The sequence below is a fragment of the Mustela nivalis genome (assembly GCF_964662115.1).
Source record: "Mustela nivalis genome assembly, chromosome: 9".
NCBI classification, from domain to species: domain Eukaryota; kingdom Metazoa; phylum Chordata; class Mammalia; order Carnivora; family Mustelidae; genus Mustela; species Mustela nivalis.
In genome coordinates, this window is record NC_139028.1 from 66,645,374 (window position 1) to 66,717,462 (window position 72,089).

Below are 72,089 nucleotides of genomic sequence, written 5' to 3' on the forward strand. Positions count from 1 at the left end.
TCTGGTATCAACAGTATAGTCAGACAAAGGAACATAGGAAGGGTATTTTTGAAATGGAAGAAAAGAAATTAAGATAAACAATATGGAAACAAAATATGTATTTTAAGGAGAAAATAATGTCAAGCACTGCACAAGTATCAATTCAGAGTCTTTACCAAGTTTATTATGTTTGGTTAATAGAGGATCATTTTTATTTTTTTTCCAGAAAAGTGAAGTTAGAGTTGTACATGTAAGCATTATTACAGTGGTTTGAAATGCACTTTGATTGATTAGAAAACCAGAAGTCATAGTGACTAATGTGACGGTTAGGAATATAAACAAAATGAGAGAGGGAATATTAGCAGGAGGAGGTCCCTGCTTCTGGTATAACAAAATGTATTGATACTTGAATAGTTTGTCAGTAGGCAAAGAACAAGAATATTGCAAATGCTTACAATACAAGATTTTAGGAGAAAAGTAATAAGCAACAACAAAAAATCAAAATGAATCTAGGGAAATTTGACCAGAAGAAAAAGAGTTCTCTTCCTGCTGGGATAAGAAATGGGAGAAAAAGGAAGGTGAGAATTGTATATGTATATTATAAATACATTTAATGGCAGAGAGAAAAAGAGAGAGAGGTGGAAATTGAATAGAAAGGTGGAATTTAGATGTAGAAGGATATAGAAATCAGTCAGGGAATTCAGAGCTGCATAAATGTTGTGACAACTCTTTTTAAGATTTTCTCTAGTATTATTGAGTTTCTCTGTTAAAATAACAGAAGAGACTGATCAAAATTTGAGATTTTCAGACACAGACTGATGGGTAATTAAAGGAGCAAAGATATTTCATTACATGACCAAGGTGTAGCTAATATGTCATACGATAAATAAAAAGCAAGAGAAGAATTTGAGTTAGGAAGAGGAGATAGTGGCCCTGAATTAGAGAGCAAAATAAACAACATGGATCACAATATACTGAAAATAAAAAAGAGGTATTTATTAGAATACAAAGTTTTGATGAGTAACTTGTACATGAATAGTGTCTGTTGTACACATTTTCAGGATGATTCCAAGTTTATGTTATGGTTCTGTGAAGTTCTATGAATATGAAACATGACTAAAAGCTTTTACTCATGAAGATTTAAAAATAAAAAAGCAAAACAAAATAAAACACCTTATTTTCTTCATTCACAATTATTAAAACATAATAAGTATTCAGTGTTTCTGCCAGGACAGAAAAATAAAATCCAGGTACAGGAACACTTGTCTCATTTAATCTGTTATTTCTATAATCTAAATATAAGAATTCTGTGCCTTTTAGTGATTTACTTTTTTAAAATATGGAACATTTAGATGAATGTTATTTTTGAAGCCAATAATTTCATGCAACAAGTGCATTCAATACATTGCCAAGAGAAAAGAATTCGGAAAGAAATTGTTGGCTGATACATCAGCACAGATATAAAGGAAAGAAAATGTGTAAAGAATGAGGTGGATAGAGAGAAAACAAATTTGTATTGATCAACAAATTTTTCTGGGGGAATACAAAATGGATTGAGGCATTGAAGGGTGGAAGACTTACATGGGTTTTTTTTTTTTTAATTTTATTTGTTTATTTGACAGACAGAGATCACAAGCAGGCAAAGAAGCAGGCAGAGAGAGAAAGGGAGGGAAGCAGGCTCCCTACTGAGCAGAGAGCCCGATGTGGGGCTCAATCCCCGGACTCTGGGATCATGACCTGAGCCGAAGGCAGAGGCTTTAGTCCACTGAGCCACCCAGGTGCCCCACATGGATAGTATTATATAAAGCAGGCTTTGCATGATCGAAGATATAATGATAGTAAACTAAGAATACTGGCTTCACACTAAGGACTTTCATGAGAGTATGGGGAATTAATGGGAATTAAAGATAGAGAGATACTTATGGAGGTTGGCATGTTCCTTAGTCAGCCACGATGAGTGGTGATTTAAGCAACAAATCAAACAAACAAACAAACAAACAAAAAAACAAGAAGCCCAACAAACAAAATCTTCGGATTTATAGCTCTTAAAATCCCTTCAAGAACTAGGGGAATTAGACTGCACTTTTTTTTTTTTTTTTAATCTTATCTATAGTCAGAACTTCATGATGTCTCTGAAATGAAACTTATGCAACATACTTATAAAACCTACCAAAGAATCATCATCCAACACAAGTGAGAAGAACATTGTCATCCAACACAAGTGAGAAGTCAAGTCCACATTAGGTGGAATTAGCATTCTAATGTCTGTTTCTAAAGCATTCATTTTATAGATCTAAGTCTTTAAATTATTTTGTAAAAATTTAAACTGACTTCATAGATGTTTTCCTGCTGATGAATTAATAGCACAAAAGGTAGCAGAGAGGCAAAAACCAAAGGTTCTAATAATGAATCATATAAGAAATGCGAGGTGTTTGAGTCCTTTTTTGGGGGGGCGTATAATTAAAAAAAAATTTTTTTGTATTAACATATAATGTATTATTTGTTTCAGGGGTACAGGTGTGTGATTCATCAGTTTTACACAATTCACAGAGTTCACCATAGCACACACCCTCTCCATCGTCTACCACCCAACCACTCCATCTCTCTCACGCCACTCCACTCCAGCAACCCTGAGTTTGCTTTTTAATTTGGTAATTTTTTTATTGTTGGGTTTTAAGAGTCCTTTGTAGATTTTGAAGTAAAAAGTAATTTTATCAAATATATGCTTTGCAAATATTTTCTACCTGTCTGTGCTTTGTCTTTTCATTCTCTTAACAATGTCTTTCACAGAACTGATGCTTTCCAATTTTAATTAGGTCAACTTATCAGTTTCTTTATTCATGGATCAAACTTTTAATGTTAATAAAAAGATTACTGTCAGAGACAAGGTCTCCCAGATTTTACTCCGTTCTCCCTTTTAGAATTTGTAGAGTTTCAAAATTTCAATCTAGAAATACTGTGATCCATTCTGAGTTAATTTCTGTGAAAGGTGTAAGGTCTGTTTTCTATTTGCATTTATATTTGCATGTGGATGTGCAGTTGTTCTGGCACCATTAGTTGAAAAGACCCTTCTTTCTCCATTAAATTGCCTTTGTTCCTGTGTTAACTACTTACATATGTGTATCTAGTTGTGGGCTCTCAGTTCTGTTCCACTGAAAGATTTGTTTATTCTGCATTACAACACTGTTTTGATCACTGCCGTGCTAAATTCTAGAGTAAATAGTGTCATTGTTCCAACTTTGTTCATCTTCAGTGTGTGTTGCTATTCTGGGTATTTTGCCTTTGCATATTAACTGAAGAACAGTTTGTACATATATACAAGTTTTGAATGGAATGTTGATTGGGATTACATTGTATATATGCATCAAGTGGACAATAAATTACATTTTAATAATACTAAGTTTTCCTTTTAAGCACAGAGACACTTAACTTTTTATTATAGCAATGCATCTTCACAAACGGATTATTGTCTTTAAAGTCAAGATCACAACTTTGTAACTTCCTATTTTCACATAGTATAGAATACTGCTTGGAATGGAGAATGTTCCTTTTTTTTTCCTCTTTGTATTGACAGCAGACTAAATGCCTATGAATTCCTCTTGGGTAAAAACAGAATTGATATATATAATATCTTAAATTTCTGAACATATTATTAATCCAAACTAATATTTTGTAACTGATAAATGTGCACAAATGCACATACAATATCAGGTGTGACTGAGTCTGCTTTGCATACTGAATTGTCCTGTGTATTTGTTTGCCTTCATAGAGAGAGCCAGAGACAGAGACAAAGAATTTTGGGAGCCTGTATATGCATTTCTAGACTTACATCATCAATGAATACATATGATTGACAAAATGCCTTTTAAAAACACATTCAATTTCTGTTTCTAGAAATTTCAATAACTCTAGATGAGAACAAATAAAGAAGAGAGAAACCAATATAAAACTTGAAGCACTAATCAGGCGGCTCTAAGCCAAAATGTTCAATCTCAATGGCACAGTCTTCATGCCCTCGGTGCTGACACTGATCGGGATCCCTGGATTGGAGTATGTGCAGTTCTGGATTGGAATTCCTTTCTGTGCCATGTACATCACTGCTCTATTTGGAAATATCCTGCTCCTGGTCATCATCAGATCTGAACGCAGCCTCCATGAGCCCATGTATCTCTTCCTGGCAATGCTTGGAGCAACGGACATTGCTCTCAGTACCTGCATCCTACCCAAAATGCTTGGAATATTCTGGTTTCATCTGCCAAAAATATACTTTGATGCTTGTCTCTTTCAGATGTGGCTCATCCACACCTTTCAGTGCATCGAATCAGGAATTCTGCTGGCCATGGCCCTAGATCGCTATGTGGCCATCTGTGATCCCTTGAGACATGCAACCATCTTTACCCACCAACTTCTCACTCAGATTGGGGTTGGAGTGACGCTCAGAGCAGCCCTCCTTGTAGCTCCATGTCTCATCCTCATCAAATGTCGGCTGAAACACTACAGGACCACTGTGGTCTCCCATTCATACTGTGAGCACATGGCCATCGTGAAGTTGGCAGCAGAAGACATCCGAATCAACAAGATCTATGGTCTCTTTGTGGCTTTCACTATACTTGGATTTGACATAGTCTTCATCACACTCTCTTACATCCAAATATTTCTAACTGTCTTCAGTCTTCCTCAGAGGGAAGCTAGGCTCAAAGCCTTCAATACCTGCATTGCCCATATTTGTGTCTTCCTCGAGTTTTATCTCCTCGGTTTCTTCTCCTTCTTTACACACAGGTTTGGATTCCATATTCCACCCTACATTCATATTCTTCTGTCCAACCTTTATCTGCTTGTCCCTCCTTTGCTCAATCCTATTGTGTATGGGGTGAAAACCAAACAGATTCGAGATCGAGTGTCCAAGATTTTCTACTCTAAAGATCCATCTTGATTTCTCATTTAACTCCTTTTAAATAATAAAATTTCACTTTGAAAAATACTAGTTTGGGGTCAGATTTTGTGCTTTCTCAAGGTCATTTGTGCTGCTGAAATATACAGTTCTAGATTTTACTTTGGAGACAAGATCTGTCTCCTATGTAAACAATTTGAACTTTTATGAATATATTATCAACTCATCAGTAGATCGTATAAAAGTCCGAAAACATGAAGACTTTTTCTGACTTAGTCAATGAAAATTTTTAATTTTTCAGTGAGGACGTTTCTTAAAGACACAAATAAATTTAAGTGGTTAATCTCAATTAAAAATATTAAGTTCATGGGGTTCTTCAAAAACAATAAATTCATTCTAAAGTTGATAATTCTGATGACCATGTACTAATTTGTATTCTAATTTTGATTTCAGTAGTCTTTCTCCTCAACTTTATCATCTTCATCATTTTAATTATCATCACCATTCAAGTCTTAATTATTTTCTGACTTATATTCATCTGAGCATTAAGAAGTTGTGGATGTTTAATTTTTATTGAAATGAAAATTAATACATTTTTAAAATCTAAAAGATTTGGATTTGTAGAAACTTGAATATGTAGTTACTAAGAGTTCCCATAGACACCCTACCTAGTATTCCTTATTGTCATCTTTCATTAATATATGTTACAGTTAGTGTATCAATATTGATAGACTGATTTACTAAATTCCATATTTTATTCATATTTCTTAATTTTTACCTAACTTCATTTTTTTCCTTCCAAGATCCCATCCTGGATGCCACATTGCATTTGATTGTCAGGTCTCTATACAACGCTCTTGGCTATACCTTTCTGAGACTTTACTTGTTTCTAATGACTTTCAAAACATTGAAAGAAAATGGGATTGGGAGGGAGACAAACCATAAGTGACTCTTAATCTCACAAAACAAACTGAGGGTTGCTGGGGGGAGGGGGTTTGGGAGAAGGGGGTGGGGTTATGGACATTGGGGAGGGTATGTGCTTTGGTGAGTGCTGTGAAGTGTGTAAACCTGGTGATTCACAGACCTGTACCCCTGGGGATAAAAATATATGTTTATAAAAAAATAAAAAATTATATAAAAAAATATTGAAGAGTACTGTTCAGGTATTTCATAGGAATCTTTTCCATTGGAATTTATCTGATGCCATTGTATTGATTAGATTGGAATTATGTGCTTTGGGGAGGAAAATCATAGCTGTTAAAGTCCCATGTTGATGACATACCAAAGGTACACATTATCAACATAATTTATCCATTGTGTATATTGACCTTAATTGTCAGATTTCTCCATTTTAATTCCGTTTTCCATTCCATTTAATTTCATTTTCTTGCTGAACTTTTGGAACTTTTGTACTTTTTGCTTAACCAATGGAGCCATCCAGCTCCCCATCATCTACACATTATTAACTATATTATACTTAATTTTTTTGTTTATATTATCTGGGGTGGCTGGTGGATTTTATTTTCTGTTCCTTAATTAATTTTTTTTAAGATTTTATTTATTTAATCAGAGAGAGAGAGGGAGAGAGCGAGCACAGGCAGACAGAATGGCAGGCAGAGGCAGAGGGAGAAGCAGGCTCCCTGCCGAGCAAGGAGCCCAATGTGGGACTCGATCCCAGGACGCTGGGATTATGACCTGAGCCGAAGGCAGCTGCTTAACCAACTGAGCCACCCAGGCGTCCCTCTTAATTAATTTTTTATCATTTAATTTCTCATGTATCTTTGGCCTATATTTGACACTTAAACACTTGCTGACATTAACTGTTCTGTGTCACTTGACATGTTTTTCACTGAGATAAGAAATTTTTTTAGAAAAAAATAATTTAATTAAAGATAGTTTGTGTGAGGTAATAAGTGCAAAATTCCCACTTTGGGGTATATTGATTAAATAAGTAGGACCTTCTAGGAGATATACCCATTTGGGAACTCTATTTAAACATTCGAAAAGATACCTTTATTAGTTGATCTTAATATTTTCAATGGCTATCATGGCAGTGAGCATTGGTGTGTATGGAAGATTGTGTTGAAAATTGTGATAATTATGTTTCATCCATTGTTTCATTGAATTCTGACTTTAGCACTATAAAGTATAAAAATTATTTCCCGTGTTTCCCAATGATGAAGTTAGGATTTATAATGTTAAAAATGACACTCATCCATCTATTAGTGATGGGTAAGAAGCAGTATTTAAATGACCTTTCCCCCAAAAACCCAGTCTAAAATATCTGATCAACCCACTCAATATAGACTCATTGAAGAGATGGAAGAACTATATGATAATTATAAGGAAACACGATTATTTTCAACATAAAACAAAGATGTTGATAAGATACATGCACAGTCATTAACAAATAAGAATGTGGCTGTAGATGAATCACCTAAAAATGTAAAGTTTGTAAGGAATTAATTTGAGAGCATAGAATGTTCATGTAATTTCCACAAAATAAATACTAGTCCTGATCAAAAACTAACAGTTTCCAATTCAATGAACCTTTCATTCCATGGTGAAAGTAAAGTAAAACAATATTTTGAACAGAGCATTTTATAGATAGGCCCGATGTAATTTCTTCGGTGTTCCCTGCATAATAAAATTAACATTAGATAACGAAGTGAATCATTTTCAACTTTAGCACTAAATGAATGTGACCGAAACAAACTGATATTCACTAAAGCAAAAGAAGGAAAAAAGGAAGGAAGGAAGGAAGGAAGGAAGGAAGGAAGGAAGGAAGGAAGGAAGGAAGGAAGGAAAAAGGGGGGAATAGCATGTGGATAAAGTAGTGTTTTCAGAGATTTTCTTAGCATTTTACTTAAGTCTGGAAAGCATAGTTATAATGTTACCAGGCTATAATGTTACCAGAGATTTTCTTAGCATTTTACTTAAGTCTGGAAAGCATAGTTATAATGTTACCAGGCTATAATGTTACCAGGCTGATTGGACATTCCTCTGGTAAAATAGAAGCAATTCTTGCTTGGGGTCTTGTCAAAATATTATAGTAGATTTATCATTTATAAGGAGTTTTAAGGAAACTGAAAAAATCTACCACAATATCTAAAAGAAAGGAAGATGTGGGGGATAAAAAAAAAAAGTATTTAGAGGAATAAGCTCCCATAATCATAAAGCAAGTAATTGTAAGCACATTGGTGGATAATATTGCACTATAAGGAGCATATCTTTTGAAAGCCATAGTCCCTGGGTTCAATTCTGCATTGCTTTGTGCTAGGTGCGTTACCTTTATGCCATTTTCTTAACCTTTCTGTGCCTCAGTTTCCTACTTGGTACAGTGAGAAAAATAAAACCATCTATATCACAGTATAGTTTTGTGGACGAAAGGAGTAAATATATATAAAGAGATTAGTTAACAGCCAAGCCCACAGTGATCATTATTTGAGTGTTAAGCAATTATTATAACTATTACAATAAGAAAAATGAAACTTGAAAATAATGACTTTTACTCAGGAATTTTTAATCAGTGTAGGTAACAATTGAATTGGGAAAAAATCATGTTTGTAAATTACATTGTCCAATGTACTGAGAATTTTAAAATTATTACAATAATTATCTTAGTTATTTCACATTTGTGAATATTATAAAATATTATCCACAAATATAGAATACAAAGTAATGTCAATAATAAATAAATAACAATTATTGCAAATATTGATTGAAAGCTTCCCATGAAGCTTATTTCTAAGAGAAAGAAAAGGAAATATTAAAAGATGAAAATAGAGAGAAAAATGTACAACATCACATATCCCTGCTGAGAGGTATAAATGAATTGAGAAATATCATGTTGAGACAAAGCTGCAACTATTGTAAATGTACCATAATTGTATTAAACAGATTCTGCCAATATGGGTTTTTATTTACATATTTTAGTTTTCAGAAATCTTCTTGTTTGGAAAGAAGAGACTAACCACTCGGTCACGAATCTGCTTGGTCTTGACACCATACACCAGAGGATTGACTGTGGGAGGCACCAAAAGATACAAACTTGCAAAAATTATATGAATGCTTGGAGGTACCTTCTTGCCAATGCGGTGAGTTAGGAAACTAAACAGCGCAGGTGTGTAGGACACAAGTATAGTGCAGACATGTGCAGCACAGGTGCCCAGTGCCTTCGAGCGGGCGTTCTGGGAAGACAGCCGGAAGACTGCCTGGAGGATTTTGATATAGGATGTGGCTATGAGCCCGAGGTCCAACACCATCACTGAAAGGGCCACAGAGATTCCATATGCTCTGTTAATGAGGGTGTTGGCACTGGCCAATTTCACCACAGCCATGTGCTCACAGTAGGCATGGTTGATGACATATTTAGTGTAATATGGTAGCCTTTTAATAAGAAGAGGACAGGGCAAAACCATAAAGGCAGCTCGGGTCATACCAGCAAGACCCATTTTAATGACCATTGGTGGTGTCAGGATGGTTGTATAACGCAGTGGGATACAAATAGCTACATAGCGGTCAAACGCCATGGCAACCAAGAGGGCTGACTCCATTATGCAGAATGTGTGGATAAAATACATTTGTGCTAGGCAGATACTAAAATCAAACCTGTGAGCATCCAACCAGAAGATACCAAGCATCTTGGGGGCTGTGGAAGAGGCAAGAGCCATGTCATTCACTGCCAGCATGCAAAGAAAGAAATACATAGGCTGGTGGAGGCTTGGTTCTAGTTTGATGGTGATGATGATTACGCTGTTCCCCAGCAGGGCCAGGGCAAACAGGAAGAAGACAGGGATGCCAATCCAGCGATGAAAAGCTTGCAAACCAGGAATACCAACCAGGAAAAAAGATGAGATGTAGTGATGTGTAGCATTGTCTGCCATGTTAAAACTGGAAAGTTTGCAAACTTGGATATAAAGTAACCAGGCTAATCCCCTCTGGCAGAAAACAGGATGGCAGAGTAATACTGCTGGCACCTGAAAGGTTAAAGCTTGAAATCATCAGTAAACCACTTCATTCTGAATCTCAAATCTTCATCTGCAAATGAGAAAATTGTGTTCATATTTCAGAAAATTTTTCCTGAATTTTGGAATTTTATTTAATTCTACTCTATTTTTTAATTTCCTACTAGAGGATCAGTTAGTAATAAAATGACCTCATGGTTTGTCAAAGTCAGTGTTGGATTCTGTGATACAAACATTAAAAAAAAAAAAAAGTCAAGTCTTGTCAAGGACGTTGAGTTCAAGTATAGATACACATGAATAAACATACATACACACAATAATTAACAAATATTTCAAAGTGCAATCATTATTTTAATAATACAGTTATTCATAAAGAACATAACTAATCAGGAATTCAGAATAAGATCTTATCCCAATAGGGAAGAACAAGGCTTATAAAAATTAAATACAATAAGTGCCTTATCATCAAAGACAAATTTATTCCTAATTTAGAAGAATTGCTCGAGATGATCTGAAAGTGGAAGAAAGAACAGACGATCTGAAGGTGGACAGCATAGCATAATCATATAAACAGGGAAAAGGAGGAAAATTTTAATTTCTTTATGCTGGTAAATGATTTAAAGTTGCTACAAATAAGCATATTAGTGGTTAATAAGCTCAGTATATTTTCTGCAAAGCCATCACTCTCAGCTATAAACCCAGCCTTACCCCTGGCTTGCACCCAGACCTGCCTAATGACAGTGAAGAGCAAATCAGGTAGAATTCAGCCTGACTCAGCTGCAAAAATATTTTCGTATGACTCTTGTTCTGGCCATATCCTTTAGTTTTGATAACTCATCTCGGTTTTTCTTCCTACCATCCAGTTTCTACCTAATATTTTAATTCTGGAACATGCACTCTACTCTTCTTAATCTGCTTCTTAAATTTATCTCAATTTCTGTTCACTAACTCCACTGATGTGAGAGCTCATGATCTAATGAGAAATATTCTGAATGGCAAAGCTTCCTTTTATGGAGGTCTAAATACTACTTGTGTAGGGAAAAAAACTTTCTGGTTATGGAATCTGCATTCCAGTATTAAGCATACTACACTGGGACTATATGAATATCTGAGGTATTTTGTAAGGAATTGAAAAATGTCAAATGAGTTGTAAAATGTTTCAGAAAAAAGCCAGAGCTTGGGGCGCCTGGGTGGCTCAGTGGGTTAAAGCCTCTGCCTTCGGCTCAGGTCATGGTCCCAGGGTTCTGGGATCGAGCCCCGCATCTTCTCTCTGCTCAGCAGGGAGCCTGCTTCCCCTGCTCTCTCTGCCTGCCTCTCTGCCTCCTTGTGATCTCTGTCTGTCGAATAAATAAAATCTTGAAAAAAAAAAAAAAAGCCAGATCTTAAACCTAGAGTTGTAGAAATTACTAGATATGGATGAAGCCTGTAAGTCCAGGCAGAGAACTTCAGACAAAATATACAGAATATAAAAAATTCAAAGTAAGAAAGTCTTTTAAGTGTGTATTAAACTTTTGCTCTTGGAGATCCTCACATAATTGTTTTCCACTTGGAAACTTGTTCTGCCAAGTTTCATTCTTGTATCTTCTTCTTAGAGTCCCAAACATGCAAGAGACTAGTTTGCCTAGAAATATAGGCATATACATTTTAACTAGGAAACATTACTTATGACTGCAAACAAGAGTAATTACTTTTGGTAATGCTCTTGGTATATGCAAATACTTTAAAATCATCTTTTAGTTTTCAGTAAATTAATTCATAAAAAAACAACATATTTAATCTATACCAAGAGAAAATAAGAGCAGTGACTTCCCATTAAACAAAAGTTTTCTGTGAGACCTCTAGAGTAGGGCACACAAGAAATTACAGAGGATGCCCCCCACATGGCAGTCTGCCTGTTGCCATTTCCACTTCTACCTAGAAGGTCTTCTCTGTCTTCTCTCAGGCTTAGTTTGAAAGAGATATTGAAAAAATCCATTTGTTTCCATCAGACTATTCTTTATATTATGTTCAGCAGACAGTCTGGCAGGACATTCAGAGTATCTATTAGCACAACCGTCCCTGGTGTTTCTGAGTCATGTTAAGTACCATATGCCTTCTGACTCCCTGGGCTTTGCCATTTTGCCTGTTTCTGGGTCAAGCCATTTTGCCTGTTTCTGAATCTGCCACATGAGAGTAGAGGACTCTATACCTTGGCAAATACCATGGCAAATACCACAGCATTTTTTATACAGTGCTTCTGCATGCATTATCTACTTCATATTAATGTATTATAATAATAACACAAATATACCCCACACTAAAATCAGTAAGTTCTCCCATCCTTCCCCCCATGTGATTGTATCTTACATGCTGGCCACAATGGCCACCCAGAAATTAAATTAGGAAATCACAGAATTTTCCTTACCTCCTCAATCTGTTTATATCTAATACTTCAGTCAGCAACCATGAAGTCCTTGTTTCTGTTAGAGCTCTTACTGTACGCTTTGTAAGCAATTATTTTCATGTCAACCATGTTCATCAGTGTGAACTCCCAAAGGAAGTTTCTGAATCTTAACTTTCAGTAGATTCTGAGAGAAAGATGGGATGTTTCTGTACTTCCTCTTCAATTTCTTAAGAACTTCACAGATTTTTATCTTGCTTCCAAGGCTTCTGATCTCCCAGAGAAAGGTTATATAACCAGAAACTTCCCTATAGCAGAAATTTCCAAGGTTCTTCCATAAACAGGTGTATGTGCATGTGTGTGTGCGTGTGTGTGTGTTTAAGATTTTGTTTGGTTCCTCTTCTACTACCACATCATATTACTCAATATCCATCATGTCTCATAAAAGTGGATCATCCTTTATGTTTACAGATCATGCCTTCCCATTTTACTTTCACCTGCTTTATCTTAAATTCCATCTCACAAACCACAATATATTGCAGATGATAATAAAAGCAACTATTATTCTCTGAAAATCTTCAAATGTTCATTTTCCATTGGAGCATCTAGGTCAATATGCTATGTGGGGCTGTTTAAAAAGTATGTCTGTGGTTGCCATTGGAGCAGTGAGGACGGTAGTTGATTCATAGCTGCTGTTGATTTATAATGGGCTATCTAGATGCTCAGGAGGCCCCTCTATATGGAAGACGGATAGGTCCTTTAGGAGAGAAGAGGACAAAGGAAAAAAGTACTGGGCCAGGACTGAGCACAAAGCAGTAACAATGTCTCTCTAGAACAGCTATGTAAACTCCCCGGAGCTTGTATGTGGGTAGTACTCTTGTGCTTCGCCTTTGGAGGATACAGTCTTTAGAGACTCTCTCACAATACCCAGTTGAATGAGATGGCTGAGATGTCCATCAAATATGCAATTCACAGAAGTAATCTGAGAGAAGGGTTAGAGAAAATCAATTTAGTGTGGGCAAACTATTTGAAAATTAAGAGAAGCAAATTGTTAACCTTAATTCCAGTATGATTATCATTGAATTTGCACCTATATCTTAGGAAAAGATCAATAGTCTGAAAGTATAAAGGTAGCTCAGGGCATTGCATGATCTCTGATGTGTTTTCCTTTTTCTTTGTACGATTTTACTGACACAATTCTCATACATTGGTCACCTTGCATTTCTCCTCCTCTATTAACCCATGCTCACATGCATGTATTGCCTTGTGTATTCAGTCCTTCAGAGATGATGAGTCAGGATTGCTCTCTGCTGTGACTAAGCTTGTCTATCATCCCTCCAGCTGTGCAATAAATGATCATACTTATTTCCTTATGTTTCTGGTAATTTCAAGCTTTCCATGTTCTTCTGATCTGATATACAGGCATAAAGAGGGTTTCAGGGTCCTTTTTTTTTTTTTAAAGATTTTATTTATTTCCTGGTTTTGATGTATATTTGTCTGCATTAATATATCAATTCTACTTTTTTTTATGAAGAGGCCTGTCGTGTTTTATTTTTCCTTTTTACCTACCTACAACTACCTATAAATTTTTAATTAAACTAATTATCATAAGGAAGAGTTCACTTTTTTCTTTCACCATACAATATGATAGGATTTAACATATGTATAGAGTCATTTAACCTCCATTGTAATCATGATGTTAGAAAACATCCAACTATATTACATTGTATGGATTTAGTACAATGTGTTTATCCATTCACTCATTGAAGAACATTTGCATTATTTCCATTACTAGGCAATTATTCATACAGCTACTGTATTCATCCAGGTGTAGCTTTTGAATGAGCATAACATTTAAATTTTTCTAGTGTTACCCATTACTGAAAAAGGAATTGATAAATCAAGCAAGCATAAAATCAGGCAGGACCTTGGGATACCTGGGTGGCTCAGTCTGTTAAGTGTCTGCCTTTGGCTCAGGTCATGATACCAGGGTACTCAGATCTAGTCCCTCATCAGCCTCCCAGCTCAGCAGGAAGCATGCTTCTCCCTCTGCCTGCTGCTCCTCCCCTGCTTGGGCTCTCTCTCTCTCTCTATCTGAAAATAAATAAATAAAATCTTTTTGAAAAATCAAGTAGGACCAGAATATAAATACAAATCAATATGATCTATTAAACAAGATCAAATTATGGAACATAAGGCAAACTTTAATTTAAAATAACAGAAATCATACAAAGTGTGTTCTCGGACAATAATGGAATTAAACTTGATACCAGTAATAGAATGATACCTAGCAAATCCCCAAAGTATTTGGAAATTAAGCAATATACCTCTAAATAACATACATCGAGGATGAGTTCTCAAGAGACATTTATATGATATGCCCATGCCTTCTGCTGTCCATAGCTTCTGATGAGAGCTACAAATTTTATTGGGAATTCTATGAATGCAATGAGTCATTCTCCCCCTTTCAGCCTCAAGATTCTTTTTATCTTTGATTGAGTTTTGTCAATTTAACTATGATGTGTTTTTTTTTTTAAGATTTTATTTATTTATTTGACAGAGAGAGATCACAAGTAGGCAGAGAGGCAGGCAGAGAGAGAGAGAGGAGGAATCAGGCTCCCTGCTGAGCAGAGAGCCTGATGCGGGGCTCGATCCCAGGACCCCAAGATCATGACCTGAGCCAAAGGCAGTGGCTTAACCCACTGAGCCACCCAGGTGCCCATGATGTGTCTATATATTAATATTTTTGAGTTTATCTCACTTCTTGGTGTTTTGTTTTGTTTTGTTTTGTTTTTTAATACTTAGTAGCATTTGTCAAGGTCTTGGATATAGAGATTAATGCTTTTCATTAAATTTGGGATATTTTCTGCTATTATTTTTTCAAGACCCCCCCCCCCCAATTTTCTTTCTCTCCACTTCTCTTACAACTCCCATCAGTATATGTCAGTATACTTTTGGGTATCCTATAGGTCCTTAAGGCTTTGTTAATTTTCTTCATTCTTTTCTATATTTCTGTTCCTCAAAGAGGATCATCTCAATTGGCCTCTCTTGATGTGATTAATTCTTTCTGCCACCTCAGTTCTGCTGCTTATGTAGTCATTTTCAACTTTCAGTTATTGTTCTTTGCAACTGCAGGATTTAAATACTCGAATTCAGTAATTGTCAGCTTTGAATTCTGGTTAGGACCCTGGACAGAATGGAGGGATAGACTGCAAAATATGAAAATTTGTTTCAAATACCCTATCCTTGTCATTGATCTAGGCTTGTTGTATTCTCTGTTCAGACTTAAAATTTTGTTTTCAGGCTTTTAATACTTCTTTTCTTCATTTTTATTTTACCTGTTTTAAAGTATTCCTCATCTTACATACACATAGACTTATGTGTATTAGTGGTTTCCCATATTTAATAATTGACAACAATATCTGGAAAATAATCTCTCATCATCAGCAGTTTAAAATTAACACTTAAATGGTTTACAATGTATACTAGTTTTAAAAACTAGCCCGAGTACATTTTATGATGATTCATTTAATCTTTTATTACCCATCTGAATTAATTTCTCATAATGTCTTATTTTATAAATGAGAGAGTTGAAGCTTGTACCAGCCAAAGAACATACCCAAAGATGCACAATTTAAAAGCAGTGGTGCCAGATTTTAAACCCAAACATCCAGATGAAAGACCATACTCTTAACCACAACAGAATGTTGTTCAATCAGGTGAGGTTATCCCACCCAGGAATAATTGCAAATGTCCTGTGTGATGAAAGAGGCCAAAAGCCCTGTTAATTTTTACTTTTTAAGCCCACTGAGTTAGTGTTAAATTGAATACATGTATGGACAAATTGGGGATTAATAAGAATCACAGTGTTTTGTCCAATTATTAGTTTGTTAAAAGAAATTTATCTTGGTTATGATTATGACAAGTCATCATGTAATTATTCCAGAATATGTTGTGAGCCATAAAAGGTCATTATTTCCCTTATCAGAAGTCTAGGTTGCAGGCAGCTTGCTGCTGTTATGGCTCATATATATATATATACTTTAGGTAATGAATCCTAGAATTAAAGTTTGTTTAAAGACATATTAGTTAATAAAAACAAAACTTCTGGTTATCATCAATTGGTAAATGTATTTTTGGGAATCAAAGTGACCAGACTGAGAAAGACAAATACCATATGATTTCACTCACATGTAAATCTAAAAAACAAAACAAATGAATGAACAAAAGACAGAATCAGACCTATAAATAGAGAACAAATCAGTGGTTGCCAGTGGAAAGGAGGATGAGACAATGGGCAAAAGGGGTGAAGGAGAGTGGGAGATACAGGCTTCCAGGTGTGGAATGAATGCAGCATGGGAATAAAAGCTTCTGCCCAGGAAATATGGTCAATGATGATGTAATAGCATTGTATGGTGACAGATGGTATCTGTGCAGCAGATGCTACACTTGAGAGCAAAACATAATGTAGAGGGATGTTGGATATTTATGTCGCTCACCTGAAACTAATGTAACATAGTATGTTGACTATGCTGAAAGAAAGAGACTAATTCCCACCCCCCTGACCAAATTAACTGAGAGTTTTATATTTTGATAATACTTGTTTGGTTATTTCACATTTGGAGATGTGATGTAAATAACTTTGAAATAATTCCATATTAAAATATATTGGGGTGCCTGGGTAGCACAGTCAATTAAGTGTCCAACTCTTGGTTGCAGCTCAGGTCATGATCTCAGGGTCATGAGATCAGGGTCCCTCTCAGGCTCCACATTCAAACAAAGTCTGCTTGAGATTCTCTTCCCCCTCCCTCTGCCCTTCCAGTTTGTAGGCACTCGATCAAAAATAAACAAATAAATATTTTTAAAAATGAGATAAAATACATAGAAAATAATAAAATTGTTGAAAATATTAAATGTTTTCCATATGACATATTATGATTTGATTTGAGTTTATTTCAGTCAACTGAAAACAGAAGTTTATATAATCCAACTTTTTATGTAACTGGACAGCATCAACTCTTCCTGCTGCAAGGCATAAGGAGAACCCAGAAAGAACAGATGGAGACTACTTTCTGTTACTCATCAGGGTAGCCATAACTTTCAATAATCATGTTTTACTAATTTGGGCTGAAATTTACGTATTTTAGTTTTCAGAAATCTTCTTGTTTGGAAGAAGAGATTAACTACTTGGTCAAGAATTTGCTTTGTCTTGACACCATACACCAGAGGATTGACTGTGGGAGGCACCAAAAGATACAAACTTGCAAAAATTATATGAATGCTTGGAGGTACCTTCTTGCCAATGCGGTGAGTTAGGAAACTAAACAGCTCAGGTGTGTAGGACACAAGTATAGTGCAGACATGTGCAGCACAGGTGCCCAGTGCCTTCGAGCGGGCGTTCTGGGAAGACAGCCGGAAGACTGCCTGGAGGATTTTGATATAGGATGTGGCTATGAGCCCTAGGTCCAACACCATCACTGAAAGGGCCACAGAGATTCCATATGCTCTGTTAATGAGGGTGTTGGCATTGGCCAACTTCACCACAGCCATGTGCTCACAGTAGGCATGGTTGATGACATATTTAGTGTAATATGGTAGCCTTTTAATAAGAAGAGGACAGGGCAAAACCATAAAGGCAGCTCGGGTCATACCAGCAAGACCCATTTTAATGACCATTGGTGGTGTCAGGATGGTTGTATAACGCAGTGGGATACAAATAGCTACATAGCGGTCAAACGCCATGGCAACCAAGAGGGCTGACTCCATTATGCAGAATGTGTGGATAAAATACATTTGTGCTAGGCAGATACTAAAATCAAACCTGTGAGCATCCAACCAGAAGATATCAAGCATCTTGGGGGTTGTGGAAGAGGCAAGAGCCATGTCATTCACTGCCAGCATGCAAAGGAAGAAATACACAGGTTGGTGGAGGCTTGGTTCTAGTTTGATGGTGATGATGATTACGCTGTTCCCCAGCAGGGCCAGGGCAAACAGGAGGAAGACAGGGATGCCAATCTAGCGATGAAAAGCTTGCAAACCAGGAATACCAACCAGGAAAAAAGATGAGATGTAGTGATGTGTAGCATTGTCTGCCATGTTAAAACTGGAAAGTTTGCAAACTTGGATGCAAAGTAGACAGGCTAGTTCCCTATGGGCAAAAATTAGGTTGACAGAAAGATTGATTCACTATATGGAGACTCCAGGCATACTAAGATAGCCTATCTAAAGGGCTGACTCTTCCCTGAAACTTCTGGAAGCTGCTGGGTCAATCACTTCACTATTATGAACCTCAGGTTCTTCATTTGAAAATAAAAAGTTTTAATCAAGTTCTTTTTAAATTTTCCCTTCTCTGTTCAAACTTATTCTTGTCTACACTTTCATTTTTATTATCTACCAACTGTACAGGTCATGATAAAATTTCTGCTTCTTTGTGCCTAGGACTTTTCTGAATTGTGTGACATCAACTTTGCTTTAAAAAAGGTAAAGGCCACTCCTTTCAGGGAATTCTCGATCAAGTATGGAAATACATGCAGGCATACACAAACACACAGGTGCCATGCATGCATATATATAATAATTCGTAGGTTATGTAAAAGGCAATTATAATCTTAACAACATGGTAGTCTACAAATAGTCAGGAATGCAGAATAAGAGAATAAGAAATCCAAGCAGCTTAAATATAGCCAAAATTCTTGTGAACATTAAAAATAATAAACACATGGAAAATGCTTTCTTATTTCAGAAAAGTTCTTAAAGATAATCAGAAGGATAGGTTGTTAGAAGCATGTATCAAAATGAGGAATATCAACTGAAAACAGTAGAAAAACATGAATCTGCCATAGAGTTTTAAATAAGCATTCTCCAGAAAACAGGGGTTTTTTTTCCCCCCAATGGCTATATCTCCACAACTTTTTATTTAATTCAAAAGCAAGTACCTATATGAGTACATTTTTCAGTCCATCCAATTTTAATAAGTGTACACTATGTTTCAAGTAATAAGGAAAAACTGTTTTTTTGCGGGGGGGGGGGCGCCATCCAAGGAAAGTTAACTTTATTCAACATCTCATCAAGTTACCATACACCACTTTTTTAAAGATTTTATTTATTTATTTGAGAGAGAATGAGAGAGAAAGCACAAGAAGGGGAAGTCAGAGAGAGGAGCAGACTCCCTTCTGCACAGGGAGCCCAATGCAGGACTCAATCCCAGGACTCCAGGATCATGACCTGAGCTGAAGGCAGTTCATTAACAAACTGAGTCACCCACACATCCACCATACACAATTTTTAAAAAGATTTACATGAAAGTTAATTTAACGTTTTAAATGATGGGGGAAAGATGTAAAGTAAAGAAGTTACTTGCCCTCAGATTTTCTTTCTTTCTTTTTTTTTTTTTTTTGGAAAATTTTATTTCTTCATCCTTTCAGATAATTGAAACAATGTTATCAACACACATTTTCCACTAATGGGAATAATGCAAGTTCATTTGGTATTCTGCTTCCTCTGACTCCTGGCCTTGATCCTAGCTTTGCAACCACCATTGCCTAATGGTAAGGAAGAGCAAAACAACTTCCATCCAGTCCCCCAGGTCTGAGTGCCAGAAGCATCTTCTCATGATCTTTCACTGATCTGGTCCTTTTGGTCTAGTAGTGGCCCTCAAACCTTCTTCTGAGGATCAAATTTCCTCCTAATATCATAATTCTGGAATGCACACTCCAGTCTTCATAACATGCCTTTTTAAAATTTGTAATTGTCCCCAATATCTGCTCCTAAACTCAACTGATATGAAAGTTCAATAAATATTAATAAATATTCCTACTGACAATACCTCTTTGTTTGAATGTCCATATAATATCTGTGAGGGAAGAACTTTCTGTTTGTAATATGCATATTGTCCTTTTAAGCATATGCTACTCTGGACCTATGTGAATAAATATCTGAGATATTTCCTTATAAGAAAGTGAGAATTCAAATTTGAGTTAATCATTATAAATATTTCAGGAGAATTCAGAATTTAAACATTATCCCAAATACAAAGGGCCAGAGTTAGGTTTGGGGTTGCCACATTGGATGTGAGCCCCATAACCTCAGGTAGAATGGTATATAGATATAGATATAGATATAGATCATACTTGATGAAAGATATCAAACAAGCAGCAATTTTAGCAAACCCCAAAGTGGGGAAAATATGAAGAAAGCCACACTTAGGCATATCATAATCAAAGTACTGAAAATCAATGATAAATGTGATTGGAACATTCATTTTAAGGAACAGCAATAAAAATGATGGCTATTTTCTCATCAGAATCAATAAACTTCAGAAGATAACAAAACCATAAATTTGAAGAAAAAAATTGACAATCTAAGATTCTACATGCAGAGAAAATATCTTTCAAAAACGGGAGCATAAGAACTTGGGGCAAGAAACTTCTAGTATTGAACATGTAAACTATAAAAGATTTTTAAGTTTAATATAAAGAGTACTTGATACCTTTACAGGTTTTTTCCATGTTCCATGATTTTTTCTCATTTTGGGATAACCAAAAATTCAAGAGGATATTGTCAGAGAACTAGGTATGCGGCAAGTAAATAATACACCTAGAAACATAAACATGATTTCTAGGTAGAAAAAAATTACATAGAACAAAATGTAAGTGTAAGGGCCTGGTTGGCCAGAGGGAGCCATTTCATTGTGAGCTTGGGTTGACCCTGCCCTTCCTTGAGGAACTTGTCTGCAGGCCCCTGATATGGGGGGCAGGCCAGCTGGATGGAGACATCCAATCAGTGAGGTGCGCATATATTTGCTATGGTGAATTGAAATTCAATTGGCCACCCGTATTGCTGACCGAGCCTGACTGTGCAGTTCTCCCTGTGTGTTGCAATCTCATCGGCCACCTGTATGTGAGCCGGGCTCAACCACCTCTATAAAGGTTAGTCTATGAGGCAGGGGAGGAGTAGTGATAGTGTCAGGGACGTGGGGAGCGTCAGGGTCATCAGGAGCAGAGCAGCATCGTGGGAGCGTCTGGAGCTGAATCTTCAGGAGCGTGGGGATCGTGGGGAGCAGCATAGACGGGAGCGTCGTTGTAGGGTAAGGGGGAGTCGTCGGGGTCAGTGTCCTGGTCATCATCGACTCTTTGTAAGAGACAGCCCCGACTGGTCGGTTTGATTTTTGATGCTTGGCGTGAAATAAAGCTTTGCTTGACTTTTGCTTTGTGTCAGTCTCATTCCTTTGATCACGGACCCAAACCAGTAAGCTTAATTGCTTTGTGATACATAATACTAACAAAAGTAGGTCTATAGACATCAGTAAATGTACTTTATAAGATATTACTAAAAGGCGCCTGGGTGGTTCAATCAGTTAAATGTCTGCCTTTGGCTTGGGTTATGATCCCAGGGTCCTGAGATTGAGCCTCAAGTAGGGTTCCTTGCTCACCAGGGAGCCTGCTTCTCCCTTTTCCTCTGCCCCTGTCCCCACCCCCCGCTCTGCACTCTCTATCTCTCTCTCTCTGTCAAGTAAGTACGTAAAAATCTTTAAAAAAAAAAAAAAAGAGGAAATACTAAGAGAAAGATTTTAAGTAGCTTCAGTTTATAGAGGGACCAGGGCATTAGAATGTGTAACAAAAGGAGCTATAAGTGAAACAACGCAAAGAGCAGAGCAGCCTGTTTTGAATGAAGTCAATAAGGTCATTCATTACCTTATATTTAGCAGACAGATTGCCCTGGAAGTCAGAAAGCCTGCTCACACCCTCTGGCTTCCTGATAGTTCTGTTTTTCCATCTGTTTCTGAAACATACAGATACAATGTTCCTTCTGCCACCTGGACTTTAACAATTTTACCTGCATCTGGGTTAGTTAGCAGAATCCCTTGCTGGCAATCTGCCACTCGAGCATTGTTCAAGGAGAGAATGCAATGTTTTCTATGTGATCTGTTTTATTATATATAACATGTTTATACCATGTCTTAAATAATATCACTTCAAGATATCCCACGCAATATTCACTATTTGCCTCAAAGCTCCCCTACCATCTGCCTGTATCTCATTTGCTGGCAATAGCAGTCACACAGACATTTAAACTAAAAATCTCAGAGTTATCCTTGACCCTTATGTTCTATGTTGGCAAATGGGGAAGGTGGTGGTTCCACCACTCCCTAAATATCCCATCATCAACAAAGACATTCTTCCTCCAGTTTAATCAAAGATTACATTCTCTTAATTTTCATCAATATTGTGCTTCCTTTCAAAAAGCAGTACAGTGTAGAAGTATAACATTATGTCCAGAGGACAGCTATGTGATGAATTCTAAATGGGTACACAGGGAATTATTTTAAGACATGGAAAACAGCATTTTATGACTATGTTTTTGAGTGACAGACATAAGTCCAAACCATCCTTATTTCTGTTCATAAAGGAATGTGGTAATACATAATATGTTATTCTATATTTGGCTTTCTATTTTTCCAGAAGCTATTATTACTCCAAATTTTTCTACCATTCAAGGAAGAAGTCAAGTATATTAAAATAGTAGAGAGCAACAATATATGTGTGCCAAATATATATATTTTCAGCCCCTTAAACTTTCTGGGATTGGGCGGAGGGCTTGAGGAAAAGACTTCGGTGTATTTTGAAAGATAAAGCCAATTTATTTTTCCTAAAAAGAAAAAAAGACATAGAAAAGACAGAAAACTTAACTCATATCTGCAGCTGCAGCTTAATCCCATAAAATTTACCCCATTTTCCATCTTAAAAAAAAAAAAAAAAAAAGACGGGCAAAGAAGCAAGGAAAAAGGAAAAGCGCTTTCTTACATAGATGCTTCTCTTAAATTGTCATAATCTGGAGTTCAGGAGCCTCTCCCCTTGGGCTGGTAATTTTCATTTCACTGCACTTTCATACCTCCCACTTCAAACACTCTTCATCCGCAGCTTTGACATCTACAAATAACTAGTAGATCTCACACATATTCATTGAAAACTTTGCCATATGGCTTGTACTTTACATTTCCACCTGCATTGCTATTATATTAATAGATGACTTTGAAATATTTATATTTAGATCCCTTCTAACCCACTGGCCTCTAAAGATGAATTCACTACATTATACATGACCCCGCACACATCTATCATCATCTATAACTGTTGCTTCTTTGAAAACCTAAATTCCAAAAAATGCATCACGGGAATAGCATTTCAAATTCTTTTCCCATACTCTAACACCTAGCATTATTAATCCCTTCTCTCTAGATGAACAGATTTTGTGGAACATCACTTCAAACTTTTACTAATTAGCATACCTAAGTATCTTATTCCAAGGATAGGCTGCCCCATTTTAACATGAAGGTTACTCTGAGCTGAAGGCTATTAAGACCCTACTGGCTTGGGGCGCCTGGGTGGCTCAGTGTGTTAAAGCCTCTGCCTTCAGCTCAGGTCATGATCCCAGGGTCTTGGGATCAAGCTCTGCATCCGGCTTTCTGCTCAGCAGGGAGCCTGCTTCCCCCTCTCTCTCTGCCTACTTGTGATCTCTGTCTGTCAAATGAATAAATAAAATATTTAAAAAAAAAGAAAAAAGAAAAAACCCTACTGGCTCAAGAGAAACTTTTGTCCCTCTCTTAAGTACATTGAATAATCCAAATTGGGAGTCTTTCCCAGAATAATTAGCAGAGATAATCTCAGTGACCCATCTATACGGTTGGGCAAACATCTGGTCTTCTTTCCACCCTCCGAACTGCATTTTTTCCCTCTGCAGTCCACCTTCTCTTTTAGTTCAGGATGCCATATAGACCTCATTTTACCTCACTAGATCTGGAACTCCTATGTCTGTGTGGATTCTCTATATGCACACTATAACATTTTTTTTTTCTTGTTATTCTGTCTCAGGTCAATTTTATACTTGGTCCAGCTAGAAGGACTTTTGAAAGGAGACAGGAAACCTTCCTCTAGGACATTTTCTTTTTCTTCTATTTTTCAGCTCTTCCACATTCCTATGTGTTGAGCACTCCTGGGGGAAATCATAGCTACAGGGATTAGCCTTACTTCAACCCTTTCTGTTTTTCAAACTCTAAGATTCTGGTAATAAAAATATATTTCATTTTATTGTGCAGTTTTTAACCTCTACGAATATTTCTTTCCTTCTCTAGTACCAAGTCACATTACTCAAATATCATGTCTCTTATAAACATGCATTGTCATTTCTCTACCTAGAGATAGTCTTTTCTAACTTGACTGCCATCTGATTGATCTATAATAATACCTCATATAATAACATGAATTTTTTTTTTCTGCAAATCTTCAGATGATGGTTTTCCATTGCAGTGTCCAGATAAAGTCACTTATTCAGGAATCCTTAAAATGTATGACACAGTGACTCTGGGGACATTGTGGCCTCTGTGGACCGAGATGGTAGCCATGCCTGCCTTGTAATGTAATATTATGATGTTCAAGAGTCTCATCAGGTTTAGGAAAGCCCAGAAGTCCTTTGATTATATCCACAAGAGATATGGAGATGGAAGGTAAACAAGAAAGGCCAGAATTACACAGAGACATAACACTGGGGCATCCATAGAACACCGTCACTCCCCAGAGTTTGTGGATAAAGCTCATCTGTTTCTATTTGGGGAAATACTGTTTTTAGAGACAGACCTATAGTACTCAATGTCACTGGACTGTTAATCTTCCCACAGAGAATGTTGTAAGAAGATAAATGAGAAAGAGTTTAGTGTAGACAGTCTGGTGATTCCTATTGAGCTCAGGAAATAATAAGGCCTGAATAAATAGTAATTCATGCTATTTCCAGATCCCCATTTTATTATTCTTTTCCCTTGTGCCATTTTACTGTGACCCAATGTGCATGCGCGGTTACTTTGTATTTCTTCTCACCAGGCTCATGGGGGTTCATATGTACTCACAGATTCATGTGTATTCTCTATCCTCCTGTCAGTAATTCATACGTTATATTTCTTACTTCTCTGGATTTTAAATCTTTGATATTTTCTAAAATGTTAAATAAGTGATGCTACAAGTTTTCATATATTTCAGACACTGCATTTCTTTTATTGCTAATGTGTCTGAGTGTCCTAACATATGCTGGAGAGACACTTGTGCCTTTTCACTCACATAAAGTAGTTGATTTAACTGATTGATTATTTTTATTTAGTATGGTTTTATTTATACAGTACGAAGGTTCTTCATAAAGTTAAAAACTTGATTTTGAGTTTTTCTTGTTGACTTGAAGGTGCTTCTTGCATATTCCAATCTAAAACTAATGCTAAATTCTGCCAATGGCTTCTGCCTTGGTCTTACCTGTTAATATTCTCCATGAGGGAAAAAAAAAAAAATCCTCCATATTGATGTGAAGTCATCCAAATTTTGCCCATTTTTGTAATTGTTGCTTTTAACATTTTTAACATTTTTTAACATTTTAAACATTTTTTCCCACCTTTTCCCTTGGATTTTAATCCCACAGATCTATTTTCTGGACTCATTTCCTGCCTAAGCTCTGAAAATCTAGAATAATGACCCTGTACGTATGTGTTGGCCACTCACCTTCCTTCCTTTCCCCCTTGGTTTCTTTTTTTTTTTTTTTTTTTAAAGATTTTATTTATTTGTCAGAGAGAGAGCGAGCGAGAGCGAGTACAGGCAGAGTGGAAGGCAGAGTCAGAGGGAGAAGCAGGCTCCCTGCGGAGCAAGGAGCCCGATGTGGGACTCAATCCCAGGACGCTGGGATCATGACCTGAGCCGAAGGCAGCTGCTTAACCAACTGAGCCACCCAGGCGTCCCTCCCCCTTGGTTTCTGAGTGATGTCTAACTCTTGGCTTTTTCCAGCCTGGTCCATCTCAACCTCTAAACACTAGTTTTATAATTTTCCTTAAAAATGAACACAGTTCATTCTTTCTTTCCCTTTCTTGTTATTTCTCTTTTCTATTAGAGAGCCAGTGCCATTAACTTCAAAATGACCTTGAAATTGCATAGAAGTAATCTTCTTTCATATTTTCCACAACATTCGTTTCCATATCATCTTGTCCATCTTGGAATAGTATGAATGTTCCCTGAAATGAAAAATTATGGGTCTTGGGCCATGTTAGTAAATTTTAGTGCAAGAAAATAATCAACAAAACTAAAAGACAACGTATGGAATGGAAAAAGATCTTTGTAAATGGCGTATCTGATAAAGGGTTAATATCCAAAATATATAAAGAACATATCACACACAACACCCTAAAAACAAATAATCCGGTTAAAAAATGAGCAGAAGACATGAATAGGCATTTTTCCAAAGAAAACATACAGATGGCTAACAGATGCATGGGGAGATGCTCATCACTCATCATCAGGGAAATACAAATCAAAACCATGATGAGATACCTCACACCAGTTGGAAAGTGTAGAAGTAACAACACAGGAAACAACAGATGTTGACAAGAATGTCAAGAAAAGGGAACACTCTTATACTACTGGTGAGCATGCAATCTGGTACAGCCACTCTGAAAGACAGTATGGAGGTTCGTCATGAAGTTAAAAATAGAGCTACCCTACAACCTAGCAATTGCACTACTAGATATTTACCCAAAGGATACAAAAATACGATTTAAGGGGGCACATGCATCCTGGTGTTTATAGCAGCATCATCAACAATAGCCATACTATGGAAAGAGCCCAAATGCCCATCAACTGATGAATGGGTAAAGAAGAATAATTTACAGAGAGAGAGAGAGAGAAATATTACTCAGACATCAAAGAGAATGAAATTTTGCCATTTTTGCAATGACTTAGATGTAACTAGAGTGTATTATGCTAAGTAAAACAAGTTAGTCAAAGAAAGATAAATACTATATGATTTCACTCATATATAGAATTTAAGAAACAAAAGAAGTGAACATGGAGGAAGGGGGAAAAAGAGAGGTAGGCAAAGCATAAGAGACTCTTAACTATAGAGAACAAACTGAAGATTGATGGAGGGGTGGTGGGGGGGATTGGGTAACAGGGTGATGGGTATTAAAAAGGACATTTATTGTCATGAGCACTGTAAGTAATGAGTACTAAATTCTACTCTTGAAACCAATATTATACTATATATTAATTAACTAGAATTTAAATAAAAACTTGAAGGAAAAAAAAAGAAAACATACCATATGTACTTCAGTTGCATAAAGTAGTAATTTCTAGCTTATTCAAGTAAAAGGACGTGTTTTGGACAAGCTTTCTATCTACTTGTATAAGGATAATTTTGCTTTTAGCAATTGTATATTGAAAAAAATGCATTATGAAAAGTATAGTTGTCACAAAGTAATATTGAATTAATTGGACATTATTAATCATAGAATTTATATACTCTGAAAAACACATATACACATGTAAAATTTTATTTGAGTAATCTACAAAAGATGCTTGGTAAATGCTTGAAACTTATATACTGTTTACAGTGAGTCCATGGCTCTCCAGGAATCAGAACCCCACAGGTTGGGAACCACTGACATAATGGATTTTTTTTTTTTTTTTTTTTTTTTGGTCTTCTTGATCTCTGTTTTCATCATCCTCCAAATATTCCTTTTCTACTTCTATTTGATTTTTAATAAATCTGTTTTGGCATATAATGGATAGATAAAGAATTTTTATTATGAAATAAAAGTGATAGCCTAATTTTATGCCCATAGCACTAACATTATTTTGAATAAATGATAAGTGGTTTTAGGAAATTAGGATGTTCTGTGACAATTATGACTCTAACTGAAAAAAGTTGGTCTTGATCATAATACTAAATCTGAGTTTGGTTTCACATAAGTTACCATGTAATTCTACCAGGTTATGTTGCCAGCCTCAAGGAGTTAGAATTTTTCCTTATACTAATTTAGACCACAACCAGCTTGCTCCAAAGAGTTCATATGGAGACATAACTTTAGCTAATGAAAACAGGGATTAAAGTTTGCCTCAAAAGGCCTGTGAGCTAATCTAAATACTCTGTGGCGTTTGCCATGACAGAAAATCTTGTCTCTATTTTTAAAGCTATTCCTTTCACCAGTGTTCATTTGCCAAAGTTATGGTGTTAGATACTTTAGAGCTCAGAGAGAAAAGTTTGGTCATCTCTCCACAAATTATTTCCTAAACTTAAAGTTAAGCCCACTTTCTTGAGTTATCCTATGGAAAATGTTTCATCTTAAATTTATTCAGCCAAGATTTAGTGATGTTTAAAAGTGTTTCTGTAATGTCCCTAAAGACTTATTCTGATTTTTTTTTCTGTTCTTCCATTTTGTCATCATGGAAATATTGATGGACTCCAAGAAAAAAAAAAAAAAAAGTGAGCTTTTGAGTTTATTTAATTCAAATATTTTAGTTAAACTTTTGGAAAATATTTAATATGCAACTTTTAAGATAAAGAGTACATCATGATGATTTATAACATTAATAAATATTAGCTAATGACTTCCAAAGGTATGCAAATCACAGGACAGTATACATTTTAACAACTCCCCATCTAACCTAAATAAGAGATTTCACTGTTCATATGTGTAATATTTATCCCCAAAAATCTTTTGCTAACTTACATTCATATTAAAGCATATGCAAGTCTCTGTATCTTAACAACCTCAGTAGCACTGGATTCTGGTAACCATGTTTTATGTTTCCAGTTGTATACCAAATACAAAGTTGTATTTGACCTACTATTCTAAATTTTGTGATTATTTAATTTTAAATGAAATTGAACATATTTTAATATTTATTGACTATTTTAATTTCTTTTTTAAAATTTTATTTATTTATCTGATAGAGAAAGACACAGCAAGAGAGGGAACACAAGCAGGGGAAGTGTGAGAGCGAGAAGCAGACTCCCCACCAAGCAGGGAGCCTGATGCAGGGCTTAATCCCAGCACCCCAGGATCATGACCTGAATCTAAGGCAGATGCTTAACAACTAAGCAACCCAGACATACTGACGATTTAAATTCTGTATTGTTTTTATTGGTTTATATTGTTTTTTTTTTTTTTATCATATTGATTTTCAATGTATTTTGCCTGAGTAAACTAGTTTTGTCATGTGTTGAATTACAAATGCTTAAGAGTTGGATATTTCTTACTGTTTTTATGTATCTCTATATGTGTATGTGTGTTTGTATCAAATTACTGATTTTCATTTTATGAACTCATTTTCTGTCCATATCTGGAACCAATAGCTTATTTAAAAATGTTTTTTAAAAGAACAGTTTTTCCTTAAGTTTACAGTTTTAGTTTTATATGTATGATATTGGTATAAATATAAATAATTTTGGAATATTGTAACAACTGTGTTTGTGTTAAGAAATTAGGTATAGGGCAGGGGAATGAGGTCAATAGGTGATGGGCATAGTGTGGTGAGCACCCAGTTTGTATGTGGGTAGTGAATCACTAAATCCTACACCTGAAATTCAAGTTGCACTATATGTTAGCTAACCGAAATTTAAATAAAAACTTGAAATAAAAAGAAATTAGGCATATATTTATCTCTAAAATTGCTAAATGATTATTAAATAATCTCTATTTTCTGAAAGAATTTAAATGGCCCTAAAAATTCATTAAATGTATTCATTTTTTCTATATATCTACTGTTAGTTCTGTACTTAAGATTCTGTTATACTGAGATGTGTGAGTGTGGGTGTTCCTTTTTCTTATATCTTATTGTACAAAATATTGTTGGTTTATATGTATTTTATTAATTTTAGAAACTACTCCCAAGCTTTCCTTGAAATGTATTTTTTTAAAGATTTATTTATTTATTTATTTATTTTAGAGCATCTCTCTCTAAAGCTGGCAAAGGGGCAGAGGAAGAGAAAGAGATAGAGAAAGAATCTTCAAGCAGACTCTCCGCTTAGAGAGGAGTCTAACGTAGGGCTCAATCCAGGACCCTGAGATCATGACCTGGGCTAAAATAATGAGTTGGAGATTTAACCAACTGAGCCACTCAAACACCCTTGGAAATGTAGTTTTTAAATTCTTTTATTTCTCTTTTAATCTTCTCTAAGAAAGTATAAAAATTTTGTGAAGTTAAATATATTGTTGTTTAGTCAGTGAAACTATGGAAATGTTTTAGGAGAACAGATACAGTTATGTACAGTAGAAACATATTTCTATTTCAGGTGTATGCCCTTACAACCACTACCTGAGTTTTAATGATGTTTTTTCCTTTGTTTTTTTAGGGAGAGAGTGAGTGAGAACAGTGAGAAGGGACACCCACTTGCGCCCTGGGTGGGGGAGGGACAGAGAGCAGAAGAGAGAATCTCGAGCAGGGAGCCTGACCCTAAAACCCAAAGATCATGACCTGAGTGGAAAGAGAGGCGAACACTCAGCTGCCTGAGACACGGAGACACCCAGACACCCCTAATGCTTATAATTTTAACAAATTGTTAGAAAAGAAATTACTGAATATAACATTTAGAGTCAGTTTGAAGTCACTATGAACATTATTTTCTTCCATCTCATATGAACATTTTAATTAATTTTTAAATTCATCTCATTGACTAATTAAGAAATAACATTAAATTATTAACATATAGTGAAAGTTCTTGACTTTTTCCATACTTTAAAGAAAATTAGGACAAAACCCTATGAAAAATCTTTTTTTTTTTACATAATCATTGCTGTTTTAAACTCCATCTCTTTGATTGTAAGTTGAATGGGAAAAAATTACTTCTTAAATAGATTCAGACTGGTGATTCTTTTCAGTTCACAAAGAGGCACGAATAATCCATTATATGTTTTAAACCAGATTCGTTTACAATGTAGCCTCATTTACATTATGGAAATTACTTACAAGCTTTTAATCATTTAACAATTTTTCCTTATTTTTGAGTTGTTGTGAAATCTACATTTGATACACATTTAGATGTATTTTAATGGGAAGTAGGAAAAAGGGCAAATGTAATATTGTAAACCCAAAGCCATATTACCTTTGAAGATTGCAAGTTATTTTTATTTTCAATCCACTGCACCATTCATGATTTGTTCAAATCTTGAGTTCCCAAAATATAAAGACTCCAAAGGAATCTTATAAGGAGATGAACTACTTACCAAGTTTGCTCTCAGAAGCTATGGACAGAGTTCCACAAAGTAGTAAAGATCAGCTCTATCTAGCCCATATGCAGGAGTATTTTTCCTAATTTGGTGAATAGAATGAGAATGATGAAGATAAGTTGTTGCTACAGATTAAAAAAGATAACAGTATCCTCTCTCTTAAAGATCCTCAAGAATGACAATTTTACATAGTTACCAGTACAGACTAGGTTTTATTACTTTCCCAAGTGGCTAGTGATCTGACCTCACATTAATTATTAAGTAAACATGGTTTGCCATCAGTAGGAAAGCCCCTACAAAAAAAGAAAAGTTTTTGCCTTGCTGATATTTATCAAATCTAGAAAAGATAAAAGAAATTCCTATAAAGCAGATCAGTGAAACATTTATTCTACACAATAAAGGATATGAATTTCTGTAAGACTCAAATAAGATTGTCAGGTTGGTAGTTATTTAGAGATATGTTAAAAAAAAGTGATAGAAGTTCTTCTGAGAAGCAGGAAACAGAGTTGTCTATTGACAAATTAATGTGAAGACAAGGATGATGATGCCTTGGAATGACTCTACATCAAACTACAAACCAGTCTGAAAACATCACTTAATGTTGGAAACCAACTGTAATGTCTACATTGATCAAGGCAACCATAGAAAGTGGTGATAAAATTGTACCTCCAGGGATGAATGTACACTGTGTGTTTGGATGGCTTTTTTGTAGGTATTCTTTTCAAGTTAAACTTTTCTGGACAATTGTGAATATTACTTTTTATAGGCAGAAATGATAATGAAATGTGACAAATGACTCTACTATCAGAGCTTCAAACTTGGGTTTGATTACTATTGATTACCATTTTTTTAAAAGATTTTATTTATTTATTTGACAGAGAGAGATCACAAGCAGGCAGAGAGGCAGGCAGAGAGATACAGGAAGGGAAGCATGCTCCCTGCTGAGCAGGGAGCTGGATGGGGAGCTTGATCCCAGGACCCTGGGACCATGACCTGAGCCAAAGGCAGAGGCTTTAACCCACTGAGCCACCCAGGTGCCCCTTGATTACCATTTTTGATACTTACAAATCCTTCAAGTAATGGCATATCCTATAAGTCTCGGTTTTCAATTGCCTTATTTTTAACTTTATTAAATAAATATATTCCTCCCCTCTCCCCGCCTGAAATTTTCTACATGTAAACCACTTGCGTCTCTGTAATCTAAAGTGCTTCACTCCCTCTTCTTGGAGAACCACTTCTGAATTCTGCCATGGATCTGTTGGGTCTTCACACTGTAGATGATAGGGTTCATCGGCGGTGGGAAGATGATGTAGGTGTTGCCCATGAGGACATGGACTGCAGGAGAGAGGTGCTTTCCAAAACGGTGCACCATAGTCAGACCAATGATTGGGATATAGAAAACTAGAACTGCACAGATGTGGGAGACACAGGTCTGCAAGGACTTGAATCGCTCCTCCCGGGATGCAATAGTCAATACTGAGTGCAGGTTCAAGATGTAGGAGACCAGAATGAACACTGCATCCAAAAACAGTGTGCAGATCACCAGAGCCAAGGCATAGAAGCTCTTGAAGCGGATGTCAGAGCAGGCGAGCCGAAGTAGGTCCTGGTGCAGGCAGAAAGAGTGGGAGAGGATGTGGGAATGGCAATAGTGAAAAAACTTGAGGCGGATTATGGGAGCAAGGATGAATGCAAAACTCCTAACCCAAATTCCCAGCCCAATTATTATTATTATTATTATTATTATTATTATTATTATTATTTTTGACAAAGAGAGAGAGGTCACAAGTAGTCAGAGAGGCAGGCAGAGAGAGGAGGAAGCAGGCTCCCGGCTGAGCATAGAGCCTGATGCGGGGCTCGATCCCAGGACCCCAGGATCATGACCTGAGCCGAAGGCAGAGGCCTTAACCCAATGAGCCACCCAGGTGTCCCCCGAGCCAATCTTAATGATTCTGGCACTGGTTAGTATGGACGTATACCTCAGAGGATTATAGACTGCTGTAAAGCGATCAAAATCCATGGCCAGAAGAACTCCAGACTCTGAGAGACAGACCATGGATGAAATAAGTTTGGGCAATGCAGGCATCCAGGCTGACTTCCTGACTGAGTCCCCACAAGATCCCCAGCACTGTCCATACTGTGGACAGCCCCATGCATAGGTCAGTGAGGGCCAGCATGACCAGGAAGTAGAACATGGGCTGATGCAGGCTCGGCTCTGTCCGAATCACGTGCAGCACCAGGCAGTTCCCTGAGAGTACCATAGCATAGATACAGGAGGAAGGGATGGAGAGCCAAGGGTATTCATTCCCGTTCCAGGCCAGGGAAGCCTGTTAGGAGAAATGTTGAGGAATTGGTGCCGTAAGGTGGAAAAGCAAGCATGGATGATGTGAGGTATTTTCTCTATGAGTCAATGTTGGTGTCCATTTGCTAGGTAACTTTCATACAACTTGTATTCTCATATAGGATCAATCCGAGCAAAACTGGTGTATGTATGTAATACAGAATTCTTTAAATTAAAAAGTCACATTTATTGTTGTTCACATCTGTTATCCAAGTACCCCTCGACATTTAGGAATCTTGTTTTATTTCTACCTAGAAAAATATGGAGCGTAGATGAAGGAAAAAGTGATCATAAATAGATTTTGTCTTTTCTCAAGCAACTAGCAATTATGATAAATTTTGACTTTCCAGATGTCTACTAATCTTTCAGAGTATTTGTAAAAAGTTATTCTTCATCTTTTGAATGCTGTTCAGTCTGTCTCTTCATACAACCAGTGATTCCATCTTTCTCTTCTATCTGCCAATTACTGCTCAAGTCTCAACTCAATTGCAAAAACTCCAAGATACATTTGTTTCTCTGCTCTGAAGAAAGTAGATCGTATCTTTGTAAGTGCTTATACCAAGAGAGAGCTGGAGGGCGGTAGTATATAACATCAGGGAAGATATGGATATAAATGGACCGCATGTCCCTAGAGATATTCTGTTCACATTTCAAAGGAGTCATCATCTGCCTGCAATCTGGAATTAGCCATGGGGAATGCACTTGTTTTATTTAACAGACACATACTCCATTTAAAGTTCAAACACTGTTTTAAAACTATTAAACTATTAAACTATTAAAAACTATTACAGAAACTAATATAACACTGTACGTTAGTTATACTTCAGTTGTGAAGTAGATAATACCACACAAACCCTACGTAGTGGGCACTATTGTGAGCCCTCGTTATAGATGACTACATTGAGTTCAAGAGAGATTAAGCAGCTTGCTAAAGTCACACTGTAAGTGAAGATTTGAAATCCTTGCCGGCTGACTCCAAGGCACATGCTTTGAACTACTCATCTCTCTGTCTTCAATTTTATTGGGATCACTTCAATGCCTGTTGCTTTCATAAAGCATGAGGTTTAAAGGTTTCAGGAGTTCTCTCTAATCTTTAAATTTACACTAAGAGTATCTCATTTATCAGTTCTATTTGCTTTCTGCAAGATCATCAGTGAGTTTCAGATCCTCTATCATATTGCCTTCCTTCACAAACCAGGCTTTCAACTCTCACCAGCTACCACAAGGTAGATATTCTGTTTCTTCTGTTGCTCTGGAGACTTTCCAGTCTTTGTGAGCAACTGATTCTCATCAATCACTAATTTTCTCAATTAGAGCTTCTCTCCAGCTCCTGTCGGCTTTACTGAGGTAGAGTGGACTCATAGCATTGTGTAAATTTGAGGTGCACAACATGTTGATTTGATATTTTACATATTTCAAAATGATTACCGCCATAACATTAGCTAACGCACAGTTAAATTTATTTTTAAGTATTTTATTGTTTCTATGCTATTGTAAATGGATTGATGTCCTTATTTCTTTTTCAGATGTTTTGCCATATCCTGTAACTTAACTGAATTTATTGATTCATTCTAGCTGTTTTTTTTCTGTTTGTTTCTTTTGTTTCTGTGTCATCATCAGGATATTCTCTATATAACATAATATCTGCCAACAAAGACAATTTTACTTCGTCATTTCTTATTGGGATGCCTTTTCCGCCTTTTCTTGTCTGATTGCTCTGTCTAGGATTTCCAATTATGTAGAATAGAAGGAGGGAGAATGGCCACAATTGTCTTATTTCTGATCTTAGAAGAAAAACTCAAACTTTTTGCTGTTGAATATAATATTGGCCATGGGTTTGTCGTATATGGCCTTTATTATGTTGAGGTATGTTTCTTTTGTACTCAATATATTGAGAGTTTTTATCATGAAAGGATGATGTATTTTGTCAAATGCTTTTTCTGCCTCTACTGAGATGATTATATGATTTTGTCTTTTATTATATTAATGTGTTGTATCACAGTTATTAATTTGCATATGTTGACTTATTCTTTCATCCCAGGGATAAATGCCACTGAATCTTGATGTATGCTTTTTTTAATATACTGTTCCTGCTTTGTGTGTTCAGAGTGCTAATATTTTATCAAGAATTTTTTCAAATGTATTCATCAGGACTGTTGGTCTATAGTTTCTTTTCTTGTAGTGTATTAATCTAGGTTTGGTATTAGGATTATGTTGGCCTTGTAAAATGAGTCTGGAGGTGTTCCTTCCTCTTCAAGCTTTTGAAAGAGTTTGAGAGGGTTGGCATTAATTCTTTTTTAAATATTTAGTAGAGTTCACCATCACATCTGATCCTGGGCTTTTCTGTATGCAATGATGGATTACTGATTCAACCTCTTTATTCATCATTGGTCTGTTCAAATTTTCTATTTCTTCATGATTCAGTCTTTGTAAGTTTTATGTTTTAGGGAATTTATCCTCTTCTTCTACGTTATCCAGCTTGTTGGTGTATAATGTCTGTAGAAGTCTCTCATTATTTTTTGTGTTTCTCTAGTATCAGTGCTAATGTCTCATCTATCTATGATTTTATTCACTTGAGTCTCCTCTTATGTTCTTCATAGTCTAGCTAAAAGTTTGTAAATTTTGTTTATCTTTTACAAAAATGGCTTAGTTTCATTGCTCATTTCTACATTTTTTTCATCTCCAATTCTTTTCTTTCTGCTATGATTTTTGCTCATTCTTCCTTCTTTCTTTCTTCCTTCCTGTCAACTTGGGCTTAGTTTGTTCTGTTTCTAGTTTATTTTTTTTCCAATGGTATTAAATTTTATTTGAGAAACATGATTTTTTAAAATATTTTATTTTTTTAAAACATGTATTTTTATCCCCAGGGGTACAGGTCTGTGAATTGCCAGGTTTACACACTTCACAGCACTCAGCAAAGCACATACCCTCCCCAATGTCCATAACCCCACCCACCCAATCCCAACCCCCCTCCCCCCAGCAACCCTCAGTTTGTTTTGTAAGATTAAGAGTCACTTATGGTTTGTCTCCCTCCCAATCCCATCTTGTTTCATTGATTCTTCTCCTACCCACTTAAGCCCCCATGTTGCATCACCACTTCCTCATATCAGGGAGATCATATGATAGTTGTCTTTCTCTGCTTGACTTATTTTGCTAAGCATGATACGTTCTAGTTCCATGCCATGTTGTCGCAAATGGCAAGATTTCATTTCTTTTGATGGCTGCATAGTATTCCATTGTGTATATATACCACATCTTCTTGATCCATTCATCTGTTGATGGACATCTAGGTTCTTTCCATAGTTTGGCTATTGTGGACATTGCTGCTATAAACATGTGGGTGCATGTGCCCCTTTGGATCACTAAGTTTGTATCTTTAAGGTAAATACACAGTAGTGCAATTGCTGGGCCATAGGGCAGTTCTATTTTCAACATTTTGAGGAACCTCCATGCTGTTTTCCAGAGTGGCTGCACCAGCTTGCATTCCCACCAACAGTGTAGGAGGGTTCCCCTTTCTCCGCATCCTCGCCAGCATCTGTCATTTCCTGACTTGTTGATTTTAGCCATTCTGACTGGTGTGAGGTGATATCGCATTGTGGTTTTGATTTGTATTTCCCTGATGCTGAGTGATATGGAGCACTTTTTCATGTGTCTAGCCTCAGCAATCAGACAACAAAAGGAAATTAAAGGCATCCAAATCGGCAAAGAAGAAGTCAAATTATCACTCTTCGCAGATGATATGATACTATATGTGGAAAACCCAAAAGACTCCACTCCAAAACTGCTAGAACTTATACAGGAATTCAGTAAAGTGTCAGGATATAAAATCAATGCACAGAAATCAGTTGCATTTCTCTACACCAACAACAAGACAGAAGAAAGAGAAATTAAGGAGTCCATCCCATTTACAATTACACCCCAAACCATAAGATACCTAGGAATAAACCTAACCAAAGAGGCACAGAATCTGTACTCAGAAAACTATAAAGTACTCATGAAAGAAATTGAGGAAGACACAAAGAAATGGAAAAATGTTCCATGCTCCTGGATTGGAAGAATAAATATTGTGAAAATGTCTATGGTACTTAAAGCAATCTACACATTTAATGCAATTCCTATCAAAGTACCATCCATCTTTTTCAAAGAAATGGAACAAATAATTCTAAAATTTATATGGAACCAGAAAAGAACTCGAATAGCCAAAGGGATATTGAGAAAGAAAGCCAAAGTTGGTGGCATCACAATTCCGGACTTCAAGCTCTATTACAAAGCTGTCATCATCAAGACAGCATGGTACTGGCACAAAAACAGACACATAGATCAATGGAACAGAATAGAGAGCCCAGAAATAGACCCTCAACTCTATGGTCAACTAATCTTTGACAAAGCAGGAAAGAATGTCCAATGGAAAAAAGACAGCCTCTTCAATAAATGGTGCTGGGAAAAGTGGACAGCCACATGCAGAAAAATGAAATTGGACCATTTGCTTACACCACACACAAAAATAGACTCAAAATGGATGAAGGACCTCAATGTGAGAAAGGAATCCATCAAAATCCTTGAGGAGAACACAGGCAGCAACCTCTTCGACCTCAGCCGCAGCAACATCTTCCTAGGAACAACGCCAAAGGCAAGGGAAGCAAGGGCAAAAATGAACTATTGGGATTTCATCAAGATCAAAAGCTTTTGCACAGCAAAGGAAACAGTTAACAAAATAAAAAGACAACTGACAGAATGGGAGAAGATATTTGCAAACGACATATCAGATAAAGGACTAGTGTCCAAAATCTATAAAGAACTTAGCAAACTCCTCACTCAAAGAACAAATAATCCAATCTAGAAATGGGCAGAGGACATGAACAGACATTTCTGCAAAGAAGACATCCAGATGGCCAACAGACACACGTTTCTAGTTTCTTGAGGCAAAAAGTGAAATTGTTTATTAGAAATACTAGTTTCTTAATGCTGGTGTTTATGGCTATAGAATTCCCTCTTAGAACTGATTTTGTTAATTGCATAGGTTTTAATTATAGCATGTTTTACTACCAAATATGAAGTCTATTTGAGTCTTATTCCGAAACTTTTAAATATGTAGGGAAGAAACCCTCTCTATTTAGTGTTTAAACTGTACTTTGCTTTGCCCCTGTGGGTCTCTTTTTTCTCACAGGTTATATATTATTTCAAAATTTCCAGAAAACAGAAGAAATGAAGATGAAAGAAGGATGAGAAAAGTTAAGAATGATTTCTGGGTATATTGTTAACAAAACCTTTGTCATTTTTTCCTGAGAAAAAGATAATTTTTCTTCCCTTAATTTTTCTGAATTGTATCTGTTCAGTATTTTGGTTCTACATGGGAGCTCAGTTCTAATATCTTCAACATCTTTCCTATATTTCTGAAATGAGTGTGGGGACATGAGTCTTGTGTAGTTAACATGAACCACAGTTTCTGTATTGTTAATATTGTTAGTGTAAGCAAACAATGTGATTTGTGGCACATATTCTTGTGGATTTCATTTACCTTTTAAATCTTGGCTTCTGGAAATTAAAAAAGGTTTTACTTAAATGTGTATCCAGTGTTTCTAAGTGTGTATCTAATGTGTATCTAAGTGTTTATACCAGAGCGAAGTTCAAATATTTATTCCACAACATTAAAGGAAATCAAAGTCTCTCCACAGTTTCTGTAGTGTAGTGTTCCTAAACTAGAGATTTTTATTTTCTGTTTTAAAAATTAACATGTAATGTATTATTTACCCCAGGGGTACAGGTCTGTGCATAGTCAGACTTACACACTTCACAGCACTCACCATAGCACATACCCTCCCCAATGTCCAAAACCCCACCACCCTCTCCCGATCCCCTCTCCCCAGCAACCCTCAGTTTGTTTTGTGAGATTAAGAGTCTCTTATGGTTTGTCTCCCTCCCAATCCCATCTTGTTTCATTTTTTCTTTCACTACTGCTCAAACTCCCCACTTTGCCTCTCAAATTATTCATATCAGGGAGATCATTGATAACTGTCTTTCTCTGATTGACTTATTTTGCTCAGCATAATACCCTCTAGCTCCACCCACATTGTTACAAATGGCAAGATTTCATTTCTTTTGATGGCTGCATAGTATTTCATTGTGTATATATACACCACATTTTCTGTATCCATTCATCTGTTGATGGACATCTAGGTTCTTTCCAAAGTTTGGCAGTTGTGGACATTGCTGCTATAAATATTCGGGTGCACATGCCCCTTCAGACCATTACATTTGCCTTAGTCCTTTTGGCTAAGATCAAGTGTAGTATCAAAACCAGAGTTTTTTAATACATTGAAAATGATCAGGTTGGATGACTTAAACATTTTAAACAATAAATATTTTAAAATTGTTTTCTAAGGTAGAAAGATTATGCAGTTAGGTTGAAAGACTCACATTTAAGTAATTGGAACATTATTAAATGCCATAGCTATGTGATTTTCAGGAAGTTTCCAGTACATATCTCTAACCACGTGTCATTATGTAGTTTTAGATTCTAAGTAAAACTAAGTGGTAAAACCCATGTTAAGTTTTATTTAGCCTACTATATCTAAAATATTATGTCAATATGTAGTCAATATAAATATTTTTGAAGAGACATTTTAAACCATTCTTTCCCAACTAAGTCTTTCATCTGGTCTGTAATTTGTACTTACATAACATCTCAATTTGGCTTGCCACATTCCAAGTACAAAATAGGCCCTGGTGGCTCATGGATAACATATTAAAGAATGCCACTCTAACCTCAGTTTCTTCATCTCTGAAATGGAAACAATTACAATTTACTTGTATTAAGTGTTTGCTTTATGTCATTCGTGATTCTAAATGTTTTACAATTTCATCTAACTTAATTGTCAGGACAATCCTATGAAGTAATGTCATCATCCCCACTTTAGATGAGGCTAAGTATCCTGCCCAGGGACAGAGTACTCACAGGTGTTGGAGAAGGGTTTCCAAACCAGAAATCCTGGTTTATAAGCACATTTTTTATCTACTGACATTAAAATAAAAGATATGTGTGTTCAGTAATTCTATAAATTTAAATAGATAGCAGACATACTCTAATTCTGAGAATTAAATATTGCTAAAATTCCTACTGCAATTTAAATGCTAAAAAAAAAGTGCTTGGTGTAATTGCTATTATCAAAGTAGAGACTCAGATTTCAAGCAGCTTATAATAATTATCAACCTTACACAAAACTATTGACTTTGAAGAATGTTTTATTTGCTAGCACATGAAGTCTTTGAATAGTGAAGTCATGTTATCAAAAACAGAAGGAAAATTGTAACTGAAATGGAGGGAAATAAAATAAAATTTATGTTAATAACAATAGGCTGTTTTCTATAGAATATATCTGCTGCCCTTCAAAAAACATGTAAGGACTCATTAGGGAGGGAGCAAGCTACAAGACATTTCTTGATCTCTCTGTCTGACATTTACTCCAAATCTCCCTGGACAGAGAATTGTAATTGCAAACATGCACTTGTGAGACTATTCAGATTTGGTGGAGTGGAGAGTCTGCCCTGCAAACACTGCCTCGGGGTTTGCCTTCGTTACCCCAAAGGAACACAGCCCTGTAATTCACTCACTCCCAGCCCCTCCTGGGGTTCAGGCTTTACTCTAGTGATTCCCAGACCTGCATAAATTTTGTTTCTCCTAGAATGGCCCTGCCACTGGGACAAAAGGAGGAAGAACAAGATCCATTTTCAAGATTGGCGCGACCATCTCTACTGTGAGTGACAGTTGTTCATTTTAAGGCAGCAAAAACAACATGTCAGAATGGACAACATGACTGAGAAATGAATTCTCCAAGTGACTGAGTGTCTTATGTAACAGGCAGAGGTTAATCTTATAGCCCGTGGCAGTGATTTGCAATTTAATTCACCAGGTTTTATTTTTTGTTTTTGTTTTTGTTTTTTTTTTAATTCATCAGGTTTCAAATGCAAAAACTAAAATGTGTTTTCTTTTTCTACTTGGTGTACTTAAACTTCATTATTATACCTTCACATGCCAGAAATCATTTTTTTCTCTGTTATTTTTAGTATATAGCATTGAAATAGAAGGTGACAGTGAGATTGTGTATATGGACATGGATTCCTCTGATAGGGTAATGACCTAATAACAAGGAGGTTTCACATGTAGGCATAATGGAGTTTGTTTCAGAGTAAATGCAGTTTCGGTAAAAAAGCATTGGTCTTATGTAAAATGAGTTGTAGTGCCAAATCCAGTCATTCTTTCTATGGCTTTTCCCTCTAAGTTTATATTAAGGGATGGAAAACACTAAGGATACTTAATAAGCTATTCCCATAAATATATATGTGTATACACATACACATAAAGACAGACAAACACACACTTTTTATTTTTTTCTGAGAGGTTTCTGTTTTTATAGATTAATGTCTGTTCAAGCTGGTTCCAAAGACAGTAACTCCACCTTTCTCCTTGCGGGTTTCCCTGGCCTGGAACGGGAATACCCTTGGCTCTCCATCCCTTTCTCCTGTATCTATGCTATGGTACTCTCAGGGAACTGCCTGGTGCTGCACGTGATTCGGACAGAGCCGAGCCTGCATCAGCCCATGTTCTACTTCCTGGCCATGCTGGCCCTCACTGACCTATGCATGGGGCTGTCCACAGTACACACAGTCCTGGGCATCCTATGGGGGCTCAACCAGGAGATTGGTCTGGATGCGTGCATTGCTCAAGCCTTCTTTGTTCATGGTCTATCATGCATGGAGTCTGGTGTCCTACTGGCCATGGCCTTTGATCGCTTCACTGCAATCTCCAAACCTCTGAGATATACATCCATTCTCACCAATACAAGAATCATCAGCATTGGTGTGGCCATTTTAGGGAGGATTTTCCTCACTGCTCCCATTGTCCGCCTAAAGTTCTTTGATTACTGCCGCCCCCACATCCTCTCCCACTCTTTCTGCCTGCACCAGGACCTACTTCGGCTCGCCTGCTCTGACATCCGCTTCAACAGCTTCTATGCCTTGGCCCTGGTGATCTGCACACTGTTTTTGGATGCAGTGCTCATTCTGGTCTCCTACATCTTGATCCTGCACTCAGTATTGACTATTGCATCCCGGGACGAGCGATTCAAGTCCTTGCAGACCTGTGTCTCCCACATCTGTGCAGTTCTAGTTTTCTATATCCCAATCATTGGTCTGACTATGGTGCACCGTTTTGGAAAGCACCTCTCTCCTGTGGTCCACGTCCTCATGGGCAACATCTATATCCTTTTCCCACCCTTGATGAACCCCATCATCTACAGTGTCAAAACCCAACAAATACGTATTAGGATCCAGAGATGGTTCACTAAACCAAACTAAGTACTGGAGGTTAATGTGTTCTAAGGAAAGGAAGGGAGTGTTTGCAATAGGAATGACGTATTATAACATGTGGCAGAAATAATACATTTATATGGAATATTTAACAGATTAAAAGCATACTTTAGAAAATAGTCATTTTCTAACTTAGTTTTCACCAAAGCTAGAGAAATATGCAGAGGATGTGTTACTGATCTCATTCCCAAATTTTAAAATTCAGTATGATGTTAATTACTACAGTGAGTTATATTCCGTAGTGTGTCAATGAGCACTTGCCTGGGTAATTCCCAAGTTTACAGTACCATTCATGCTTCTTGACTTCTAATTCAGAGTGTGATTTTATTTTCTCATGTAACTGGTATATTTGTACATTTCCTATGTATGAAATGAATAGCCTTTATATATTATCAGTTATTGCAAGTTGAGTCTGTTAAGGTTGTTGAGAGGAAATTTTTACTCTATCCTTCAAGGTTCTCTTAAACTGGTCTAAAAATTAAATTGGCATGAGACAGATTAACAGGAAAAAAAAAAATTTAACCCCATGCACGTAGAGGCCCAGTAGTAAACTTCAGACCCTAAGAAATGACCAACGCATGAAGTGGTGGTTTTTTTCTTTGTTTTGTTTTGGGTATTTTTGTGTGTTAAGATGTTATTTATTTGAGAGAGAGAAAGAGAGCAGGAGAAGAAGGAGAGAGAATCTGAAGCGGACTCCATGCTGAGCACAAGAACCCCAGCAGGGATCCCATGACTGAGAGATCATGACCTGAGCTGATACCAACAGTCGAACACTTAACCGACTGAGCCACTGAGGCTCCCCAGCATGAAGTGTTTGTTCATTTTAGACAAAGAATAATTTATCTGTGAGGAATGGATGGGACAAAGAAAATTTATGCTCAGGAGCTTCAACTAATAAGGAATTGTAATTTGGACTAGAATCTGGGCTGAGATAATGTGTTAGTAGTAGTTACAAGCTGTATTTATTTATTTATTTATTTATTTATTCACTTATTTGACAGACAGAGATCACAAGCAGGTAGACAGGAGGGCAGACAGAGAGGAGAAAGCAGGCTTCCGACTGAGCAGAGAGCCCAATGCCAGGCTCCATCCCAGGACCCTGAGATCATGACCTGAGTTGAAAGCAGAGACTTTAACCCACTGAGCCACCCAGGAGCCCCTGTATTTATTTTTATCTTTCTATTTTTTCACAAGGTTTATTTATATAGGCTCCTTTGGCCTTATATGCCCTACATTCCCTACCTCGTATGATAAGGATCTCTCATTACCTCTTGGTGCAGACAGGGTACCTTTCCCAAGGGAGATGGACCTCGAGCTTTCTGGAGACAAAGAAGAGTCAGTATTCTTATACTGGCTGTTTCTTAAATTACTTCAATTCATAATAATCCTTATTGTCATATGTTGGGGCTGCCTTCCTAGGGCCACCACAAAGTCACTCACACCTCACCTCTTCTGCCTGTATTTAAGCCAATGTGCCAGGAAAGCCCATTCTGACTCCCTAATAGAATACTGGATGGGTAGGGTAGATTATAGTTGAGTGCAAAAGACTTGGTGAACACTGACAGAATTGACTATCACATCTCTACATATGCTACCATGTGCCCTGAATCTGTATAGTTTACAGTGCTCATGAGAGCTGTCAGTTGACTTCAGTCTTAGTGTCAGCATATGTGAAATTTTAAAGACCGTTTGAGTAACCTCTTTATTTTTAAGGGAGGTTGCTAAGGCCCAGAGATAGAAGTAAAACATCGGTAGCTAGGTTGGGGATAGAATTGTGGTTTTGAGAATCCTTTCAATGTATATTTCACTCCTAAGTCTCATCCTCTTCATAGATAAAAATAGGAAATTCAATTTAATCATAAAAAGCAAATATAGTTTTTTGGGTACTTGCTTTTGAAAAATATTGACCTCCCAAAATAAAAAATAAAACACATAGTAGCAATCTCAAGATTTTTTTATTTCTTTAAATTTCGTCTCCTAATGACAGCTGTGTACTAGCCATGACTGGGCAGCAGAGTTACCAGGAGAGACAAATTACAGTTAAGCCGCAGAGATGGGAGGAAGCAAATTGTTGCACATGTACCTTCAGGTAATGACGTTCCACCATCAATATCTGAACAAACAGGGAAAACTTCAATTTTGGAAATTATTGTTTGGCTTGTTAACTTTTTTTTTTAATAAAAATTAAAAAAATTTTAATTTTTTTAATATTTTATTAGAAAATTAGCTTTTATTTATTTATTTGTGTAAGCAAGAGAGAATGTGAGAGTATGAGTTTACAGATTTGTACTTTATTTTAAATAAATTGTTACTAAATTGATAGCATAACGAGAAAGTAGCTATTAAAGCATTATATATGTGTATATGGATATATATCTACATATGCATATTTGTGTCCATATGTATATATGTGTGTGTATATATATACACACACATGTAGTCGATCCTTATTGCTTATAGATTCTATGTTTGTGAATTCGCCTACTGGTTAAAATGTATTTGAAACCTCATAAGCAATGATTCGGTGCTGTCACCATCAGTGGACATTTAAGTTTTTGCAGAGCAGCAAAAACTTTCAGTTTCCTAGCACACCTGTTCCCAGCTGTGGTTGGACAAGGCAAAGCTCTGCCTTCTGGTTTATATCTAATAGGAGTAAATGAGTATCCCTTTCTGTGTCTATTTAACATTCTGTTCTTGTCATTTGTTGGTGGTGGTGGTGACGGGAACCATTGAAGATGGCCCCAAGCATGTTGTGGAAGTGCTGTCCAGGCTCATATACATAGGCTGTAGTCCATCTCACAGAGGAAATAAGCATGTCAGATAAGCTGCCTTTAGATCATAGCTTTGTTGTTGTGAGTTCAATATTAATGCATCAAAAATGCTGTACATTCAGAAAAAGCATGAGGTGGTTTATCCATCTGTGTATGAGGCTGTGCCTCAAGTGCTAAGGTAGCATCAAGAGTATGTGATGAAACTATGGCAAAGCAGGGAAAGTGGCTAAATTTGTGAATCCATGAGGTAATGACAGATTAAATAAAATGTAGTGGATGGTACAATTGTAGGGTGAAATCCGAAGGAATATATAGACACAAGACCCAGGGCCAGGAAAATGGGAAATGCTGCTCAGCTAGTGTCTTACTACAATGAAATAGTGCATGAAATTCATTATTTGTAGGAAATACATATTGAAATGTACCCTTAGGCAGAAGCATACACAGATTATGTAAAACTGGTTATAGAAAATGTGATCAGAGGCTCAAAAGCAAAAGCAACAAAATGCTGTGTTTCAGAGTTCATTAATGCTGTGTTTTCAGCAACTTAACAGAATAAAACTGCAGCAAATAACAAAATAGTCTGTATATGGGGAGGCTGGGTGGCTCAGATGGGTAAGCATCTGCCTTGGGCCCAGGTCATGATCTCAGGGTCCTGGGGTGGAGCCCTGCATTGGGCTCCCTGCTCAGCGGGAAGCCTGTTTGCTCCTTTCTCTGCCGGCCTCTGCCTACTTGTGATCTCTCTCACTGCCAAATAAAATCTTTTAAAAAATAGGTGTGGTATTTATATTTGTACTGCAATTCCATTTTTATTAATGCATAGAACAAAATTACTTAGAGCTATGAAAAGACGTAATTGGCCATAAACATTTATTACATCATGAATGTGTTTCCAAAACTCTTTATTGAGAGAAAAAGTTAACTGAATTATGGTACTTCTATAATATTCATTGTCATGGGCATATTGAAAGTGAAAAATCGCCAAAGCTGTATGTTACAAACTTGCCTATATTATTACAATAGTAGCTGAAAACTGTGCAGAACAACATTTGTGAGATGATCTAGTAGTACTTAAAATAATTCTACATGTACTCAAGTATAAAAAAACCTGAATATCAGAGCACCTGGGTGGGTCATTGGGTTAAGCCTCTGCTTTCAGCTCAGGTCATGATCTCAGGGTCCTGGGATTCAGCCTGGCATCAGGTTCATTGCTCAGAGGGAAACTGCTTCCCCCTCTCTCTCTGCCTACTGCTCTGCCTACTTGTGATTTCTCTCTCTGTCAAATAAATAAATAAAATCTTTTAAAAAAATATCCCAAATATCATACTCATTAGGGAGAAGTATATTATATTTAAACAGAAGGATTTTTCATAAAATATGGTATTATTTTAACTGACCCATGGAGTTTTCACATACATAGACATCATAAACTATTTCACATATATTTCAGACTATACATAAATATTGTGATTGGCACAGTTTTCTAAGCATACCCAAAACGGTATTAAAAAGGGAAAAATGAGGAAAATTCAAATGCTTTGTGTATAAAATCGAAATTATAATTAGCCCAAAAGGAGCAAAAAGGAGAAACTAGAGGCAAAAGCTTACCCGATGAACAAGTAAAGAAGAAATTAAAGTGCCCTCAGAGTCCTAAGAATCTGAATTCCTACCTAAGATTCCAGAGAGGAGTATTACGGATGTTGGAGAAAACTGACTTTCTGAAACTCTATTTGACAAGAAGTTGGGCTTAATATAGAGCATGAACTCAGCTATTAATACCAGGCTTGCAAAAATGTTACACAGAGGCTGTTATGGGAGGCCCGGAAGATTTCACAGAAGGGAATAGGCCTTGGGAATGCTGAGGTCTGCACGACCACTTTGCCATTGGAATGCCCAGGGAAGCTGCCTTCCTGGAAGCTTGCTTAGCCCAAACAGAGGCCCTGTGATCTAAGAGAGGTAGGCATTGTCCCTTAGGCTATGTTTAGCAGGACTCCTAGAACAAGCAGATTAGCAAATCTTTCCCCAAAACAGATCCTCCTAGCTCCAGTGAGACCCCTGGTCAAACATCACTGCCTGAGAAACAGTGATAAGCATTTGTGAGTATCCTGAAGGACCTACAAAAGTTCCAGAGCAAAGAAAAGCTAAGGGTTGTGTCCCTGAGCATTGGTCCCCACACCCCTTGCCTTCTCCTCTCTTTCACAGAAAAGTCTGGAGTCATCCTTCATTTGCCAGTACAGGGGTTGCTGGCCATTCCTGACACCAAGAGCCATCTGCTATTTCTGACACCAAAGGAAGATTTTTCCCAGCAAAAAGCTCATTTTGAGAGTCAGAAAACAAAGATTTGGGACCTCTAGTAGAGCATAAAAGACCAAAGTGGGCAACAAAAACATCTCATTCCAGTTGAGAAAGGAGGAACAGAGACCTGACACTGACCACGTGTGTTAGTTTCCAGAGGAAACATTTGCTAACCTCTGAAACTGTATGGAATGGGAAGTCAAAGAGTATGCAGAGAACATTTGAAAAATAAAGAAGGAGTTTGGGGCAGTCCTTTTTTTTTTTTTTTTTTTTTTCCCTTGGCAAACAGAGAGTATAGCCCACACTGTGGATTATACCCTTTCTCACAGCTGAAAGCCTGAGCAGGTTAAGCCTTAGATGCAAAAGGGCCACTGGCCAATAAAGTGGTAGAATAAGCTTCAACTCAGTCATATTTTGATCAGATCAAGGTAGAAGTCCTATATGGAGTCCATCACAGATCAATGGCTGAATTATTACTGGAGGACAATATAACTTCATCTGCTCTTCATCATTTTCATATACAAAGTCTAACACCCAATAAGAAATTAGTAGGTACAGCAAGATACAGGAACATGAGTTCAGAAACAAGGGAGAAAACAGAAGAAACAGAAACATCCACGCATGTATTTATTGTAAACAGCAGTCAGGGATTTTAAAGTGACAATGCTTAATGGGTTCAAGGAAATAAAAGGATGGATGACAAAAAAGAACTTATTAATTTTTTAAAATAAAGAGTTGGGGAATTTTGCCAGGAAGATAGAATATACTAAAACTTAAAATAAAGAGAGACAGATAGAATGAACCAGATGGACGTTAGAAAATTCTGAAGCACAAGAGCTAAACCTAATAATTCAGGAATGCAGAATTACAGAGGAGAAGCCAGGATTACTGAGCTAAAATAAAGGCTAGTAGAAAATAACAAACCCGAACTTTTCTGAGAACAGAGAAGGAGAAGGGTTTCACAGTGATATAAAGGTCAATCAACAAGGAAGATCCCTCAACTTTAGATCTTCATGCACTCAATAAAGGAAGTGTTTCACTACCTAGAGCTGAAAAATACAAAATTCAAAAAAATCAGCAGCTCAAACAGGAGACAAAGAGTAATCCACTTTCATAATGGAACATTTGCACACACACTTGTATTAAAGCTGAAAATACAAGCGAAGATATCGAATGATAGAAATATAAAGTCACCTAAAACTAACAAACTTGACTATGCACACACAGCTATGTGAATATGAATAGAGATAGAGTTATAATAACACTTCAGTCAACAAGTACAAGTGAATGAAAAAGACCACAGACTGGGTCATACATAAAGCTTTATTTTTTTTTTAATTAATTTTAGTGTGGTATGAATAAACTCGAAAATAGTGGTTCAGCATTTCAGCTCAAGCACAGTAGGATGGATGCGGATTTTCACAATGAAAATGATAATGGTGATTGTTGGGTCAGCAGCCTTGAGATTGCAGGAGGAACAATAAGATGACTGCCAGGCTGTCATCTTCCCCCTACCCAGGGCTTCCCCGCCAGAAGGACTAGTCGCCTTGAGCAAACCGAAACCTATGCAATAAATATAAAGCAGCCACTTTGAGACTTCCTAATCCCCAACCTCTAACCTTACCAAATATGGTTATGAGGTCCTGCTCTGCCTTGGCCCAATAAAAGCTCATCAACCCCTTCCCACACACAACTTCCCTGACTCTCCTCTCCTGAGTCGTGGAACCTCACCCGAGAGCGCCTTTAATAAACCTTGCCTTGCCCCTATCTCGCCTGGTGTTGTGTGTATCTCGCCTGTAAAACCTTACATTAATGACAATAATGACTATGATAACCATTCCTGAGTGTTCACCAGTTATCACACCCCATGGTAAGGGCCTTACATAAGTGCTTTCATTTTGTTACACCATGACCACTCCATTTCTAGTTCCCAATGAAACTCCTGTCATTCTTCCTTGTTGATAGCTTAGTAGCTGAATATACAACTATGAGTTGTATTCCAACACATGTAGTTCATAAATGGCAAAATAATGTTTTGAACCAAGCTCATTTCACTCCAGAACTCATGCACGTAACAACTTCCACAATGGTTTTCTCCCTTACCAAACTGAAATCTGCTTTTTGTATCAAATATTCTTGACAAATATTGGAGTAGTTGCCCTCACTTTTGTTGGTCTTGCAAAATACAGCTTTTCTATGAAATATTATCACTGGTATATAATCATTGTAAAGCATAACAAAATGTACTTGCTTTCTATGAAAAAGAAAAATGTATTTTGGAAAACCAACATAGTGAGAATCTTAGCCACCAGAATTTCTGACCAGGTTTCTTGGATGAAAGGGTTATTGTTGGTTGAATTAGGAAAATGATTGAACAAAAGTTAAGGATAATGCTGTGCATTTATTTATTTATTTTAAAGATTTTATTTATTTATTTGACAGAGAGAGAGATCACAAGTAGGCAGAGAGAGACAAGGAAGCAGGCTCCCTGCTGGCAGAGAGCCCAATGCAGGGCTTGGTCCCAGAACCCTGAGATCATGACCTGATCTGAAGGCAGAGGCTCAACCCTTTGAGCCACCCAGGGGTCCCAAGAATAATGCTGTTTGAATGCAAAAATTCTCACCAAAATACTAGCCAATAGGATCCAGCATATATATATTTTTTTTATTTTAACTTTTTATTTTTTATAAACATATATTTTTATCCCCAGGGGTACAGGTCTGTGAATCACCAGGTTTACACACTTCACAGCACTCACCAAAGCACATACCCTCCCCAATGTCCATATCCCACCCCCTTCTCCCAAACCCCCTCCCCCCAGCAACCCTCAGTTTGTTTTGTGAGATTAAGAGTCACTTATGGTTTGTCTCCAGCATATTAAAAGGATTATTCACCACGACGAAGTGGGATTTATTCCAGGGCTATCAGGTTGGTTCAACATCCGCAAATCAATCAATGTGATACAATATATTATTAATAGAAAGAACAAGAACCACATGATACTCTCAACAGATGCTGAAAAAGCATTTGACAAAGTACAGCATCCCTTCCTGGTCAAAACTCTGCGAAGTGTAGGGTAAAGGGTCCATACTTCAATATCATCAAAGCCATCTATGAAAAGCCCACCGCAAATATCATTCTCAATGGAGAAATACTGAAAGCTTTTCCACTAACGTCAGGAACACAAAAGGGATGTCCTTTATCACCACTGCTATTCAATATAGTACTAGAAGTCTTAGCCTCAGCAATCAGACAACAAAAAGCAAGTAAAAGCATGCAAATTGGCAAAGAAGAAGTCAAACTATCACTCTTCACAGATGATATGATACTATATGTGGAAAACCCAAAAGAGTCCACTCCAAATCTGCTAGAACTTGTACAGGAATTCAGTAAAGTGCCAGGATATAAAATCAATGCACAGATATCAGTTGCATTTCTTTACACTAACAACAAGACAAAAGAAAGAGAAATTAAGGAGTCAATTCCATTTACAATTGCACCCAAAACCATAAAATTCCTAGGAATAAACCTAACCCAAGAGGCAAAGAATCTATACTCAGAAAACTATTAAAGTACTCATGAAAGAAATTGAGGAAAACACAAAGAAATGGAAAAATGTTCCATGTTCCTGGATTGGAAGAACAAATATTGTGAACATGTTTATGCTACCTAAGCAATCCACACATGTAATGCAGTTCCTATCAAAGTCCCATCCATTTTTTCAAAGGAATGGAACAAATAATCCTAAAATTTATATGGAACCAGAAAGACCTCGAATAGCCAGAGGAATATTGAAAAAGAAAGCCAAAGTTGGTGGCATCACAATTCCAGACTTCAAGTTCTATTACAAAGCTGTCATCATCAAGACAGCATGGTACTGGCACAAAAACAGATACATAAATCAATGGAACAGAATAGAGAGCCCAGAAATAGACCCTCAACTCTATGGTCAACTAATGTTGCTGAAGAAATTGGACAGCCACATGCAGAAAAATGAAATTGGACCATTTCCTTACACCACACATGGAAATAGACTCCAAATGGATGAAGGACCTCAATGTGAGAAAGGAATCCATCGAAATTCTTGAGGAGAACACAGGCAGCAACCTCTTTGACCTCATTCACACCAACTTCTTCCTGGGAACATCTCCAAAGGCAAGGGAAGCAAGGGCAAAAATGAAGTATTGGGATTTCATCAAAATCAAAATCTTTTGCACAGCTAAGGAAACAGTTAACAAAATCGAAAGACAACTGACAGAATGGGAGAAGATATTTGCAAATGACATATCAGATAAAGGGCTAGTATCCAAAATCTATAAAGAACTTATCTAAACACCCAAAGAACAAATAATCTAATCAAGAAATGGGCAGAGGACATGAACAGACATTTCTGCAAAGAAGACATCCAGATGGCCAACAGACACAGGAAAAAGTGCTCCACATCACTCGGCATCAGGGAAATACAAATCAAAACCACAATGAGATCCCACCTCACACCAGTTAGAATGGCTAAAATCAACAAGTCAGGAAATTACAGATGCTGGTGAGATGCAGAGAAAGGGGAACCCTCCTACACTATTGGTGGGAATGCAAGCTGGAAAACAGCATGGAGGTTCCTCAAAAAGTTGAAAATAGAGCTAACCTAGGACCCTGAAATTGCACTACTGGGTATTTACCCTAAAGATACAAACGTAGTGATCTGAAGGGGCACATGCACCCGAGTGTTTATAGCAGAAATGTCCACAATAGCCAAACTATGGAAAGAACCTAATGGCCATCAACAGATGAATGGATAAAGAATAGCCAAACTATGGAAAGAACTAATGTCTGTCAACAGATGAATGGATAAAGAAGAAGTGGTATATATATACAATGGAATACTATGCAGCCATCAAAAGGAATGAAATCTTGCCATTTGCAACAACGTGGATAGAACTAGAGGGTATTATGCTTAGCGAAATAGATCAATCAGAGAAAGACAACTATCACATGATCTCCCTGATATGAGGAAGTGGAGATGTAACACGGGGGGTTAGGGGGGTAGGAAAAAAATAAATGAAACAAGATGGGATCTGGAGGGAGACAAAACATAAGTAACTCTTAATCTCACAAAACAAGCTGAGGGTTGCCAGTGGGGAATGGGGCAGGGAGAAGGTGGTGGGATTATGGACATTGGGAAGGGTATGTGCTATGGTGAGTGCTGTGAAGTGTGTAAACCTGGCGATTCACAGACCTGTGCCCTTGCGGCTAATAATACATTACATGTTAAAAAAAAATAATGCTGTTTAAAATAACTCTAGAACTTACCTTCACATTCCTTAAAAAACAGCAATAACAACAACAACAACAACAAACAAATACCAGAGCTTTTCTCAAATTGTTCTTTATATAAATGAAGAAATTAAATGAACCCTGAAGAAGAATAAAAAGATTAGTGTGGCCTTAGTGCCAGATTGGTGGAGCAAATATATTTTTAGGTTAAGAGAAGGAGCAATTTGATTAAACATAAATTGCTTAATAGAGAGGATTTGAGAAAAAGGAGATATTTATAGATCTTTATATCAGACATAGTTCCAACTATATTTAACAAAGATATATTCATGGGATGAATTTTTTTTAATTTTTCAATTTATTTATTTTCAGAAAAACAGTATTCATTATTTTTTCACCACACCCAGTGCTCCATGCAATCCGTGCCTTACCACCTGGTACCCCAACCTCCCACCCCCCCGCCACTTCAAATGCCTCAGATTGTTTTTCAGAGTCCATAGTCTCTCATGATTCACCTCCCCTTCCAATTTACCCCAACTCCCTTCTCCTCTCTAACACCCCTTGCCCTCCATGATATTTGTTATGCTCAAGGGATGAATTTTTAAGGGAAAAGTAAATAGTAGGAAGATTTTAGAATAGCTGGAGAAAAAATGTAGTTGGACTTGTATATTATATACAGGAGGTTAATCATAGTGCTCTAAGTATAAAACAATCAGTGTTAAGTATTACATTCTACTACAATCTGCAAAAGGACCTTGAATTTGTCTGTTCTGCTCCAAACAGCATCAGGTGCTAAGGAAGTCATGTATTCTGGCTTTTCTTATAGCCCGTATTTAGTATTTCAGTGTCTTATCTGTTCTTCTATTTCCTCAATTTCTAATAACTGCCTTCTGACATAAGCTCAATATCGTGTGGGATTATTTAAAATAATTATTCATTCATTCATTCAATCATTCATTCTTCATTCATAATGCATGACAATATTCCAAACTGTTAGCTGGATTTTCACAACACATAAGACCAAAAGATGAGCCATGAAATCTGTAAGAGGAAGTATTTCCAACAAATATCAGCCCTGGCTTTTAGAATGAAACATTTTTACTACCTTATCTCAGATGTGTTTTGTTTTCACCCCATACACAAGTGGTTTGAGGAAAGGTGGAACCAGTAGGTAAAGGTTGGATAAGGTAATATGTATATGTGATGGAATATATGATTCAGACCTGTGGGTGAAAAAGGTAAAAAAAATAAAATAAAATAAAAAAATTAAAACGCCAGGAGATAGAACTGGAAGAAGACACATATGTGGGGAACACAGGTACTCAAAGCCTTCAGACGTGCCTCTTTCTGCGGCAGGTGGAAGACAGTGATAAATATTTGTACATAGAAGAGGCTGATCAAAATGTAGTCCAGGCCACCAACAATAAAGGCTCCAAGGAGACCATAGACTTTGTTGATGGAAACATCTTCCGTGGCAAGCTTCACCAGGGCCATGTGTTTACAGTAAGTGTAGGATATTAACTTGGTTCTGAAAATTTCAGATGACGCTATGACCAATAGGCATGGGATGACCAGAATGGCAGGCCACAGTGTCACTTCAACTGCAATGTGCATGACTAGTTGTCAGGTGAATATGGTAGCATGTCTCAGAGGATAATATTTTATCAAGAGTTTTTTCATCTATATTCATCAGGATTATTGGTCTGTAGTTTCTTTTCTTATAGTGTCTTTTTTTTTTTTTAAAGATTTTTATTTATTTATTTGACAGACAGAGATCATAAGTAGGCAGAGAGGCAGGCAGAGAGAGAGAGAGGAGGAGGAAGCAGGCTCCCTGCCAAGCAGAGAGCCCGATGCGGGGCTCGATCCCAGGACCCTGGGATCATGACCTGAGCTGAAGGCAGAGGCTTTAACCCATGAGCCACCCAGGCGTCCTCTTATAGTGTCTTAATCTAGGTTTGATATTATGGTTATGTTGGCCTTGTAAAATGAGTCTTGAAGTGTTCCTTCCTCTTCAAGCTTTTGAAAGAGTTTGAGAGGGTTGGCATTAATTCTTTTTTAAATATTTAGTAGAGTTCACCATCACATCTGATCCTGGGCTTTTCTGTGTGCAATGATGGATTACTGATTCAACCTCCTTACTCATCATTGGTCTGTTCAAATTTTCTATATCCTCCTGATTCAATCTTTGTAAGTTTTATGTTTTAGGGAATCTATCCTTTTCTTCTAGGTTATCCAGCTTGTTGGTCTATAATAATCTGTAGAAAACTCTCATGATTTTTTTGTTTCTGTGGTATCAGTAGTAATGTCTCATCTCTCATCTCTGATTTCATTCACGTGAGACTCCTCTCATGTTCTTCATAGTCTAGCTAAAAGTTTGTAAATTCTGTTTATCTTTTACAAAAACAGCTTAGTTTCACTGATCATTTCTGCATTCTTCACCTCCATTTCATTTTTTTCTGTTATGATCTTTGCTCTTTCTTTTTTTTTCCTTTCTTTTTTTTCCCTTTGTCACTCGGGCTTTCTTTGTTCTGTTTCTAGTCTCTTGAGGTGATAAGTGAAATTGTTTATTAGAAATATTAGTTTCTTAATGTTGACGTTTATGGCTATAGAATTCCCTCTTAGAACTGATTTTGATTAATTGCATAGGTTTTAACTATAGCATGTTTTACTACCAAATATGAAGTATATTTGAGTCTTATTCCAAAACTTTTAAATATGTAAGGAAGAAACCCTCTCTATTCAGTGTTTCAACTGTACTTTGCTTTGCCCCTGTGGGTCTCTTTTTTCTCACAGGTTATATATTATTTCAAAATTTCCAGAAAACAGAAGAAATGAAGATGAAAGAAGGATGAAAAAAGTTAAGAATGATTTCTGGGTATATTGTTACCAAAACCTTTGTCATTTTTTCCTGAGAAAAAGATAACTTTTCTTCCGTTAATTTTTCTGAATTGTATTTGGACAGTATTTTGGTTCTACATGGGAGCTCAGTTCTAATATCTTCAACATCTTTCCTATATTTCTGAAATGACTATGAGGACATGATTCTTGTATAGTTAATATGAATCACAGCTTCTGCATTGCTAATATTGTTAGTATAAGCAAACAATGTGATTTGTGGCACATATTCCTGTGGATTTCATTTACCTTTTAAATCTTGGCTTCTGGAAATTAAAAAAAGGTTTTACTTAAATGAATCCAGTATGTTTAAGTATTTATACCAGAGGGAAGTTCAAATATTTATTCCACAACATTAAAGGAAATCAAAGTCTCTCCATAATGAGTTTCTGTAGTATAGTGTTCTTAGAGTTTTTTTTAACCCATTGAAAATGATCAGGATGGGGCACCTGGGTGGCTCAGTGGGGTAAAGCCTCTGCCTTATGCTCAGGTCGTGATCCCAGGGTCCTGGGATCCAGCCCCACATTGGGCTCTCTGCTCAGCAGGGACCCTGCCTCTCTTCTCTCTGTGCCTGCCTCTCTGCCTACTTGAGATTTCTGTCTGTCAAATTAATAAATAAACTTAAAAAAAGAAAAAGAAAAAAATGATCATGTTGGATGACTTGAACGTTTTCAACAATGACTATTTTGAAGTTATTTTCTAAGGCAGAAAGATTATGCAGTTAGGTCCAAAGACTCACATTTAAGTAATTAGAACAATATTAAATGCCATAGCTATGAGATCTTCAGAAAGTTTCCAGTACATATCTCTAACCACGTGTCATACCATAGCGGTCCAAGATGAGCCACTTATGTAGTTTTAAATATTCTAAGTAAAACTGAGTGGGTAAAACCTAGGTTAAGTTTTATTTAGCCTACTATATCTAATTATTATGTCAATATGTAGTCAATATAAATCTTTTTGAAGAGACATTTTAAACCATTCTTTCCCAACTAAGTCTTTCATCTAGTCTGTAATTTGTACTTACATAACATCTCAATTTGGCTTGCCACATTCCAAGTACAAAATAGGCCCTGGTGACTCATGGATAACATATTAAAGAATGTCATTCTTTTTTTTTAATTTATTATATTTTTTATTTTAATTTTTTTTAAATTTTATTTTATTTTTTCAGTGTTTCAAGATTCATTGTTTATCCACCACACCCAGTTCTCTATGCAACACATGCCTTCCTTAACACCCACCACCAGACTCTGACATCCCGGTCCCCATCAGTTTGTTTCTCAGAGTCCACAGTCTCTCATGCTTTGTCTCCCCCTCAAATTTTCCCCAACTTACTTCTTCTCTCCTTCATCTAATGTCCTCCATTATTATTCCTTAAGCTCCACAAGTAAGTGAAACCATATGATAATTGACTCTCTCTGCTTTACTTATTTCACTCAGCGTAATCTCCTCCAGGCATGTCCATGTTGATACAAAAGTTGGGTGTGCATTTTTTCTGATGGAGGCATAATACTCCATTGTACGTATGGACTGTATCTTCTTTATCCATATTAAGGTTTTTATTTAATTCCAGTTAGTTAACAGATAGTGTAATATTAGGTTCAGGTTCACCACACAACAATTCGATACATCTATAAAATACCTGGTGCTCTCTAAAAGTGCCCTCCTCAATCTCCATCACCTATTTTCCCCCCATTTTCCACCATCTCTCCTCTGGTAACAAGGAGTATCTCTCTCTCTCTCTCTTTCTTTTTTAATTTTAATTTTTTCAGCATAAAAGTATTCCTTGTTTTTGCACCACACCCAGTGCTCCATGCAATCCGTGCCCTCTCTAATACCCACCACCTGGTTCCCCCAACCTCCCACCCCTCGCACCTTCAAAACCCTCAGATTGTTTTTCAGAGTCCATAGTCTTTCATGGTTCACCTCCCCTTCCAATTTCCCCCAACTGCCTTCTCCTCTCTAACTTCCCTTGTCCTCCATGTTATTTCTTATGCTCCACAAATAAGTGAAACTATATGATAATTGACTCTCTCTGCTTGACTTATTTCACTCAGTATAATCTCTTCCTGTCCCATCCATGTTGCTACAAAAGTTGGATATTCATCCTTTCTGATGGAGGCATAATACTCCATAGTGTATATGGACCACATTTGCCTTATCCATTCGTCCATTGAAGGGCATCTTGGTTCTTTCCACAGTTTGGCGACCGTGGCCATTGCTGCTATAAACATTGGGGTATGAATTGTAATTGCAAACTGGCACTTGTGAGAATATTCAGAATTTAGTGGAGTAGAGAGTCTGCCCTGCAAACACTGCCTCGGGGTTTGCCTACATTCCCCCAAAGGAACACAACCGTGTAATCACTCACTCTCAGCCCCTCCTGGGGCTCAGGCTTTACTCTAGTGATTCCCAGACCTGCATAAAATTTGCTTCTCCTAGAATGTCTGTGCCATCGGGACAAAAGGAGGAAGAATAAGGTCCATTTTCAAAATAGGTGAGACCATCTCTACTGTGAGTGACGGTTTTTCTTTATTAAAGCAATGAAAAGGACATGTGAGAATGGTCAACATGACTGAGAAATGAATTCTCCAAGTGACTGTCTTCTGTAACAAGCAGAGGTTAATCTTACAGCTCATGGCAGTGATTTGCAATTTATTTAATTCACCATATTTGAAATGCAAACTCTCAAATGTGTTTTCATTTTCTACTTGGTATACTTAAACTTCATTATTATACCTGCACAAGCCAGAAATCATTTTTTCCTCTGTTATTGGTAGTATAAAACCTTGAAGTAGAAAGTGACAGTGAGGTTGTGTATATGGACATGGCTTCCTCTGATGGGGCCAATGACCTAATGACAAGGAGGTTTCACATGTAGGCATAACGTAGTTTGTTTCAGATCAAATGCAGTTTCAGTAAATATACAAGAATTAGTCTTATATATAATGAGTTGTTGTGCCAAATCCAGTCATTTCTTCTATGGCTTTTATCTCAACGTTTATATTAAGGGGTGGAAAACACTTAGGATTCTTAATAGGCTGTTAAATAAATATATAAAAATATATACTATATATATTTATATATGTGTGTGTGTGTGCGTGTGTATATATATATAAATATATATATATATATTTTTTTCTGAGAGGTTTCTGTTTTTATAGATTTATGTCTGTTCAAGCTGGTTCCAAAGTCAGTAACTCCACCTTTCTCCTTACGGGATTCCCTGGCCTGGAATGGGAATACCCTTGGCTCTCCATCCCTTTCTCCTGTATCTATGCTATGGTACTCTCAGGGAACTGCCTGGTGCTGCACGTGATTCGGACAGAGCCGAGCCTGCATCAGCCCATGTTCTACTTCCTGGCCATGCTGGCCCTCACTGACCTATGCATGGGGCTGTCCACAGTACACACAGTCCTGGGCATCCTGTGGGGGCTCAGCCAGGAAATTTCTCTGGATGCATGCATTGCTCAAGCCTTCTTTGTTCATGGTCTATCATGCATGGAGTCTGGCGTCCTACTGGCCATGGCCTTTGATCGCTTCACTGCAATCTCCAATCCTCTGAGATATACATCCATTCTCACCAATACAAGAATCATCAGCATTGGTGTGGCCATTTTAGGGAGGAGTTTCCTGTTCATCACTGCTCCCATTGTCCGCCTAAAGTTCTTTGATTACTGCCGCCCCCACATCCTCTCCCACTCTTTCTGCCTGCACCAGGACCTACTTCGGCTCGCCTGCTCTGACATCCGCTTCAACAGCTTCTATGCCTTGGCCCTGGTGATCTGCACACTGTTTTTGGATGCAGTGCTCATTCTGGTCTCCTACATCTTGATCCTGCACTCAGTATTGACTATTGCATCCCGGGACGAGCGATTCAAGTCCTTGCAGACCTGTGTCTCCCACATCTGTGCAGTTCTAGTTTTCTATATCCCAATCATTGGTCTGACTATGGTGCACCGTTTTGGAAAGCACCTCTCTCCTGTGGTCCACGTCCTCATGGGCAACATCTATATCCTTTTCCCACCCTTGATGAACCCCATCATCTACAGTGTCAAAACCCAACAAATACGTATTAGGATCCAGAGATGGTTCACTAAACCAAACTGAGTACTGGAGGTTAATGTGTTCTAAGGAAAGGAAGGGAGTGTTTGCAATAGGAATGACGTATTATAACATGTGGCAGAAATAATACATTTATATGGAATATTTAACAGATTAAAAGCATACTTTAGAAAATAGTCATTTTCTAACTTAGTTTTCACCAAAGCTAGAGAAATATGCAGAAGATGTGTTACTGATCTCATTCCCAAATTTTAAAATTCAGTATGATGTTAATTACTACAGTGAGTTATATTCCGTAGTGTGTCAATGAGCACTTGCCTGGGTAATTCTGAAGTTTACAGTACCATTCATGCTTCTTGACTTCTAATTCAGAGTGTGATTTTATTTTCTCATGTAACTGGTATATTTGTACATTTCCTATGTATGAAATGAATAGCCTTTACATATTATCAGTTATTGCAAGTTGAGTCTGTTAAGGTTGTTGAGAGGAAATTTTTACTCTATCCTTCAAGGTTCTCTTAAACTGGTCTAAAAATTAAATTGGCATGAGACAGATTAACAGGAAAAAAAAAAATTTAACCCCATGCACGTAGAGGCCCAGTAGTAAACTTCAGACCCTAAGAAATGACCAACGCATGAAGTGGGGGTTTTTTTCTTTGTTTTGCTTTGCTTTTTGCGTTAAGATGTTATTTATTTGAGAGAGAGAAAGAGAGCAGGAGGAGAAGGAGAGAGAATCTGAAGCAGACTCCATGCTGAGCACAGAACCCCAGCAGGGGATCCCATGACTGAGAGATCATGACCTGAGCTGATACCAACAGTGGAACACTTAACTGACTGAGCCACCCAGGCTCCCCAGTGTGAAGTGTATGTTCATTTTAGACAAAAATAATATATCTGTGAGGAATGGATGGGACAAAGAAAACTTATGCTCAGGTGCTTCAACTATAAGGAATTGTAATTTGGACTAGAATCTGGACTGAGGTAATATGATATTAGTAGTTACAAGCTGTATTTATTTTTATCTTTCTATTTTTTCACAAGGTTTATTTATATAGGCTCTTTGGCCCTACATTCCCTACCTCGGATTGTAAGGATGTCTCTTTATCTCTTGATACAGACAGGGTACCTTTCCCAAGGGAGATGGATCTCCTGCTTTCTGGAGACAAAGAAGAGTCAGTATTCTTGTACTGGCTGTTTCTTAAATAACTTTAATTCAAAATAATCTTTATGACATTATGTCATACTTTGGGGCCGCCTTCCCTGGGGCCCCACAAAGTCACTCACACCTCAACTCTTCTGTCTGTAATTAAGCCAATGTGCCAGGAAAGCCCATTCTGACTCCCTAATAGAATACTGGATGGGTAGGGTAGATTATAGTTGAGTGCAAAAGACTTGGTGAACACTGACAGAATTGACTATCACATCTCTACATATGCTACCATGTGCCCTGAATCTGTATAGTTTACAGTGCTCATGAGAGCTGTCAGTTGACTTCAGTCTTAGTGTCAGCATATGTGAAATTTTAAAGACCGTTTGAGTAACCTCTTTATTTTTAAGGGAGGTTGCTAAGGCCCAGAGATAGAAGTAAAACATCGGTAGCTAGGTTGGGGATAGAATTGTGGTTTTGAGAATCCTTTCAATGTATATTTCACTCCTAAGTCTCATCCTCTTCATAGATAAAAATAGGAAATTCAATTTAATCATAAAAAGCAAATATAGTTTTTTGGGTACTTGCTTTTGAAAAATATTGACCTCCCAAAATAAAAAATAAAACACATAGTAGCAATCTCAAGATTTTTTTATTTCTTTAAATTTCGTCTCCTAATGACAGCTGTGTACTAGCCATGACTGGGCAGCAGAGTTACCAGGAGAGACAAATTACAGTTAAGCCGCAGAGATGGGAGGAAGCAAATTGTTGCACATGTACCTTCAGGTAATGACGTTCCACCATCAATATCTGAACAAACAGGGAAAACTTCAATTTTGGAAATTATTGTTTGGCTTGTTAACTTTTTTTTTTAATAAAAATTAAAAAAATTTTAATTTTTTTAATATTTTATTAGAAAATTAGCTTTTATTTATTTATTTGAGTAAGCAAGAGAGAATGTGAGAGTATGAGTTTACAGATTTCTACTTTATTTTAAATAAATTGTTACTAAATTGATAGCATAATGAGAAAGTAGCTATTAAAGCATTATATATGTGTATATGGATATATATCTACATATGCACATTGTGTGTGTATATATATGTGTGTGTGTGTGTGTGTGTGTGTGTGTGTAGTCGATCCTTATTAATTTTAGATTCTGTGTTTGTGAATTTTCCTACTGGTTAAAATGTATTTGAAACCTCATAAGCAATGACTCGGTGCTGTCACCATCAGTGGACATCTAAGTTTTTGCAGAGTAGCAAAAACTTAGAGTTTCCCCGCACACATGTTCCCAGCTGTGGTTGGACAAGGCAAAGCTCTGCCTTCTGGTTTATATCTAATAGGAATAAATGAGTATCCCTTTCTGTGTCTATTTAACATTCTGTTCTTGTCATTTGTTGGTGGTGGTGGTGACGGGAACCATTGAAGATGGCCCCAAGCATGTTGTGGAAGTGCTGTCCAGGCTCATATACATAGGCTGTAGTCCATCTCACAGAGGAAATAAGCATGTCAGATAAGCTGCCTTTAGATCATAGCTTTGTTGTCCGTGAGTTCAATATTAATGCATCAAAAATGCTGTACATTCAGAAAAAGCATGAGGAGGTTTATCCATCTGTGTATGAGGCTGTGCCTCAAGTGCTAAGGTAGCATCGAGAGTATGTGATGAAACTATGGCAAAGCGGGGAAAGTGACTAAATTTGTGAATCCATGAGGTAATGACAGATTAAATAAAATGTAGTGGATGGCACCATTGTAGGGTGAAATCCAAAGGAATGTATAGACACACGACCCAGGGCCAGGAAAATGGGAAATGCTGCTCAGCTAGTGTCTTACTACAATGAAATAGTGCATGAAATTCATTATTTGTAGGAAATGCATATTGAAATGTGCCTTTAGACAGAAGCATACACAGATTATGTAAAACTGGTTATAGAAAATGTGATCAGAGGCTCAAAAGCAAAAGCAACGAAATGCTGTGTTTCAGAGTTTATTAATGCTGTGTTTTCAGCAACTTAACAGAATAAAACTGCAGCAAATAACACAATAGTCTGTATATGGGGAGGCTGGGTGGCTCAGATGGGTAAGCTTCTGCCTTAGGCCCAGGTCATGATCTCAGGGTCCTGGGGTGGAGCCCTGCATTGGGCTCCCTGCTCAGCGGGAAGCCTGTTTGCTCCTTTCTCTGCCGGCCTCTGCCTACTTGTGATCTCTCTCACTGCCAAATAAAATCTTTTAAAAAATAGGTGTGGTATTTATATTTGTACTGCAATTCCATTTTTATTAATGCATAGAACAAAATTACTTAGAGCTATGAAAAGACGTAATTGGCCATAAACATTTATTACATCATGAATGTGTTTCCAAAACTCTTTATTGAGAGAAAAAGTTAACTGAATTATGGTACTTCTATAATATTCATTGTCATGGGCATATTGAAAGTGAAAAATCGCCAAAGCTGTACGTTACAAACTTGCCTATATTATTACAATAGTAGCTGAAAACTGTGCAGAACAACGTTTGTGAGATGATCTAGTAGTACTTAAAATAATTATACATGTACTCAAGTATAAAAAAACCTGAATATCAGAGCACCTGGGTGGGTCATTGGGTTAAGCCTCTGCTTTCAGCTCAGGTCATGATCTCAGGGTCCTGGGATTCAGCCTGGCATCAGGCTCATTGCTCAGAGGGAAACTGCTTCCCCCTCTCTCTCTGCCTACTGTTCTGCCTACTTGTGATTTCTCTCTCTGTCAAATAAATAAATAAAATCTTTTTTAAAAAGCCCAAATGCTCATTAGGGAGAAGTATTTTATATTTAAACAGAAGGATTTTTCACAGGATATGGTATTATTTTAACTGACCCATGGAGTTTTCACATACATAGACATCACAGATTATTTCACATATATTTCAGACCATACATAAATTTTGTGATTGGCACAGTTTTCTAATACCCAAAACTGTATTAAAAAGGGAAAAATGAGGAAAATTCAAATGCTTTGTGTATAAAAACCAAATTATAATTCAGCCCAAAAGGAGCAAGAAGGAGAAACTAGAGGCAAAAGCTTACCCGATGAACAAGTAAAGAAAAAATTAAAGTACCCTCAGAGTCCTTAGAATCTGTATTCCTACCTAAGATTCCAGAGAAGAGTATTTCTGATGTTGGAGAAAACTGACTTTCTTTTTTTTTCCCAGACTTCTAATTTTTTTTTTCATTTATTTATTTTCAGCATAACAGTATTATTATTTTTTCACCACACCCAGTGCTCCATGCAATCCGTGTCCTCTATAATACCCACCACCTGGTACCCCGACCTCCCACCCCCCCGCCACTTCAAACCCCTCAGATTGTTTTTCAGAGTCCATAGTCTCTCATCATTCACCTGCCCTTCCAATTTACCCCAACCCCCTTCTCTCTAACTCCCCATGTCCTCCATGCTTTTTGTTATGCTCCACAAATAAGTGAAACCATATGATAATTGACTCTCTCTGCTTGACTTATTTCACTCAGCATAATCTCTTCCAGTACCATCCATGTTGCTACAAAAGTTGGGTATTCGTCCTTTCTGATGGAGGCATAATACTCCATAGTGTATATGGACCACATCTTCCTTATCCATTCATCCTTTGAAGGGCATCTTGGTTCTTTCCACAGTTTGGCGACCGTGGCCATTGCTGCTATAAACATTGGGGTACAGATGGCCCTTCTTTTCACTACCTCTGTATCTTTGGGGTGAATACACAGGTGTGCAATGGCAGGGTCATAGGGAGGTTCTATTTTTAATTTCTTGAGGAATCTCCACACTGTTCTCCAAGAGGCCGCACCAACTTGCATTCCCACCAACAGTGTTAGAGGGTTCCCCTTTCTCCACATCCTCTCCAACACATGTTGTTTCCTGTCTTGCTAATTTCGGCCATTCTAACTGGTGTAAGGTGGTATCTCAATGTAGTTTTAATTTGAATCTCCCTGAGGGCTAGTGATGATGAACATTTTTTCATGTGTCTGAAAATGAACGCCTAAAACTCAACACACACAAAACAGACAATCATATCAAAAAATGGGCAGAAGATATGGACAGACACTTCTCCAATAAACACATACAAATGGCTATCAGACACATGAAAACTGACTTTCTGAAGCTCTATTTGCCAAGAAGTTGGGCTTAACATAGAGCATGAACGCAGCCATTAATACCTAGCTTGCAAAAATGTTACACAGAGTCTGTTATGGAAGGCAGGGACGGTTTCACAGAAGGGAATAGGCCTTGGGAATGCTGAGGTCTGCATGACCACTTTGCCATTGGAATGCCCAGGGAAGCTGCCTTCCTGGAAGCTTGCTTAGCCCAAACAGAGGCCCTGTGATCTAAGAGAGGTAGGCATTGTCCCTTAGGCTATGTTTAGCAGGACTCCTAGAACAAGCAGATTAGCAAATCTTTCCCCAAAACAGATCCTCCTAGTTCCAGTAAGACCCCTGGTCAAACATCAATGCCTGAGAAACAGTGATAAGCATTTGTGAGTATCCTGAAGGACCTACAAAAGTTCCAGAGCAAAGAAAAGCTAAGGGTTGTGTCCCTGAGCATTGGTCCCCACACCCCTTGCCTTCTCCTCTCTTTCACAGAAAAGTCTGGAGTCATCCTTCATCTGCCAGTACAGGGGTTGCTGGCCATTCCTGACACCAAGAGCCATCTGCTATTTCTGACACCAAAGGAAGATTTTTCCCAGCAAAAAGCTCATTTTGAGAGTCAGAAAACAAAGATTTGGGACCTCTAGTAGAGCATAAAAGACCAAAGTGGGCAACAAAAACATCTCATTCCAGTTGAGAAAGGAGGAACAGAGACCTGACACTGACCACGTGTGTTAGTTTCCAGAGGAAACATTTGCTAACCTCTGAAACTGTATGGAATGGGAAGTCAAAGAGTATGCAGAGAACATTTGAAAAATAAAGAAGGAGTTTGGGGCAGTCCTTTTTTTTTTTTTTTTTTTTTCCCTTGGCAAACAGAGAGTATAGCCCACACTGTGGATTATACCCTTTCTCACAGCTGAAAGCCTGAGCAGGTTAAGCCTTAGATGCAAAAGGGCCACTGGCCAATAAAGTGGTAGAATAAGCTTCAACTCAGTCATATTTTGATCAGATCAAGGTAGAAGTCCTATATGGAGTCCATCACAGATCAATGGCTGAATTATTACTGGAGGACAATATAACTTCATCTGCTCTTCATCATTTTCATATACAAAGTCTAACACCCAATAAGAAATTAGTAGGTAGGTACAGCAAGAGACAGGAATATGAGTTCAGAAACAAGGGAGAAAACAGAAGAAACAGAGTCATCCACGCATGTATTTATTATAAACAGCAGTCAGGGATTTTAAAGTGACAATGCTTAATGGGTTCAAGGAAATAAAAGGATGGATGACAAAAAAGAACTTATTAAATTTTTTAAAATAAAGAGTTGGGGAATTTTGCCAGGAAGATAGAATATACTAAAACTTAAAATAAAGAGAGACAGATAGAATGAACCAGATGGACGTTAGAAAATTCTGAAGCACAAGAGCTAAACCTAATAATTCAGGAATGCAGAATTACAGAGAAGAAGCCAGGATTACTGAGCTAAAATAAAGGCTAGTAGAAAATAACAAACCCGAACTTTTCTGAGAACAGAGAAGGAGAAGGGTTTCACAGTGATATAAAGGTCAATCAACAAGGAAGATCCCTCAACTTTAGATCTTCATGCACTCAATAAAGGAAGTGTTTCACTACCTAGAGCTGAAAAATACAAAATTCAAAAAAATCAGCAGCTCAAACAGGAGACAAAGAGTAATCCACTTTCATAATGGAACATTTGCACACACACTTGTATTAAAGCTGAAAATACAAGCGAAGATATCGAATGATAGAAATATAAAGTCACCTAAAACTAACAAACTTGACTATGCACACACAGCTATGTGAATATGGATAGAGATAGAGGTATATTAACACTTCAGTCAACAAGTACACGTGAATGAAAAGGACCACAGACTGGGTCATACATAAAGCTTTTTTTTTTTTTTTTTAATTAACTTTAGTGTGGTATGAATAAACTGAAAAGTATTGGTCCAGCATTTCAGCTCAAGCACAGTAGGAGTGATGTGGATTTTCATAATATAAAAATGATGGTGATGACCATGATGCCTGTGATAATCTCTCCTGAGTCCTCACCAGTTACCACACCCCATGGGAAGTGCCTTACATAGATGCTTTCATTTTGTTACACCATGACTACCCAGTATCTTGTTACCAATGAAACTCCTGTTATTTTTCCTTGTTTATAGTTTAGTTGCTGAATTTATGACAATCAGTTGTATTCGAACACATGTAGTTCATAAGTGGCAAAATAATATTTTGAACCAAGTCATTTTGACCTCAGAACTCATGCATGTAACCAACTTCCACAATAGTTTTCTCCCTTACCAAACTGAAATCTGCTTTTTGTACCTAATATTCTTGACAAATATTTTACTCTTTGTTATCACTTTTGTTGGTCTTGCAAAATACTGCTTCTCTATGAAATATTATCATTGGTATATAACCCCCTTAATGCATAACAAAATGTACTTTGCTTTGTATGAAAAAAAAAAAAAAAACAACATACTTTGGAAAACCAATCTAATGAGAATCTTAGCCACCAGAATTTCTGACCAGGTTTCTTAGATGAAAGGGTTATTGTTGGTTGAATTGGGGAAAATTTGAACAAAAGTTAAGAATAATGATGTTTATAAGAAGTCTAAAACTTACCCTCACATCCCCCCCCCAACAAAAAGATCAAATACAAGAGCTCTTTTCAAATTGCTTTTTATACAAATAAAAAATTAAATGAACACTGAAGAGGAATAAAAATATTAGCATGGCATTATATGTCTTAGTCCTAGATTTGAGGAGCAAATATATTATAAGTTAAGAGAAGAAGCAAATTGATTTAACATGAATTACTTAGTAGAGATAGGATTTGAGAACAAAGAGATATGTATAGATCATTATATCAAACATAGTTCCAACTATATTTAACAAGGATATATTAAAGGGATGAATTTTTAAGGGAAAAGTAAACAGTAGGAAGATTTTAGAATAGTTGGAGAAAAAATGTATTTGGACTTGTATATTATATAAAGGAGGTTGATATAGTGCTCTGATAAAACAATCAGTGTTAAGTATTACATTCCACTATAATCTGCAAAAGGACCTCGATTTGTCTTTTCTGCCCCAAACAGGATCAGGTGCTAAGGAAGTCATGTATTCTGGCTTTTCTTCTAGCCAGCATTTAGTATTTCAGTGTCTTATCTGTTCTTCTATATCCTCAATTTCTAATAACTGCCTTCTAACATAAACCCCATATCCTGTGGGATTATTTAATACAACCATTCATTCATTCATTCATTCATGAAGTATGACAATACTCCAAACTATTAACTGGATTTTCACATCACATAGAACAATAGATGAGCCATGAAATCCATAAGGGGGGTATTCCCATCAACTATCAGCCCTGGTCTTTAGAACGGAACATTTTTACTACCTTATCTCGGATGTGTTTGGTCTTCACCCCATAGACAAGGGGGTTGAGGAAAGGTGGAACCAGTAGGTAAAGGTTGATAAGGTAATATGTATATATGATGGAATATATATGATCCAGACCTATGGGTGAAAAAGGAAAAAAAAAAAGTCAGGAGATAGAACTGGAAGAAGACACATATGTGGGGAACACAGGTATTAAATGCCTTCAGACGTGCCTCTTTCTGGGGCAGGTGGAAGACAGTGATAAATATTTGTACATAGGAGAGGCTGATAAAAATGAAGTCCAGGCCACCAACAATAAAGGCTCCAAGGAGACCATAGAATTTGTTGATGGAAACATCTTCAGTGGCAAGCTTCACAAGGGCCATGTGTTCACAGTAAGTGTGGGATATTAACTTGGTTTTGTAAAATTTCAGACAACACTTTATGAGCAATAAGCATGGGATGACCAGAATGGCAGGCCGCAGTGTCACTCCAACTGCAATGTGCGTGACTAGTTGTTGGGTGAATATGGTAGCATGTCTCAGAGGATAACAGATTGCTACATAGCGGTCCAGAGCCATAGCCAGCAAGACCCCTGATTCGATACCCTGAAACGTGTGGACGATCCACATCTGAAAGAGGCAAACATCAAAATAGATCTCTGGCAAGTGGAACCAAAAAATTCCAAGCATCTTAGGGACAATGATGGTGCTAAGTGCAATATCTGTAGCTCCCAACATGGCCAGAAAGATATACATAGGCTCATGGAGGCTGGGTTCAGTTTTGATGATGATCAAAAGCAGAGAATTTCCCGCCAAAGCAATGATGTACATAGCACAGAATGGAATGCCTATCCAACACTGTATAGTCTCCAGACCAGGGATCCCAATGAAGGTCAACACAGAGGGCATGAACACGGTGCCATTTGTAATAGGCATGGCAGTTCAGGGCCTTTTAGAGCAAAGGGCTATAGATTGCCAAACTGTGATTCTATGTATTCTAATATATCCTATTCTCATCCAGTCATACAATCACTGATTTACAAAAGTAGAAGAACCGACTTTATCAGCTTAGTTTTCATTAATTAGAAAATCAATGGAAAGGTCCACAGTATACAATTTAGTAAAAAAATCCGCCCCAGTTCAGTGATATTCACCACAAGACAACTGGGTATTTGGACAGCATGCTTACGATAAGGATATCATGATCAGGCTGCTGAGTGGTGGTATCCTTTCTCCCCGAATTCATCTTGTCTTCCTTCCAACCTGGTCATGGGAATTAGAAAGAATAATTTTGGAATGATACTGGAGACAGAGAAATATGAAAATTCACTCTACTTTTTGTTTGTTTCGTTTCTATCTCTTTTTATTTTCCAGTCATGTCAGAAAAACTAGTTATTTCTGTAGAACATACCAACACTTCCTTGACAAAGAATCAATTGAAGTTCCTTTTCTAGGGTTGAGAACCCATTAATGGGGTCCTAATGATTCTCCTTACCTTGAACTTCCTGATCACCCAGAGGTTTCCATATATGCTATAGCTGCGGCACTCTGACTCATGCAATGGCAGGGGCATAATTTTGAATGGCAATTGCAATTCAGGACACAAGTGTTGAATAGGAATACTTCTGTTAGATAAGCACCCACAGCTCCTCAATGCTCTTTTTTGCACATATCATACAGGAAGGCCAGTTTGACAATATTAAATAAAATCGAAAGGGTTAAAGAGTACCTGGTATAAAAGAGAAACTGTGGGTATCTCAACCGAATGGACATGAGGAAGAGGCTGAGGTGATGTGGGGGGAGGTCATGGAATGAGATTGGGAGCCCAGGGTTGGCAGAGATGATCCTGTGTAGACATTGGGGCTGCATAGCGCTGAAGGAACTAGAAAGTTCTAATTTTTATCTTCCACAGAAGCCGACACAAGAAAAATGTGAGGGAGTAGGGCTCTTTGAGAATTATCCAGGTGATTCCATAGAGGATAGTTGCCAAACACATAGGTACAATCAGGTGGTAGTGCCAGGGAGTCAGCAGAGACAGGAAAAGAAGCCTCCAAGACATAATTCTTATTGCGATACGCAGGCTGCTGCTGAATACACTTCACACTCCCCAACAACTGCACACCAGCAACTAACCCTAGTTCCGTTAAGGCGTTGACAAGATTATGCATGGGTAAATTTTATTTAAAGTGAGCGTGGAGAGATTGCCTAAGTGAGTAGCTGTCTGACTCTAAGTGAAGCTGATCGATACGTCTTCAAAGTGTTTTCTTAAGCATTTTGAAACATTTGCCCATAGACCAAGTCACACCCTCCAAATATTAATCTGAGGTTTCTCCCTGGACCCCAACAACCCTAGTTTCTACTCAGAAATTTTAAATTTGGCACACTGTGGAAATTATTCTCCCGCATCATCCACCCACAGCAGCATTCCTGGAAGCCCACTGCATGTGTGCTTAGGCCTTTGCAAGCCTGCCCTGCCTGCAACCCTCACTCTCAGAAAGACCTCCTCCTGGGGAAGAAACACATTCCCTGCAGGCAATGTCCCCTTTTTGAGTTATACATCTTCAGTTATAATAGCACAAGATTCAAGTTACCCATGATCTGCTCTCCTTCAAGGAAAACAGCTGCACTTCTGCCCACCTTCTCTGGTGGCATGCTGTTAACTTCCTTAACCTCCCAATGTTCTAAAGCAGATCCTCCAGTCCATCATGACTGTTGTTGAATTATAGCTCCTACAATTCAACTGCTGTTGAATTGTAGCTCCTAAAACTTCAAAGTCAGACTATCAAAAAATTATTTGTACTCTTTCTTTCTATGATTTGTAAGTTTGCTTCTGGAATCTACATTCACTGACTCTACTTGTGTTCATCCCTCAACACAAAGAAATTCATGCCCAGTTACCCAGCTACTCACTTACTTAGTATCTGGAAGCAGTGGTGGGAAGTGACTGGAGCAGGAGAAGGTTGCTCTTTGCTGGTCCCAGCGCTGGAATATCTGTATGTTTTGACATAATTTTCCCTGATGACCAAACTTGATAAGCTTTTGCAAATCTTGAGACATTTCTTACTCCTTGTGGCAAAGAAGGACGGTCAGAGCCAGAGGAACAGCCACCATTTCTCAGGAGGAGGATCTTACTCAATTCCCAGGAGACCTGAAATGTA

General features: G+C 37.2%; 5 protein-coding genes and 3 pseudogenes across 8 annotated transcripts; 3 read left to right on the forward strand and 5 right to left on the reverse strand.

Moving 5' to 3' along the window:
• Positions 1–3,961: 3,961 nt before the first annotated feature.
• Positions 3,962–4,912, forward strand: LOC309840135 (olfactory receptor 52A5-like; the record flags this gene model as incomplete). Its single annotated transcript, XM_082682202.1, has 1 exon — positions 3,962–4,912. One exon carries the CDS (start codon positions 3,962–3,964, stop codon positions 4,910–4,912), a length of 951 nt encoding a protein of 316 aa, XP_082538328.1.
• Positions 4,913–8,802: 3,890 nt separating this feature from the next.
• Positions 8,803–9,756, reverse strand: LOC309840127 (olfactory receptor 52P1-like; the record flags this gene model as incomplete). The annotated part of the gene is made up of 1 exon (XM_082682194.1): positions 8,803–9,756. One exon carries the CDS (start codon positions 9,754–9,756, stop codon positions 8,803–8,805), a length of 954 nt encoding a protein of 317 aa, XP_082538320.1.
• Positions 9,757–17,360: 7,604 nt separating this feature from the next.
• Positions 17,361–18,313, reverse strand: LOC309840129 (olfactory receptor 52P1-like; annotated as a pseudogene). Its single transcript has one exon. The product of its transcript is annotated as an olfactory receptor 52P1-like (transcript).
• Positions 18,314–32,457: 14,144 nt separating this feature from the next.
• On the reverse strand, positions 32,458–33,623 carry LOC309840309 (olfactory receptor 51V1-like; annotated as a pseudogene). Its single transcript has 2 exons — positions 33,181–33,623; positions 32,458–32,961 (listed from the first exon to the last, which is right to left on the reverse strand). The product of its transcript is annotated as an olfactory receptor 51V1-like (transcript).
• An 8,380-nt stretch (positions 33,624–42,003) lies between these two features.
• Positions 42,004–42,939, forward strand: LOC309840205 (olfactory receptor 51V1-like; the record flags this gene model as incomplete). The annotated part of the gene is made up of 1 exon (XM_082682279.1): positions 42,004–42,939. The coding sequence occupies one exon, from the start codon at positions 42,004–42,006 to the stop codon at positions 42,937–42,939; it is 936 nt and encodes a 311-aa protein (XP_082538405.1).
• An 11,460-nt stretch (positions 42,940–54,399) lies between these two features.
• On the reverse strand, positions 54,400–54,968 carry LOC309840310 (olfactory receptor 52A5-like; annotated as a pseudogene). Its single transcript has one exon. The product of its transcript is annotated as an olfactory receptor 52A5-like (transcript).
• Positions 54,969–59,354: 4,386 nt separating this feature from the next.
• LOC309840180 (olfactory receptor 51V1-like) lies at positions 59,355–60,296 on the forward strand (the record flags this gene model as incomplete). The annotated part of the gene is made up of 1 exon (XM_082682254.1): positions 59,355–60,296. One exon carries the CDS (start codon positions 59,355–59,357, stop codon positions 60,294–60,296), a length of 942 nt encoding a protein of 313 aa, XP_082538380.1.
• An 8,653-nt stretch (positions 60,297–68,949) lies between these two features.
• LOC309840216 (olfactory receptor 52A4-like) lies at positions 68,950–69,867 on the reverse strand (the record flags this gene model as incomplete). Its single annotated transcript, XM_082682287.1, has 1 exon — positions 68,950–69,867. One exon carries the CDS (start codon positions 69,865–69,867, stop codon positions 68,950–68,952), a length of 918 nt encoding a protein of 305 aa, XP_082538413.1.
• Positions 69,868–72,089: the final 2,222 nt, after the last annotated feature.